This window comes from Vigna umbellata, chromosome 7 (assembly GCF_029865625.1).
Source record: "Vigna umbellata cultivar VRB3 chromosome 7, Vumbellata_1.0, whole genome shotgun sequence".
Taxonomy (NCBI): domain Eukaryota; kingdom Viridiplantae; phylum Streptophyta; class Magnoliopsida; order Fabales; family Fabaceae; genus Vigna; species Vigna umbellata.
The window spans coordinates 40,594,306-40,666,394 of NC_142171.1; the positions used below are offsets into that span (position 1 = coordinate 40,594,306).

At 37.1% G+C, this 72,089-nt stretch overlaps 3 protein-coding genes across 3 annotated transcripts; all 3 read left to right on the forward strand.

Moving 5' to 3' along the window:
* The first annotated feature begins 1,836 nt into the window (after positions 1-1,836).
* On the forward strand, positions 1,837-6,360 carry LOC148196001 (uncharacterized). Its single transcript, XM_088095352.1, has 8 exons — positions 1,837-2,995; positions 3,335-3,736; positions 3,848-4,209; positions 4,315-4,595; positions 4,914-5,032; positions 5,213-5,447; positions 5,889-5,988; positions 6,121-6,360. Exons 1-8 carry the CDS (start codon positions 1,837-1,839, stop codon positions 6,358-6,360), a joined length of 2,898 nt encoding a protein of 965 aa, XP_087951478.1.
* Positions 6,361-10,227: 3,867 nt separating this feature from the next.
* LOC124845869 (protein EPIDERMAL PATTERNING FACTOR 2-like) lies at positions 10,228-11,525 on the forward strand. Its single transcript, XM_088093836.1, has 3 exons — positions 10,228-10,409; positions 10,729-10,772; positions 11,072-11,525. The coding sequence occupies exons 1-3, from the start codon at positions 10,310-10,312 to the stop codon at positions 11,267-11,269; spliced, it is 342 nt and encodes a 113-aa protein (XP_087949962.1). The 5' UTR covers positions 10,228-10,309; the 3' UTR covers positions 11,270-11,525.
* A 17,905-nt stretch (positions 11,526-29,430) lies between these two features.
* Positions 29,431-53,367, forward strand: LOC148196002 (uncharacterized). The gene is made up of 10 exons (XM_088095353.1): positions 29,431-29,492; positions 31,666-32,360; positions 33,567-34,090; positions 34,181-34,601; positions 34,842-34,865; positions 35,454-35,825; positions 51,739-51,929; positions 52,298-52,450; positions 52,653-52,840; positions 53,295-53,367. The coding sequence occupies exons 1-10, from the start codon at positions 29,431-29,433 to the stop codon at positions 53,365-53,367; spliced, it is 2,703 nt and encodes a 900-aa protein (XP_087951479.1).
* The last annotated feature ends 18,722 nt before the right edge of the window (positions 53,368-72,089 follow it).

Here is a 72,089-nt window from a genome sequence, read left to right on the forward strand (position 1 = left end):
TTTGGTTAGCATGACTTAGATTGGAATTCATTCATTTGGAATGAATTCTGCTCAAGAACGAGCGTCCCCCAATTGAGTGAATGAGCTTTCGTTCTGCTCAGTACAGCTAAGTATTTAAAACTTTATAAAGAAGTGACGTTCGGCCTTAAGTCGAGCGTCCGTCCTTATTGACGTTCGTCCTCATGATTGAGCGTTCGTTCTTATTGTTGTTCGACCTTATGTCGAACGTGCATTCTAAGAGAGCGTTCGTCCTTATATTGAACGTTCGTCCAAGTTGACGTTCGGTCTTATATCGAAACGTTCGTCCTAGATAACGCTTGGGTTTTACCAGCGTTCGTTCTGATTGTGCTCGGTCATTTACCTGGCGTTCGTTCAAAGCAGGGTTCGGTTTTATAATTGAACGCTCGTCCTTACCATTGAACTCTGAGCGAACGTAACTGGCGTTCGTCCAAATTGCTAATTAACGTTCGTTTTTCTGGCAGTGCTGTTTTCTGAAATCAAATTATATTGACTGTTTATCTAAACAATGTCTTACTGGTGTTATCCTTTGGATTCTACCTGAACTTGTTACATTCAAAATCTTTCTAAGTATCATTCATGTCTTTTAAAGATCAGTATTTTCAAATTATAAATTTTAAAGAGTATTAGGTGAGTTCCTTGGTTCTTTTCTCTTGTTCAGAAACAAGGATGCAGAGTACTGTAACATGTAAATTTCTATTTATTAAATGATGAACTTTCGTGAAATTAAGAGAGTGGAATACAGAATGGAAATATGGATTCAGTGAACTGTTTAATATGGTGAATTATATGTGGAATGAATTATTGGAAATGAATTATGATGAGCGTTCCAAGGAGGAACGTCTCTAATATGATTGATTGTTGATTTTTGTAAAGTATGACTGTGGGCATGCTAAGCTGGCTTGGTCCATCCTGATATTCCGTGATACTCATCTTCACGTAGAAGGGAGTAGTCATGTGTGGGAATGGCAGGAGGCTCTATTCCTTAGGGGTACTTTGGATAGAGTTAACCTCGAGTGGCAGCTGTCGAGTTTAATACAGTTACCACACCACTCGGGTGCAAGGACGCCTGTAGCTACACGGTTCATACAGTCCGGACGGTCTGTCGTTTATACGTATCTATATGATTGTTAATTGATGAGCTTGCATGATGTATGTGTGGATTTAAATATAAATGTATGTGTTGATTGTATAAATTAAATATTATAAGCTTACCCTTGCATTTTCCATTGTGTTGTCTACTGTCCATGTATAATCCGTCTTGTCGAAATGCAATGATCATCCGTTGTGGATGTGAGCAGATGGTGGTGCATCCCTTGAGCAAGTACTGGAAGAAGAAAATGTGGAGGATGCTAACCTTGTGGAGGTTGAAGTAAAATCGGAGCAGTAGGATTAGATTAGTAGTAGAGGTTATGTTTTCTGTACTGAGTTCTGGAAGTTCTGTATATAATTCTGCAGAATTTTGTATGCAGATCTGTTTTATGTATTTTGGTGGATTTCTGAACACTGTAAACTCTGCTGTAAATCATTGTACAGTAATGTTTATATATGTTCGTGCTGTATTCTTTTGGAGCAGCGGTTATTTGTGTAAAGACTGTTTACTGTTGCTGTTAATTGTGATTAATTCTGAATTATAGTGATTACTGTATTTTGGGATGTTACATTAGTGGTATCAGAGCAGTTTTGTTCTTTTAAGGACAAGTAGGGTTATGAGTGCACTATGTTTTCGTTGTGTGCTTGTTATATGTTTAATGAGTTATTGAAGTATTTAACTCTTGAACAATTCTAACGTTCGTTTTCTGATGGACCAGAGAACGAATGGCTCCTAGACTTCCTCCCCCACCTCAGCCTAACGAGCCTGACGCCCCCAACAATACTAGGATGTTGGAGGCAGTCATTGAGAGACTGCAACGGCAGAACACCACCTTAATGGAGCAGAACGCAGCTGCTTTGCAAAGCTTAGAAGCCGCACGCGTAAATTCTGAGGCCACACAACGCCAATTAATGGAGATTATTGCAGCTACAAGAGGCACACCAGGAGCCTCTTCTTCTAACGCTGCCCCGCCTACTGCAGAATGGAGCTTGGAGAGCTTTCTTCAACATCATCCCTCCAAATTTAATGGAAAATGCCTTCCTGATGAGGCAGATCATTGGCTGCGGGACATTGAGAAGATTTATAATGCAAAGAGGTGCCCTGACGACAACAGATTGGCGTTCACTGAGTACTTGTTGACTGGTGAGGCCAGCCACTGGTGGACGAGTGTGAGGGCTATCCTGGCCGACACTCATGCTCCTATCACCTGGGAGGTTTTTAGAAACAAATTTTATGAAGAGTATTTCCCAGACAGCGTCCGCTATGCTAAGGAAGTAGAGTTTCTTCAGTTGGTGCAAGGGGGAAAATCTGTATCCGAGTACACAAATTCTTTCAAACAGTTGTTGAGGTTTAATACGATGGCCACTAGTGAAGAGTGGCAGTGTAGGAAATTTGAGAATGGATTAAGAAGCGACCTGAAGGTGTTGATATCAAGTTTATGCATTCGGTCATTTCCTGCAATGGTGGAAAGAGCCAAAGTATTGGAGAAGAATATGGCAGAAGTGGAACGACAAAAGAAGCAGACACAGGTGACTAGAGGGTCGATTGTATCCAGGGGTACTGCCAACACGAGAAGTACTCCTTACGCTCGCCCAGGTCAGTCAAATGCAAGTGGATCACGAGCATTAATCACTGCCGGACAACCAGGAAACGTCACTTGTTTCCAGTGTGGAGGGCCACACTATCGTTCATCTTGCCCTCAACTCACGGGAGGAAAATTCTGCACGAAATGTAGAAGAAGTGGGCACTTGGAGAATGAGTGCAACATGGGTGGACGAGCTGTGTTGAGGCCACCGAATGCTGGCAGAAATCAGGCTAGAGGAGGACGAGCCCAAGCAGCTGGACGTGTTTATGCAATCACTGGTGCAGAAGCAGCGAGCTCAGGTACGCTCGTTACTGGCACATGCTTGCTGTATGGAATAAATTGTTGTGTGTTGTTTGACTCGGGGGCGACACACTCCTTCATATCGAAGGCGTGTGTTGATAAGTTGGGAATAGCTGTGAGTGAGATGAATTTTGATTTGGTGGTGTCAACACCAGCTGCGGGTGAAGTTAGGACATCTACCATGTGTGTTAGATGCCCTATTGAGGTAGAAGGACGTAGGTACAAGGTGAGTCTTATCTGTTTGCCACTCAAAGATTTAGAAATAATTTTGGGAATGGATTGGCTCAATACCAATCGCATTCTCATAGACTGTGGCAAGAAGGAGTTGATTTTTCCAGAAGAAGAAGAGGAATGCCTTGGTGTGACTCTCGGTCAGTTAAAGGAAGATATTATGGAGGGCGCGGCTTGTTTTCTCATCATGACACATGAGGACCAAGAGTTGGGAGGTTTGAAGCAGGAACGAACGTCTGTTGTGGAGGAGTTTCTGGATATTTTTCCAGATGAAATACCAGGGTTGCCTCCTGTTAGAGAAGTCGAATTCACCATAGACTTGGTGACCACGGCAGCCCCTATATCAGTCCAACCATACCGTATGGCGCCTGCAGAATTGGTTGAACTTAAGAAACAGATTGAAGAACTCATGGAGAAACAATTTATCAGACCAAGTGTGTCACCTTGGGGAGCACCTGTACTGTTAGTGAAGAAAAAGGATGGCAGCTCTCGGTTATGCATTGACTATCGTCAGTTAAACAAGCTGACCATCAAGAACAAATACCCGTTGCCTAGGATTGATGACTTGTTGGATCAACTGCATGGGGCAACGGTATTTTCTAAGATTGATCTGCGTTCAGGATATCACCAAATCAGGGTGAAGGAGGATGACATCCAGAAAACAGCCTTCAGGTCTCGTTATGGACACTACGAGTATGTAGTGATGCCATTTGGGGTAACAAACGCTCCTGCTGTGTTCATGGATTATATGAACCGTATATTCAGACCTTACTTGGACAAGTTTGTGGTTGTCTTCATAGATGACATCCTCATCTACTCTAAGGCACAAGCCGAGCATGAAGAACACTTGAGGGCAGTGCTGAGTGTGTTGAGGGAGAAGGAGTTGTATGCCAAACTGTCCAAGTGTGAATTCTGGATGAAGGAGGTGCAGTTTTTGGGACATGTGGTCTCGGCTGGAGGTATTTCAGTGGATCCAGCTAAGGTGCGTGCAGTGTTGGAATGGAAAAGTCCTCGTTCAATCACGGAAGTGAGGAGTTTTGTTGGTCTTGCGGGCTACTATAGGCGTTTCATTGAAGGGTTTTCCAAGATAGTAGCACCGTTGACGCAGCTTACAAGGAAAGATCACCCTTTTGCTTGGACGGATTTGTGTGAAGAACGCTTCCAAGAGCTGAAGAATAAGTTGACAAGCGCTCCAGTTTTAGTGATTCCGGACACTGCCAAACCGTTTGAAGTTTACTGTGATGCATCTCACCAAGGTTTGGGGTGCGTTCTCATGCAAGAGAAGAAGGCAGTGGCGTATGCTTCTCGGCAATTGAAGATACATGAGAAGAATTATCCAACGCATGATTTGGAGCTGGCAGCAGTTGTGTTTGCATTGAAGATTTGGAGGCATTATCTATACGGATCCACTTTCCAAGTCTTCAGTGATCACAAGAGCCTCAAATATTTATTTGACCAGAAGGAGTTGAACATGAGGCAGAGGCGTTGGCTGGAATTCCTAAAAGATTATGATTTTGAGTTGCTTTATCATCCTGGTAAAGCAAACGTAGTGGCAGACGCATTAAGCAGGAAGGCAGTGCATGTCTCGTTAATGATGGTGAAGGAGCTGCACTTAGTGGAGAGTTTCAGAGATCTAAGGTTGCAGTATGAGTTAGAACCGAACAGCATCAAGTGCTGCAACCTTAGGATATCAAGCAATGTGTTTGATCGTATATGGACGAAGCAACGTGAAGATGAAGACTTGGTGAAAATCTTTGATGCACTTGGTACAGACAAGGCTAAAGAATTTAATGCTGGAACGGATGGTATGTTACGTTACCTTGGTAGAACGTGCATTCCCAATGATGGAGAGCTGAAGCGGATTATACTGGAGGAAGCACATCATAGCCGTCTTAGCATACATCCCGGTATGACTAAGATGTACCAAGATCTTAGGCGTTCGTTCTGGTGGCCTGGAATGAAGAGTGATGTTGCACGATTTGTAGCATCTTGCTTGACTTGCCAACGTGCCAAGGCTGAACACCAACGTCCAGGAGGTCTGCTTCAACCACTGGAAATTCCTGAATGGAAGTGGGACAGCATTTCCATGGATTTTGTGACCCATCTACCACGGACAGTTAGGAACCATGACTCAATTTGGGTGATTGTGGATAGGTTGACAAAGAGCGCACACTTCTTGGCAGTGAATCTGAAGATGTCCATGACCAATTTGGCCAAGTTGTATATTAATGAGATTGTTCGTCTACATGGAGTGCCTTCAAGCATAGTTTCTGACCGAGACACGAGATTCACATCTCGTTTTTGGCAATCATTACAAGCCGAGTTGGGGAGCAAGCTGCAGATGAGTTCAGCATATCATCCTCAAACGGATGGCCAATCTGAACGTACAATCCAGACGCTAGAAGACCTACTGAGGACGTGCGTCCTAGATCACTTAGGCGCATGGGATGAGGTGCTGCCTCTTGTGGAATTCACATATAACAACAGCTTTCAAGCTAGCATTGGGATGGCGCCGTTTGAAGCTCTCTATGGGAGGAAGTGCAGAACGCCACTTTGCTGGTTTCAAGAGGGAGAGAACGTGCTAACTGGACCTGAGCTCATCCAGCAAACAACAGAGAAAGTCAAATTGATCCAAGACAGATTGAAAACGTCTTTGAGCAGGCAGAAATCCTATGCTGATAGGAGGAGAAGACCACTGGAGTTCGCTGCAGGTGATCATGTGTTTTTGAGACTGAATCCAATCACTGGAGTGGGAAGAGTAGTACGTCCAAAGAAGTTGTCTCCCAAGTTCATAGGGCCGTATCAAATATTGAAGAAGATTGGACCAGTAGCCTATGAACTTGCGTTGCCTCCTCAACTATCAAATCTGCATCCAGTCTTCCATGTGTCTCAGCTTAGGAGGTATATAGCTAATCCTTCCCATGTCTTGGAACTGGAAAACATTCAACTGCATCCAGACCGAACGTTGGAGCTACAACCAATCCGCATTGAAGATGAACGCACCAAGCTGCATAAAGGAAAGGATATTCGTTTGGTGAAGGTAGTGTGGGATGCTAACACTGGAGATTCAACGTGGGAAGTGGAGAGTGCAATGAAGGATTTATATCCGCACTTATTTGCTTATAATTTCTGAATTTTCGAGGACGAAAATTTTTGTAGTTAGGGAGAATGTAAGACCCTATAAAATTAGCAATGATAATTCTTTGTTAAACCAGATTTATGAAGTATAATCAAATGCTTATCCTATTAAATCCCATTTCAAATCTGCTGAAATATATACTGTTATGGTGTGCACTAATACAGTGCCACATCGCGCTCTGAAACACGCACCACTGCACACATTCAGTGCATTAAAAACGCACCAATCTGTGCATGCACACACGCCAAGTGTCACGGGAGAGAATTCCAAATCAGAGTTTGATGTGCAGGTGGCAGACTGGGAGACGCTCTCCTGTTTGACGTGGAATCCACCCAAAATTCTGAGTTTTGAGAAAATCTCTCACTCATACGCACACTTCGTCTTCCTCAGAAAACCACACCTTTCATCTTCTCCAAACTTCTCTCTACGAACCTTCATCTTCCTTCTACCATTACTCACTTCATTCAACTCCAATCAGTTTTCTGAAACCATAGAAACGTTCACGGGGCAGTAAGCTTCGAATTGATCCGAACCTCTTTAGATCCTGTAACTGGTAAGTTCCAAACCATAATCTAATTCTAGAAGTTCTAGGAACACTGTTTCAGTTGCATGCAAAGAATAAAATCTGAGTTTCTGAGTCTCTTTGGTTAAATCTAGTTGAGGAGCGTAAGAAAGAGCTGATTGGGTAGAAATTCATAGTTGGACAGAATCAAGTTACCCTGTTAAAAGTTCACTGCTAGACCAGGTAAGGGAAGCTTATAATTTTAATTTATACTGTATGTGTTATGATCTGATGTGCATGTATTAAAAGTATGATGTTCGAGCTGTGTAAATGACCACAGTTATGAAATCTGGTTTTCTGATAATGTGATTGATCTGCATGTTGGTTTGGAATGTATGAAAATTATGAGGTTGAGCTGTTAAGAATGGTTTATGATATCTGATATGAATTCTAGTTTGGATGGATCTGTCATGAACTGATACGGCTTGGATGAATGATATTTGATGTTGGATTTGATTTAATTACATGTTGAATTGATGATGCATGAACTGAGTATGGTTATTGGATACTTGGAATGAATTAGATGTTGAAAACTGTATGATAACATGTTGGAAGTGAATTAAATCTGAAATGAAAGTATAAAGTTAGAAAAATTGAAATCTGGGAAAAATTCTACTAAGTGTGAAAAATCTGAATTTCTGATCATTCTCTGTTGCTAAAAGGACGTTCGTCACTGGACGGTCTTAGACCGTTCGGTGTTTGGTTAGCATGACTTAGATTGGAATTCATTCATTTGGAATGAATTCTGCTCAAGAACGAGCGTCCCCCAATTGAGTGAATGAGCTTTCGTTCTGCTCAGTACAGCTAAGTATTTAAAACTTTATAAAGAAGTGACGTTCGGCCTTAAGTCGAGCGTCCGTCCTTATTGACGTTCGTCCTCATGATTGAGCGTTCGTTCTTATTGTTGTTCGACCTTATGTCGAACGTGCATTCTAAGAGAGCGTTCGTCCTTATATTGAACGTTCGTCCAAGTTGACGTTCGGTCTTATATCGAAACGTTCGTCCTAGATAACGCTTGGGTTTTACCAGCGTTCGTTCTGATTGTGCTCGGTCATTTACCTGGCGTTCGTTCAAAGCAGGGTTCGGTTTTATAATTGAACGCTCGTCCTTACCATTGAACTCTGAGCGAACGTAACTGGCGTTCGTCCAAATTGCTAATTAACGTTCGTTTTTCTGGCAGTGCTGTTTTCTGAAATCAAATTATATTGACTGTTTATCTAAACAATGTCTTACTGGTGTTATCCTTTGGATTCTACCTGAACTTGTTACATTCAAAATCTTTCTAAGTATCATTCATGTCTTTTAAAGATCAGTATTTTCAAATTATAAATTTTAAAGAGTATTAGGTGAGTTCCTTGGTTCTTTTCTCTTGTTCAGAAACAAGGATGCAGAGTACTGTAACATGTAAATTTCTATTTATTAAATGATGAACTTTCGTGAAATTAAGAGAGTGGAATACAGAATGGAAATATGGATTCAGTGAACTGTTTAATATGGTGAATTATATGTGGAATGAATTATTGGAAATGAATTATGATGAGCGTTCCAAGGAGGAACGTCTCTAATATGATTGATTGTTGATTTTTGTAAAGTATGACTGTGGGCATGCTAAGCTGGCTTGGTCCATCCTGATATTCCGTGATACTCATCTTCACGTAGAAGGGAGTAGTCATGTGTGGGAATGGCAGGAGGCTCTATTCCTTAGGGGTACTTTGGATAGAGTTAACCTCGAGTGGCAGCTGTCGAGTTTAATACAGTTACCACACCACTCGGGTGCAAGGACGCCTGTAGCTACACGGTTCATACAGTCCGGACGGTCTGTCGTTTATACGTATCTATATGATTGTTAATTGATGAGCTTGCATGATGTATGTGTGGATTTAAATATAAATGTATGTGTTGATTGTATAAATTAAATATTATAAGCTTACCCTTGCATTTTCCATTGTGTTGTCTACTGTCCATGTATAATCCGTCTTGTCGAAATGCAATGATCATCCGTTGTGGATGTGAGCAGATGGTGGTGCATCCCTTGAGCAAGTACTGGAAGAAGAAAATGTGGAGGATGCTAACCTTGTGGAGGTTGAAGTAAAATCGGAGCAGTAGGATTAGATTAGTAGTAGAGGTTATGTTTTCTGTACTGAGTTCTGGAAGTTCTGTATATAATTCTGCAGAATTTTGTATGCAGATCTGTTTTATGTATTTTGGTGGATTTCTGAACACTGTAAACTCTGCTGTAAATCATTGTACAGTAATGTTTATATATGTTCGTGCTGTATTCTTTTGGAGCAGCGGTTATTTGTGTAAAGACTGTTTACTGTTGCTGTTAATTGTGATTAATTCTGAATTATAGTGATTACTGTATTTTGGGATGTTACACTTAACCTGACACTATAGTAATTAAGATGACATACAAAATTAAATTATCAATGTCACTTAAATTAAATTACGTGATCAATGCAAATAAATACAATTTTTTTTTATCAATTTATATTTATAAGACAGCAAGTATATTATAAAAAAAATGGTACAAGAAACTCTGTCACTAACTATGGGCCCATTTCATGCTCAAGAACCTTCCTATTGTATAATTGTGTATCTTTTTATGGCAACATCTCAAGCTAATTCATAAATATGAAATGTCTACATCAAAATAATATAATTTTTTTCATGCATATGTATTTAATTTTTATATAATAACAAAAACTAATAAATTTTTTATTATAATAATTATTAAATTAGAAAAATTTTCATAAAAAAAATTTATAATTTGATTATAGATAACTTTTATTTATTATAAATAATTTTTTTAATTATGTATAGTTATTTTTTGCTTAAAAGAAAAATTATTTAAATGGTAAAATAATAAAAAATCTCATTTATTAATGTTATAAATGATATATATACATATAAGATTAGTTATGAGTCTAGATATAAACATTTTGTATGTTATTTTTTACACTGTTGCAAGCATTCAGACCTCTCAACAGTGCATCACATAACAAAACACCCATTACTTTTATTTAATTACCACTATCACTTTTTTTTTATTTACTTATTAAAATCTTTCACTAGTCGTTAATAATAACAGTGAACATAATAATAATAATACTAATAATAATAATAATAATAATAATAATAATGATAATGTTTTTATTTTAGAATAGTAAGCAACCTTGTGAAAGCTTCAGAAGAGAGGCGTGGATCATGTGAAATGCAGCAGGTGTACCTCATTGTACATTTAAAAGGACTTTTGCATCTTCATGTATATAATTCTACATTCACATCAACAATTTTCTCCCTAACTTTCATCTCCATCTTCTTCACTTTCATCAACAATTCATTCTACTGATCAAAATAGTCTTCTTAGTTTCACAGAATATGACCATTTTCTCAATTCAGGCCTTCAAGTTTTTCTTTCTACTTTCCTTCTTCATTTCACTTTCTAATGGCTTCAGCCTTGGGATCATCCCTAATCATGGTAAGTAAAAATCTCTACTTTACTTAATGTTGCAGTAAAAATCACTTTCCTTCTTCATGCACACATGCTCCAATCAAATGTATCAGTAAAACCTTAAAGACAGTACAATGTTTTGAATTTGTTGTGTAATTAACATGCAGCTAACACTTCTCAGTGAACTCTGCATCAAGTATGAAATTGAAATTTTCTAGAATAAGTGTATTATATTATTTTAGTAACAAAGTGTCTCTTTATATTTGCTCATTATTATGACTATGTTGCCGTTTAAATGACCATTTACTGCAGAACATTCATGTGTGTTTTGTTTATTTTTCTTCAGCTAAGTCTATCAATTTGAAGCAGAAAGCAGCAGCAACTGAAGAGGTTTGTTTCCAATAATTTAATTTCACTGTTCATAGAATCCAACCATATCTACTTATGTTTGAATAAACTTATCCATGGACACTTGTAAAATAAAGATACTTTTTCTCTTTTGAAAATTATTACGAAAAACAGATTATTTTTTGCTGAAAAAAGGTTAGAATTCAAAACTTACTCATTGGAATGATTAATGGTTGTTCAGCTACTTGTAATTTGTTAAACAACAATGATAAAATTATTATTGAAAGTATATATTGATGTTAACATACATTTTTTTCATCCATAATAATTTTTGTTTGTAGAATGGAGCAAAGAAAGACATGAGAATGGAACTGTACCCAACAGGGTCTGCTTTGCCAGATTGTTCTCATGCATGTGGTTCTTGTTTTCCTTGCAAGAGGGTGATAGTGAGCTACAAGTGCATGGTTGCAGAGTCTTGCCCTGTAGTTTATAGGTGCATGTGTAAAGGGAAATATTACCATGTACCATCCAATGGTTGAGACCATATGTTTATGTTTGAGAGTGGTTGATCATAGTTAAAATTCTGAAAAAGATCTGTGACAGAAAATTTGACAATTTAGTTTAGTGTAGTGTAGTGTAGGTTGGTTAGACTCTACTTTTGCCTTTATTAAAGACATGACAACTTTGTCAGCAAAGTAATGAATGTTCCAAAAATGAAACATGATCCATGCTATAAGGAAATGTTTGTTTACTTCTGAGTACTGCAGTTTTTTCTGCTATATATGGAAGTACAAAGTTGTGGTAACAGAACCAATTTTAATTTTCCTATCAATATATTTTACATCCTATTTACTTGAAAGATAAATATTTTAATTTATGTACGAATTTTTCTATCCATACTAGAAATCTCTAATTTGAATGGATCAAAGTATAATAATTAATAAAATAACAGTAAAATTCAATACAATAATTTATTTCACAGTGAAAGATTTTTATATTTATTCTGGAAAGGAGTCAGTTTTCAGAATGAACAAATAAAAGTTCCACCTTTTTAATGATTTTTATTGAATTTAAATGTTAATTAAACTGATTAGTTGTACAAACTGAATCTTTTAATCTAAATATTTGTACATATTTATGCAAATAATATGATCAATTGAGTATGTAATGTTCAAATTTGAATAAAAAGTTGAAGTATAAATAAAAATAATATGGGATTTTAACATTGAATGTAAAGTAAACAACAATAAGAATGTGAATAATTTAATGAACAAGTGGAAAATAAATATAAGATAAATTCCAAAGAAAACTTACATATTAATACATTTTATGTACTCTGTTATCAAACATTCACTTGTTTTTTCTTTTAAGGCATAAACACCTAAAAGTGTTCATTTTTAAAGCAGGAACTTGATATTGGCAGTTGAAGAAAGAAAATGGAATTTTAAAGTGGGTATGGTCAATCTCTCTGGAAATTAGTGTAGAATAGCATTAGTTTTTGTATTCTGTTAGTAAAGTGAAAATTTATATTGTGCATGGTCAATCTCATGAATAAATAGTTGATTGGACCTATTAAGTTACATGTCTGTTCTTTGTGCAAGTGACAGGCTAGCTATTTACCATCAACACTGAGTTCACTTCTCTAAATAGGTGAAAGTGAAACACCAAAATTTAATGAACAAGTAAAATAGTACTCTTTGGAATTTTTCACCCAACTAACAACTCAACCTCTCAAATTAAACCAAACCAAAGTATGTGAGTACAAAGTGATGAAATATGGCAATCTCTGCAATTGATTGCAGAGTAACTTACAGCTTTTAAACATCAAGTTCGGACAACAAATTCATTCAATGAGCCAAAATCAACAAGTATAAAAATGTATAAAAGGGGAATATAAATATGTCTCCACAACTTTTAAGACAAGTCCATCACTCGTTTAGTGACGTGTTACAATTGAAATCATTATTATTTTTATTTATCGACAAATATTAGTTATTAATTTTGTTATTAAAGAAAATTGAATCTATAATTTCTTTCTTTTCTTTTTAAATTCTTTAAACCAAATTTATCTCTTCTAAATGTTAATAAAGAAAGTAAACTCATAATCTTTCACACCTTCTTTTTCAACTTTTATCATTAATTCTAAAATGTATAACGAAATGAAGCCTTTTCTTGCCTGGTTTAATCAAAATGTCATTGAAATAGAGAACAGTTTGGGGAAGTTTGTTGGGGAAGTTTGTTAGGAACAAAAGTTAGTTGTTAGTAAAGAGAGGGTATAAATAATAATAGAATAGGTGGAGAGAGGATTATCATATATTTTCCTTGTGGGTATAGACTGGACATTTTCTAGTGAAGGAAGAGAGGCTTTCTTGAGACGTATAATTGTATTTCTCTTTATATATATATATATATATATATATATATATATATATTACAGATTCAATAATATATATACAAATACTTTCATCTTCTTTTGTTGTTAAGAGTTATTGTGAGAAGAGAGTGTTCTGTTTGGTTTCCTAAACAAAGGAACCTAACAAGTTGGTCTGACCTGCCGAATCGGTATTGGAGGAGCAATCAAAGCACGTGAAGAAGAAGAATGGAGGCGAAACTAAACGCACTAGAAGGAAGAATAGAGGGACAGATGGTCACAATTGAATCGACAATAGAAGAATTGAAAGCGGAGATGAGAGCGGTAACTCGCAAATTCCAAGCATTTGGCCGCGCTCAAGAACGACGAATCCGGAACCAGCATTGGAGCTCCGAAGGAAGTCGTGATTCTGACACTATTGGACGCAAACGACGACCGCCAGAAAACTCGAAGGAGGAATCGAAAGAAGACAGAGGAGAAGTTTGACGCAGTTGGAGGAAGCACGTTGAACTACCTACTTTTGAAGGTACGGATCCCATGAGGTGGATCGCAAAGGCGGAGAAAATCTTTGACCTCTAGAGCGTGAAGGAGAAAGAGAAGATGAAGTTTGTCTATATATGCATGGAGGGAGGTGATGACAAATTTATGAACACCGAAAAACGGCGCCAAAAACTTGTTTAACAATCGGCAAGTGTGACCGAATCGTATCAAGTAATAAAACTAGGTAAGACCAAGTATCCTTTTCCCAAAGGACTCATGGCCTAGTTAGCTATATGATTTGTTGATTATTTAAGACTTGTTAACAATTGATTGTAGGGTTTAAATGCAAAAGACAATAATTAAACATGTATGCATGAATTTGATCAATGGAAAAGATGAATACAAACATTAATGAATTAGATAGATGAGTATGTTGTTGGGGTTATCAATTTCATCTTATCCACTCTCATATACTTTAGGAATTCATCATTCTTTTCATCAATTGCTAATGCCACTCTCTAAATCACCTTGCAAGAAGGCCTATCCTTAATTACGTGTTCATACAATTCCTAGCATTCCTAATAATTAATTCTGAAGTGCAGAAGCTTAACGGCAACCAACCCTCATATTCCTATGTCTAGGTAATATGCTATTGGGAGAATTTCTCCGGATCTAGATTTTCCCGTACGTTCCCATATTGACAAAATCAATAATCATGGCATTGAATGAGTTAAACAAAGCAAGCTTTAAGCAAAGAGGAAAAACCCTAACTAATGATGAAAGAAAGCATATATCTTAAAATAAGATGTTAAAACACAAATTCCATATATGAGAGTTTCACAAGACTACATTGATTCCCCAACAACAATACAAGGTTTAGTTCACCATATTCATGGTGAAACTAGATGAACAATAATGAATGAAAGAAAGATAGAACCCTAGAAAGATGAGGAGGTAGCCTGAGCATCCAAGATCTTCCTTCAAGGGGTGGAAAACTGAGTGTTTGCTTCGTCTCAACAGAAGATACAAACCCTAGGAACACCTAAAGCTTATATAATATTCGTAATATTACAAAAAATTAGGCCCAAGCCCAAAATAGTGCCGCTCAGCGGTAAATTGCCGCTGAGCGGTAACTGCGACTTCTCCTTTTGCACTTTTTTATGTCTTTTCTGATTCCCTCTCTATCCTTCTTCACTTCTTTCACCAAATTCACCTTAAATCCTGCATAAAACACTGAAATCAAGCATAAACCTGTCCAGCTCTCTTATTTCACAAAACATGAACAAAAGTATGATTCCAAGCTAGTTTCTAAGTGTTAAAGGTTGCTTTTAGTATCATTTTTAAGCATGAAAATAACAGTTTTTCAACTGTTATCACAACCCCAAACTTAGAACTTTGCTTGTCCTCAAGCAAACAAGATGTAACTCAATCTTCTACCAATCAATACAATGGTTTACTCATTCAAAAATCGTCTTTTCAAGATAAGTAAAAACTTCAATTAAGCTCATGACAAAGACTTCAATCAAGACATACACATGCTTTAGTGTTCACAAAGTAACTTAATATCCAACAAATGCTATTTTTCATGAATGATCAATCAACTAAGCATGGATGTTCATGTGCTCATGGAATATTTCCTCACTAAGTAAAGTATTTCACTCACACACACGTGTATAAGAGGTAATCACTCATTCGCTCTACTATCACAATGTCACATGAATTGACTTTGCCTTTCATTTAACCATAATCAAATAACACTTACAAGCAAACATCATCACAAGGACTTTTCTATGGCTTATAATGTGGCTGGGCTAACAAGAAAATTGTTTTTTCTAGATCACAAAACCCTTGAGTTAAGAGAATCATATAAACACAACCATTCTTACTTATTCCCAACTTTCCTTTGCATTGAGCTTTTGCTTTTTCTTTTCTTTTCTTTCTTTTTCTTTCTCTTTTCACATACTTAATTCTTAGCTCTTAGCTCAATGCTTTCAATTTCCCTTTCTATTTTCCAACAACCCCAAACTTGAACATTTGTCAATACCACAAAATATTTTCTACTTAACTCAAGGTAAAGCTTTCAACAAGGGTTTTCAAATCATGTTCAAGGCTAGGGGTTCAAAGGATAGAACACAAAGTGTTCTCTTTTAGTGGCTAATTTCATGAAATTGGCTAATACAAGGGTTACCAACAAATGGCCATGATCATATGATGCAAACAAGCAAGTAATTCAATCATAGAAAACCTAGGCAAAGTCATTCATATTTTCAAAGTAATAACATTCAATCACAAAAACTCTGGAGCTCAAAACCTCACATATAAGCTCATTCACATTTGACATACACATCCTACTTAATATCACAACCACAATCACAACATCATTCATTTGTTCTCAACTTGTGAATCACCTGTATAAGCATCTAATGTGCACATCTCTATCATCAATCAATATCAAAGCATCATCAGACATTACTTATCAAACAACAATCATCAGCATAAGCAAACCATCATAACAGACAAAGTTTTCAATTGAGTACATCAAACCCTATTCTAAAAACACAAATAAATAAGTTCATAACAAAAAACCAAACAAAAACATAAATCCTGCTCTAGTTATGATAGCATTCATCAGTCAATGTTATCTCAGCTCCTCATCAATCTGAGCTGTCATCTGTATCCTCCTCTTCTTCCTCATCTTCGGCATCCTCAAATGCATCATCGTCATCATCATCAGCATCATCTTTATCCATCTCCATAGCTGAAGTTTTAACTGCTCCAGCTGTGCCTCCTTGTACCTGCTCTTCTGGCCAAGCTACCACATTATGAAAGTCCTCCATAGTCCACCTGTGTGCTGGAGGTGTATCATACATTCCAACAATCATTTCAGTAGTAGCCACCTGCCCTCTATGGATAGACTATAATTGTGCACCTATAAGAGACATATACATGTCCCTCATTTGAAAAGGTTCTGCTTCATGTGTCTCAGCAGATGCCTGACTCTGTGCTTGCCCTCTTTTTCTACGAGTACGGCGTGGTGGAACTGGCTGAGCTGCCTCCTCACCTCCATAGTATTGTCTGTAATAGGTCTCATCAATTGCTTTCCTTGGCCTTTCAAATGGTGGAGCAGAAGTATCCATCCCAGCTATCTTGCAAAGGTGTGTAATTAAAGAAGGATGTCCTAAGGGTGCTTTGCTGTTTGTTGTGTTAGCACACATCCTTATCTCATCAGCTATTACCTGTCCAATATTGACATTCAAGTTCCTGATTGCACAGTAAAGGAGGAGTGCCCTTCTGAGAGTGATGTCTGACAAAGCACAGCTTAGGGTATAAAAATACCCTAATGGGCTCGGGTTCCGCTAAGGGGAAACCTAAGCCCAGTTTGCGATACTACTGCTCAGCGACACTTTCGGAAAGTGCTCTTCTTCTCTCTAACTTAACCTAAGTGCCTTCTAAACACAACCTCACTTGCTCCCTGCAATGAAATTCTCAAATTACTCATGCAAAACCCTATTATGCAACTAGAACAAAAGTATAATGAATTGATAACAGTTGAAAAACTGTTATTTTCATGCTTAAAATTGACACAAAAAGCAACCTTTACACTTAGAAACTAGCTTGAAATCATGCTTTTATCCATATTTTCAGAAATAAGAGAGCTGGACAGGTTTATGCTTGATTTCAGTGTTTTTGTGCAGGTTTTAAGGTGAATTTAGTGAAAGAAGTGAAGAAGGAGAGAGATGGAATCAGAAAAGTCAACCAGAAACTAGAAAAGTCAACCAGTCAACCAAAAAAGTCAACCAGTCAACCAAAAAGTCAACCAGTCAACCAGAATACGAAAAAAGTCAACCAGACGAGTTTTTGGGCCAGTTTTATGCGATTTTATGATTTGTTTGGGCCTAGACCCGTTTTCTATTATTTTTATGTCCTATTTAAAGATCTAGATGTCTTAGGGTTGGTATCTTTGGCAGAAACAAAGCAAACACTCTCTCTTCCACCCCTTTGAAGGAGGATCTTGGATGCTTAGGCTACCTCTTCACCTTTCTAGGGTTTTATCTTTCATTCTTTCATTATTGTTCATCTAGGTTCACCATGAATATGGTGAACTAAACCTTGTATGTTTGTTGGGGAATCAATGTAATCTTTTGAAGCTCTCATATATGGAATTTGTGCTTGCATCTTAATCTAAGATTTATGCTTTCTTTCATCATTAGTTAGGGTTTTTACTCTTTGCTTAATACTTGCTTTGTTTAACTCATTCAATGCATGATTATTGATTTTGTCGATACGGGAACGTACGGGGAAGTCTAGATCCGGGGAATCTCTCCCAATATTATATTGGTTGTCGTTAAGCTCCTGCACTTGATGAACTAATTATTAGGAATGCTAGGAATTGTATGAACTCGTAATTAGGGAGAAGCCTTCTTGAAAGGTACTTTAGAGAGTGGCATTAACAATGATGACTTGAATGCTGAATTCCTAAAATATATGAGAGTGGATAAGATGAAATTGACCCCCAACAACATATTCCACAAACGGCCTTGATCATACGATGCAAAACAAGCAATTGATTCAATCATAGAAAACCTGGGCAAAGTCATTCATGCTTTCAAAGTAATAGCATTTAACAATAACAACTCTGGAGCTCAAAACCTCACATATAAGCTCATCCACATTTGACATACACATCCTGCTTAATCTCACAATCACAATCATAATATCATGCATTTGTTCACAAAGCTTGTGAATCACCTGTATAAGCATTTTAATGTGCACATCATCTCAACATCAATCAATCAATAAGCATCATCAAACATTACTTATCAAACAATCATAGTTATTAGCAAACCATCATAACAAACCAGGTGTTCAATAGAGTACATCAAACCCTAATCTAAAAACAAAAACAAATAAGTTCAGAAAACTTAAACCAACAAAAGCATAAGCATATGATAGCATTCATCAGTAAATGCTATCTCAACTCCTCATCAATCTGAGCTGTCCTCTGTATCTTCCTCTTCCTCCTCATCTCCATCCTCTTCAAAGGCATCATCATCATCAGCGTCATCTTCTTCCATCTCTCTAACTGAAGCTTCAGCTGCTTCAGCTCGTCCTCCATGCATTGGCTCCTCTAGCCAAGCTACCACATTATGGAATTCATCCATAGTCCACCTGTGGGCTGGAGGTGTATCATACATTCCTACAATCATCTCAGCAGTAGCCACCTGTCCTCTGTGAATGGACTGCAACTGAGCACCTATAAGAGACATATACATGTCCCTCATCTGGAATGGATCTGCTTCATGTGTCTCAACCGATGTCTGGCTCTGTGCTGGCCTTCTCTCTCTACGAGCACGACGTTGTGGAACTGGCTGAGCTGCCTCCTCACCTCCACAGTACTGTCTGTAATAGGCCTCATGAATAGCTTTTCTTGGCTTCTCAAATGGTGGAGCAGAAGTGTCCACCCCAGCTATCTTGCAAAGGTGAGTAATCAAGGAGGGATGTTCTAGTGGTGCTTTGTTGTTTGAGGTATTGGCGCACACACTAATCTCATCAGCTATCACCTGCCCAATATTAACACTTAGATTTCTGATAGCACAGTAAATGAATAGTGCCTTGCTGAGAGTAATATCTGACACATGTGAACATGGCTGAATGTTGGCATGAGAAAATGCCATCCAATACTTTGCAAGAGGAGTCAAATCCGTCCTCCTAATGTTAACCACTGAGCCAGATCGATTCCTTTGGAAGTGTCCTCCAGGTATGCATAGTACTCTCTCCACATCCTCATAATCAACACCATCCTCCACGCAAAGAGCAAACTGGCACTGCTCACCAGCCCACACAGTGTCCAGGAAGTTATTGATAGAATCAGGATCATACCTGATAACATGGCCTCTGACATAACCCAAATAATTTTCAACTGGATAATCACCAATCTTCTTTGCATTGGTGTAGAATTCCTTTACCGCAGCTATGTTGGCAGGTGCAGGATAGGTGGCTAGCTTTCCCCAGTCATTCCCTAACACTTGCTCTCCAAATTGAGGAGCAAAGTTAGGTATCATTCCAACTTTTCTTTCCATCAGAAGTCTCCTGTCCTGAACCACCCTAAAGTGCTTCTCATGTTTCCTAGAGAGGAACCTGCTAGAGTGGGGTTGCTCTGGTTCCTTTTCCTTTCTCTTAGTTGCCATGGTTTTCAATCTTTTTCCTGAAGATGATGTCATTCCTACATTCAAACACAAATACAAAACCACAGAACATGATGTTAATCATTAGTAAAACATAGAACACAACTCCTTGAGAAGCTAAACCACCGCTGAGGGCCAGAATTTCCCCTCAGCGCCACCAGTGCCATAATCCAATACGCAAAAATTCAAGAAAACCAAGTCTGGCAGAGTGTCGCTCAGCGGCAGTTTACCCCTGAGCGGTAACTCTGCAGAATTTTGAAATACCCCTTTCAAGTTGTCGTATCTCCACCCAAATGCAATTTTCAGTTTTCCAGTTCATAATCATGCAGTTTAATCGGTTCAAATATCAAATATATCATCAAATCATGCATAGAAACCAAAACCCCTAAATATGCATGCTTTGACAATCACATTCAAATCAAGAACCCCAAAATGCTTTTTACTTACTTGGGTGGAGATTGATAACAGTTGAAAAACTGTTATTTTCATGCTTAAAAGTGATACTAAAAGCAACCTTTAGACTTAGAAACTAGCTTGAAATCATGCATTTTGTTTATATTTTTAGAAATAAGAGAGCTGGACAGGTTTATGCTTGATTTGAGTGTTTTTGTGCAGGTTTTGAGGGGAATTTGGTGAAAGAAGTGAAGAATGAGAGAGAGGACATTAGAAAAGACAAGAAAGAGTGCAAAAAGAGAAGTCGAAGGCACCGCTCAGCGGCAAACTACCGCTGAGCGGCACTCAAGAGGTGGCGTTGGAACCGCTGAGGGGCAAATGGCCGCTGAGGGGAAGAAAGAAGACGCGTAACCACCGCTGAGCGGTAAATGGCGCTGAGCGGCACTTTTTGGGCTTGGGCTTTTGTAATCTTTTGTAACTCTAGATTAGTATATAAGGGCTTGCACGTCCTTTAGTTAGGCATCTTTGGCAGAAACGAGGCAAACACTCTCTCTTTCACCCCTTTGAAGGAGGATCTTGGATGCTCAGGCTACCTCTTCACCTTTATTGGGTTTATTCTTTCATACTTTCATTGTAATTCATCTAGGTTCACCATGAATATGGTGAACTAAACCTTGTATGTTTGTTGGGGAATCAATGTAATCTCTTGAAGCTCTCATATATGGAATCTGTTGAGTACATCTTTGAATTAAGACATATGCTTTCTTTCATCATTAGTTAGGGTTTTTCCTCTTTGCTCAATGCTTGCATTGTTTAACTCATTCTAATGCATGATTATTGGTTTTGTCGATACGGACACGTACGGGGAAGTCTAGATCCGGGGAATTTCTCCCAATATTATACTGACAATATTCTATTGGTTGCCTTTAAGCTCCTGCACTCATGAACTAATCATTAGGAATGCTAGGAATTGTATGAACTATTTGATTAGGGAGAAGCCATCTAGAATGGTACATTAGAGAGTGGCATTAACAATGATGATTTGAATGTTGAATTCCTAAAATATATGAGAGTGGATGAGATGAAATTGACCCCCAACAACATATTCATTCATATATTCCATTGAAAGTGTTTATCTTTTGTCTTTGCCATTGATCAATTCATGCATACATGTTTACTTTTCGTCTTGCATATTAAAATCTAAATATTTCGTTTGTAAGTCCTAGCTAATCAACAAATCACACAACTAAACTAGGCCGTGAGTCCTTTGGGAGAACGATACTTGGTCTTACCAAGTTTATTACTTGAAACGATTCGGTCATACTTGCCGATTGTGAAACAAGTTTGTGACATCATATTTTGGTGCTTACAAATTTGTCCATCAAGTTTTTGGCGCCGTTGCCGGGGATTCATGGTTTAACTGGTTAATTTGTGTGATTATTGATTATCTTTGACTTATTTTTTTTATTTTATTTTAAATTTCGAATTTTTATTTTATTTTATTTTATTTTTCTGTTTATATTTTTCAGTTTGTATTTTATTTGATTTTATTTTATTTTTTTCTGTTTTCTGTTTTTCTGTTTTCTGTTTTTATTTTTTTATTTTAGATTTGATTTTTATCTTTTAGGTTAGATTTTATTTTTTTCTTTTTAGATTAGATTTTATTTTAATTTCGAATTTTTATTTTATTTTTCTGTTTTCTGTTTTTTATTTTTCGGTTTTTTTTTATTTGATTTTATTTTATCTTTTTAGATTAGATTTTATTTTATTTTTATTAGATTTTATTTTTTTATCTTTTTAGGTTAGATTTTATTTTATTCTTATTCTATCTTTTAGGTTAGGTTAGATTTTATTTTATTTTATCTTTTAGATTAGATTTTATTTTTTAGATTAGGTTTTATTCTATTTTATTTGATTCTATCTTCTAAATCTTTTATCTTCTTATATCTTTTCAATCTTTATTTTCTTCTATATCTTTTTGTGCTAACAAATCTTTTCTAGGGTTTTGTTTTCTTGTGCATGCAGGAGGCAATTCGAACTAGAAGTAAGAAAACAACAGAACCACTACTTGAAGGGCTAGACGAGAGTAGAAGGAGGAGAAGAATCAGAACGTCCAGAGAACTTTTCCCTTCTCCTGAAACTCTCCTACAATCAACACCACAAGGTTCTGTTCATAGCACAGGGAGTATGGAGAACAATAATAATGCTAGAAGAACTCTTGCAGATTACACTAATCTTGCTGGACCTCAGCACTTCAATAGCATAGCTCGGCCTAGAGTCAATGCAGCCAACATGGAGGTTAAACCAGCATTAATTCAACTGGTAAAGAGTAATCAATTTAATGGGTTATCACATGAAAGCCCATATGAGCACCTTACAACATTTAATGAGATCTGCAACACGGTCAAGATCAATGGGGTGCCAGACGAAGCTATCAAACTTAGCTTGTTTCCTTTCTCATTGGGGGGCAATGCTAAGCTTTGGTTGAACTCTTTTCCAGAAGAAAGTTTCACGGAGTGGGAAGCAGTGGTTACAAAGTTTCTAAGCAAATACTTCCCACAATCTAAAGTGACTAAAGGAAAGCAAGAGATATCTTCATTCAAGCAGGGCATGGAAGAATCACTTGGACATGCATGGGATAGGTATAAAAGCTTGTTACGTAAAACCCCCACGCATGGCTTTGAAGATCAAGAAGTAGTCCTAACTTTCCTTGGAGGGCTTGGTTCACAAACCAAGATGATGCTAGATGCCTCAGCTGGAGGCAATATCAAATGGAAGACTCCAGAGGAAGCAACTGAAATTATTGAAAATATGGCTACAAGTGATAATGAGCTTCACAATGAAAGAGGCGCCCCTATGCAACAGAAAGGGGTTCTTCAATTACAAACCCATGATGCTCTGCTAGCACAGAATAAGATTCTAACTCAACAGCTGGAAACTCTGACCAAAACTCTTGCTTCACTACCTAAAGAGTTAAAATCTGCTGCACAGGTACAAACCCAGTTGTGCGAACTATGTGGAGGTGATCACATAAATGGCCAGTGTGCTTTTCCAGTGGAGGCCTTGGAGGATGTTAATTTCATGGCTAATCAGTTTCCATACCGTCAAGGGAATTATAATCAGGGTTGGAAACCACATCCAAGCATTGGCCAAGGACAAGCTGGGCAGGCTAATCAGTTTAATAAGCAGCAGCAGCAACCAACCTTGTGGCAACAATTATCTATGCTTAATGACAGATCAACAAAGTTGGAAGAAACTCTTCAGCAATTCATCCAGAAAACTGAATCTTCTCAAAAGAGCACTGAAGCTGCTATAAAGAATCTGGAGATTCAGATGGGTCAGATCACCAAGCAATTGGAAGAAAGACCCAACAGAAACTTTGGGGCTAATACTGAGGTTAACCCCAGAGAAGAGTGCAAAGTGGTCAAGAGTGTAAATGAAGAGATCATTGAGTTGGAAGAAGATGAAACAGAAGAGAGAAGAGAAGAAGAAAGAAAGGACACTTTTCCTTTTCTAACAAATCAGGAGAAACCAATGAATTTCACAGATTTATTCAAAATGGTTGATAATGAAGCTCCTTGGGAACAAATTCTACAGAAAATAGCAGTTTACACCAAATCAGATGAAGGAACCTCTACAAAAAGAAGACGTAGAGAGGATGAGGAAGAAAAGTGTATAACTGTTAAGAAAGAATCATTCCCACCAAAAGCAGCAGATCCAGGCAGTTTTTCTATTCCTTGCATTATAGGGAAGAAAAAGGTAAAGAAAGCTCTCCTTGATTTAGGCTCAAGTGTTAACTTGATGCCTTATTCTCTATTGGAGCAAATTGGCCATGTTGAAATAAAACCTGTAAAGGTTAATCTTGTAATGGCTGATGGATCTTCAAAGGAGCCATGTGGGATTGCAGAAGACATTGTAGTTTGTGTTGGCAAACTTCAGTTCTTGGCAGACTTTGTGGTGATGAAGATGGAGACCGAGAAGATACCTATCATACTTGGAAGACCGTTTATGAAAACGGCCAGGGCTATCATTGATGTGAATGAAGGTATAGTGGTTCTCCAAGACAGAGAGGAGAGAGTGGTGGTGGATGTGTTCAAAGATGAGATACAAGCAAAGGAGGAAGAAGCCAGTTATAAAGCTGCATTTCGAGATGCACCCATAACTAGAGGTAAAAATAAAATTCTTAAGGTTTCTAATAACCATTGTTTGTATTTTCAGGCACCCAAGGTAGAAGAGATTGGAAAAGGAGAAGAAGTTCTTAAAGACTGGAAAAAATTAAGACTCCAACTTGGCACACCTGTAAGACTCAAGAACAAGTTGTGGGTTATTAAAGGCTTTAAAGAGAAGGAGATGATAGAGATAGAGTCTCCATATTCTAGAGAGTCCAAAACAGTCCAAAGGAAGCAGTTGAAAGGTTGGTGGAAGGACTACATCAATCATAAAGAAGATGGAATGTGAGCTTTAACAGGGTCAAGCTAGTGACGTTAAAGAAGCGCTTGCTGGGAGGCAACCCAGTGGATTTACAAACTTTTGATTTGGTTTTGTAATTTATAATTTGTGAACATTATTCTGGACATTATTTTGTTGGATCTAGCATCTACTGAAGGATGCTAGGTGATTAAGTATCTACTGAAGGATACTAAGTTTGTAACACCTACTGATGGGTGTTGGTGAGAAGATTTTGCACCTACTGATGGGTGCTGGTAAGTTTGAAACACCTACTGATGGGTGTTGGTGGATTTTGGGTCAGGCTCGTGACGTTAAACAAGCGCTACCTGGGAGGCAACCCAGTTGATTGATTGTTTTCTGTTTATTTATTTTTAGGGTTTGCATAAGCATTTTTAACATTGAATTGCAGGGAACCTATGAGGGGTATGCTAGGGAGGCACGTAGGTCAAGAAAAGAAGGAGAAGAGCACATCACGCAAGTGCCGCTGAGCGGTATTTTACCGCTGAGCGGTACTCTCGCAAGATGGGCTTTAGTTCCCCTTAGCGGGACCCGAGCCCATTAGGGTATTTTTATACCCTAAGCTGCGCATAAGCTTCTATTTTCAGGCTCTTCTCTGCACACACACTCTCACATACCTTTTCCAAAGTTCTCCACATCTTTTCCCTATTCCCTCTTAAGAAAATCTCCCTTTCACTCACTTTCTCACTAGTTTTCCATCTAAGTTTGGGGTTGGGAGAGAGCATCATTGAAGGGGATGATTTCTTCATTGTGGTTTACTAATGCTTAACAATGTATTTGTTGGTTTTGTGAATTATGTTTGATGCAGGGATGGCCTCCTCATCGGGCAAAAAGAATCAAGACTATAAGATTCAAGAAGAAGGAAGATACAGAGAGCTCGGACTGATGAGGAGCTGAGATAGCATTTACTGATGAATGCTATCATATGATTATGCTTTTGTGGTTTAAGTTTTCTGAACTTATTTGTTTTTGTTTTTAGATTAGGGTTTGATGTACTCTATTGAACACCTGGTTCCTTATGATGGTTTGCTATTAACTGTGATTGTGTGATAAGTAATGCTTGATGATGCTTATTGATTGATTGATGTTGAGATGATGTGCACATTAAAATGCTTATACAGGTGATTCACAAGCTTTGTGAACAAATGCATAATATCATGATTGTGATTGTGAAATTAAGCAGGATGTGCATGTCAAATGTGAATGAGCTTATATGTGAGGTTTTGAGCTCCAGAGTTATTATTGTTGAATGCTATTACTTTGAAAGCATGAATGACTTTGCCCAGGTTTTCTATGATTGAATCAATTGCTTGTTTTGCATCATATGATCAAAGGCCGTGTTGTTGAAACCCTTTTTATTGGCCAAATTCATAAAGTTAGCCTTCTAAAAGAGAACACGTTGTGTTCTATCCTTTGAACCCTTAGCCTTAAATATACACTGAACACCCTTGATTGAAAATCTTTACCTTGAGTTAAGTAGAAGATCTTGTGTGGTATTGTTAAATGTTCAAGTTTGGGGTTATTGGGGAAACATGAAAAAGGAAAAAGCATTGAGCTAAGAGCTAAAAAGTAAGAATATGCAAAGAAAAGAAAAGAAAAAGAAGCAAAGCTCAATGCAAATGCAAAAGCAAAGGCAAAAGAAAGTTGGGAATGAATAAGAAGATTGTGTTGTTATGACTCTCTTAACTCAAGGATTTTGTGATCCAGAAAAACCAATTTTCTTGTTAGCCCAGCCACATTATAAGCCATTGAAAAGTCCTTGTGATGATGCATGCTTGTGAATGTATTTGATTGTGGTTAAATGAAAGGCAAAGTTGATTCATGTGACATTGTGATAGTGGAGTGAATGAGTGAAACACTTTACCTCTTATACACTTGTGTGTTGAGTGAAACACTTTACCTAGTGAGGAAAGATTCCATAAGCACATGAACATCCATGCTTAATTGATTGATCATTCATGAAAAATAGCATTTGTTGGAACTTAAATGACTTTGTGAACACTAAAGCATGTGCACATCTTGAATTAACTCTCGGTCATAAGTTTGAGTGAAGTTTTTACTTATCTTGAAAATAGGATTTTGAATGAGTGAACCATCATATGAATTGGTTGGAGATGGAGTTACATTTTGTTTGCTTGAGGACAAGCAAAGTTCTAAGTTTGGGGTTGTGATAACAGTTGAAAAACTGTTATTTTCATGCTTAAAAGTGATACTAAAAGCAACCTTTAGACTTAAAAACTAGCTTGAAATCATGCATTTTGTTTATATTTTCAGAAATAAGAGAGCTGGACAGGTTTATGCTTGATTTGAGTGTTTTTGTGCAGGTTTTGAGGGGAATTTGGTGAAAGAAGTGAAGAATGAGAGAGAGGACATTAGAAAAGACAAGAAAGAGTGCAAAAAGAGAAGTCGAAGGCACCGCTCAGCGGCAAACTACCGCTGAGCGGCACTCAAGAGGTGGCGTTGGAACCGCTGAGGGGCAAATGGCCGCTGAGGGGAAGAAAGAAGACGCGTAACCACCGCTGAGCGGTAAATGGCGCTGAGCGGCACTTTTTGGGCTTGGGCTTTTGTAATCTTTTGTAACTCTAGATTAGTATATAAGGGCTTGCACGTCCTTTAGTTAGGCATCTTTGGCAGAAACGAGGCAAACACTCTCTCTTTCACCCCTTTGAAGGAGGATCTTGGATGCTCAGGCTACCTCTTCACCTTTATTGGGTTTATTCTTTCATACTTTCATTGTAATTCATCTAGGTTCACCATGAATATGGTGAACTAAACCTTGTATGTTTGTTGGGGAATCAATGTAATCTCTTGAAGCTCTCATATATGGAATCTGTTGAGTACATCTTTGAATTAAGACATATGCTTTCTTTCATCATTAGTTAGGGTTTTTCCTCTTTGCTCAATGCTTGCATTGTTTAACTCATTCTAATGCATGATTATTGGTTTTGTCGATACGGACACGTACGGGGAAGTCTAGATCCGGGGAATTTCTCCCAATATTATACTGACAATATTCTATTGGTTGCCTTTAAGCTCCTGCACTCATGAACTAATCATTAGGAATGCTAGGAATTGTATGAACTATTTGATTAGGGAGAAGCCATCTAGAATGGTACATTAGAGAGTGGCATTAACAATGATGATTTGAATGTTGAATTCCTAAAATATATGAGAGTGGATGAGATGAAATTGACCCCCAACAACATATTCATTCATATATTCCATTGAAAGTGTTTATCTTTTGTCTTTGCCATTGATCAATTCATGCATACATGTTTACTTTTCGTCTTGCATATTAAAATCTAAATATTTCGTTTGTAAGTCCTAGCTAATCAACAAATCACATAACTAAACTAGGCCGTGAGTCCTTTGGGAGAACGATACTTGGTCTTACCAAGTTTATTACTTGAAACGATTCGGTCATACTTGCCGATTGTGAAACAAGTTTGTGACATCATATTTTGGTGCTTACAAATTTGTCCATCAGAGATACTAGATGCAATAAGAATGCTTCCAATCTAAGATACTCTCTTCCAACTCCAAACTTTGATGGCACACTAGTGAAAAAGTGAGTGGAAGAGAAATTTTCTTAAGAGGGAAAAGTGAAAAGATGTGGAAAACCTTGGAGAAGGTATGTGGGAGTGTTTGTGCAGAGAAGATGATGGAAGACCATCTAAGATGCACATTGGACCTCTTACTAGAGCAATGGCAAAGAGGATTCAAGAGGAAGAAGGACCACATACTATTTTGCTTCTATGGAAGGTGACTTATAAAAATCCTTCTTCTCTTAACTAAAGCACTTATACTTTGTTTTGTAGGAATTAATAAATCTTGGAGACTATGATTGAGCCATCCAAGAAGATTAATCAATAGAATCAAGCAAGGAGCCAAAAAGGAGGTGCTTACGGCATGCACCAACATTTTCCACGTGAAGTGCCTGATGTGGAAGGAAGCACACACCTTGCTGGATGAGCTGGACAGAGGCATGGACTTTGCTTGATCAAAATAAATCTGAATAATTTGAATTTAGGAGGGAATTAGAATTAGAAATTAGGCTCCTCTTAACCTATAAATAAGAGGGCCTTTTCCTTGTATTGATTCACTTTTGAGCTTAATGATATGCTGCAGAAATTGTTTTCCAGCTTTTGTGCTCTTAAGTCACCTTTGAATTGCTACTTCTTCTCCTTTCCTCAAGCTTCCTTCCTCTGTAGGATAGCCCTCTGAGCTGTGAGGCTTCACCCATACACCTTTCCTCCATTAAAACACCTCAAACACTGCATCAATTCATCCATCCGCTGCACCATTATTCATTACTGGTTTCCTCTGGTCTGGAACCTCTTCCTACACGTTTCCAGCTGGGAATTGGATTCCATCAAGTTGTATCAGAGCTTAGGTCATCCACGCACCAGGAGCTAAGCTATTCCTCCATCTTTGCACTCCATTTCTATATTCTGTTGTGATCTCTGTTTGAGTTTTCCAGTTCTGTTTTGAGTAATTTTGTTTCTGTTTTGTGCTTTTCCAGTTATTAATTTTGTGTTTCCTGTTGCATTCTTTGTGTTTCCAGTATTCATACATGTTTTTACTCATTTTAAACGGTGAATCATTCTTGTTTATATCTCTTCCATCTTTAATTTTCAATTCCAGTTATGTTTTAGTCTTGTGTAGTCCATATTTGCAGTTTTAAATCTGTTTCACTTTGGTTTTCTGTTCTGCTGGGTTTCATTTTGGTTTATTTGAGTTTAGAGTGCTGGAAAAGTTTTAAATCAACCAAATAAGGCAATGAGAACATGTTCTAGCCTTGGTGATGGAAGCAAAAGCACTAGAAACTAATTCTGGTTTCAAATCTGCTCAAGAAATTCAAATCTGGTTTTAAAATTTGAAATCTGTTTCAGCTGATTTTATTTGATTCTGCTGCTTGGTAAAAATTTGTTTGCTGTTATTGGAAGTGGCTAAAGGTGTGGCAGACCATTAAAAGCAAGGAAATGCATCTAGCATAGCTTGGTTGCCTTAAAAACCAGTAGCCTTTGCTGTCCAGTTTGTTTTTTTTTCTGTTCTAGCTTTTCACCGTGCTACCATTCTTTGCTTAGTCCAGTCTGAGTTTATTCATACTAAGCACTTTAATCCTAGCTTAGTTCAGTATAATAACATTCTCTAGAGTCATTGTGTGTGCTGTCCAACCTTATATCCACAAGGTTCTTAAATCTGGTGCTGTTTTGGTGGGAATTTGCTGCATAAATAGGCTATAGCAAGGGTGAATTGTTGAGTCTTGCTATTTCTGTGCATTTACAACATTTGAGCAAGTTTAAATTGTCATTCCAAAGTTGTTTGCACTGTTCATTTGGTCATTTTCTAGCCTATATGCAGATTTGTTTTTTTAAACCTTAAAATTGCCTTTTAAATGGAAGTGCACCAGTGAATTCACATTGCAATCTGTTTTCTAGCTGTTTCAATGTTTAAACATCTTTAAAATGATGATACAAAGTTGTTTGATGCATCAATTGAACTGCTGAATCACTTCCAATCAATTTTGGGTTTAAAACCACCATTTCAATCCACTTTTTCTGGTGCAGAAATCATTTTCCAGCAACTGTTTTGGTCATTCTTGTTCAAATTCATTTCTGGATTGTAGTAAGAGCTAGTTCATTACTTTAAATTGAAAATAAATGATCAAAATAAGTCAGAGCAAGTGTTAAAAAGCCTATTGAATCGTGCAATCCAGTTTTTGGCAGTTAAAAACCCCAAAACACCAAATCTGGTTTTCATTGGGGCATTTTAACAAACACTTTGGTAAAATATCAAACAGTTTGGTCTGGATGAGTTTGTGATCTGTTATTTCTGTTTTTGTTGCTTTCTTAATCTGTTCTAGTACCATTATTAGGTTCCTTTTGAGTGCTTTCTGTTATTCCATCCCTGTCCCCATTTGATTTCCCATTCTTGGCTTCCAAATTGTCAAACATTCAAAAAAAAAAAAATCTGGTTTGAAATTCTGGTGCAGTTTGCTAATTCTGTTTGGTGTGTTTGACTGGAATCTTGAGGTGCTGTGGTAACTATTGTGAGGCATCCAGAAGCAGAAACTTTTCCCTACTGAGGCACCATATTAGGAAGTGAAAAGGGGGCTGAAGTGGGAACAAAAAGGGAGCTTTTGAGCAGCTGCAACTCTGCTGTTCCAGCAGCTAAAAAATACACCAGAAAAGCTTGAAGTGCAACCTGTTTTGGAGTAGCAATCTGCAGCAGCAAGAGAGTGAAGCTTACATTAGTTTTAGGCCTTCTTTTAAGTTTGTTTACACCACATATCACGGAACCTTTGTTGTTTAAAGTTGATTTTCATTTCTTGGTTAAGTGACTTGGGAAAATGCTCTTGAAGCAATTCCAAGTTCACAATTGAACATTGTAATAGTCCAATTTCGTTTTCTTTAGTGTGGAAGTGTGTCAAGGGGCTCCAAGTGTCACTTGCACTTTCACTTAGGGCCGTCTAGCATTTACATTCTTGCATCTTTATTGCTTTCCTTAAATGTCTTGAGTAATCCTTTTGTTTTTAGGTCTCCGTGGTATTTAGGATAGCATAGCATATAGTAAACCTTTCTTTGGTTTGTAGGTTCATAAGATTTAAAAAGAATTTGAAGAATTTCTACTTAGAAACTAAAGTAAAAGAACATTCTAAGGAAACTCTGGCTAAGGAAGAACTTGGTTTCTAAGCTTGTCCATTTGTGACTCACCTCTTCTTCCTGGGAGCTACTTAGAAACATCTTTTACTTCTAGAATCTCTTAGAAATTTTTCACCAAAAACAAAGAAAGCTTGTGAAAATCTTTTCACTCATTACTTGTCAAATATTTTGAAAACTTTGTGAAAACCTTTTCCTTTGACAAGAATGAGTCAATCAAGTGTGCAAGGAAGTTTGAAACCCAATAGTGAAATGTCTTTAAGGGAAGAATTTGAGCAAAGATTTGAACAAAGGGATAAAGAGATTAGTGAGCTCAAAGATATGATTAGTCAACTTTTGATTAATCAAGATAAAAAGAAAGAGAGGTCTTCCCATAGGAGAAGAGAAGAATCATCATCTTCTCCAAGTGAAATTGAGCAAAATAGTAGTCATCACAATAATGACCACTACCAAATGCCTCCTAGAAGACAACATAGAGTTAGAAAGCATTACCCAAGAGAGCCTAAGATTGATCTTCCTTCCTTCCATGGAAAGGATGATGTAGAAGAATACCTAGAGTGGGAAATGAAAGTTGAGCAATTGTTTGAGTGCCACCAAATAGATGATGAAAGGAGAGTCACCATGGCTTCTCTAAGCTTTCAAGGTTATGCCTTAATTTGGTGGACAGCCTTAGTCAAGGACCATAGGCTAAGACACTTACCTTCCATTAGGTATTGGAATGAAATGAGAGCTGCCTTGAGGAGGAGGCATGTACCAGCCTACTATGATAGGGAGATAATGGATAAACTCCATAAACTCCAACAAAGGAACATGAGTGTTGAGGAATATAGACAAAAAATGGAGTTACTCATGTTGAGAGCTAGGATAAGAGAAGAACCTAGGATAACAATAGCTAGGTTTCAAAGTGGACTTAACTATGACATAAGAGATAGGGTTGAACTTATACCCTACAATGATCTCAATGAATTAGTCCAACTTTGTGTGAGGGTTGAGCAACAACTAAAGAGGAAAAGCTCCACCAAGAAAGATTACCCTCATAGTTCTTACCATAAGAAAGAGTATAAGAGGGAGGGTAGTCAAACCAAGCCAAGATATGAAGACAGAGAGAGAGAGAGAGGAAAAGAAAAAGTCAAAGAACCTTCAAGAGATCATAAGAGTAAGGAGACTAAGTGCTTTAGATGTGGGGAAAAAGGGCACTATGCATCTGAGTGCCGCAATAGAAAGTCAACTTACATCCTTGAGCATGAGAGTGAAAGTGAGGGTTCTTCATATAGTGAGTCTGAGACATCCACTTCTGACGAAGAAGAAGCTTTACCTTGTGATGGTGACTTACTTATGGTAAGGAGACTCCTGGAAAGTAAACATGTAGAATTAGAACAGTCACAAAGAGAGAACCTATTCCACACAAGATACAAAGTTTTAGAAAAGACATGTTCAATGATAGTGGATAGTGGCTCTTGTTGCAACTGTTGTAGTTCTAGAATGGTAGAGAAGCTTGGCTTAACAACTACTCCTCATCCTAAACCTTACAAACTTCAATGGATCAAAGAGGATGATGGAATAGTAGTTAAAGAACAAGTAAGTGTACCTATTTCCATTGGCAAATATGAAGATCAAATTGTTTGTGATATAGTACCAATGGAAGCTGGGCACATATTACTTGGAAGACCTTGGCAATATGATAAACAAGCTTTACATGATGGAGTCACCAACAAAATCACCATTCAACACAAGGGAAAGAAAATTATTTTGTGTCCTCTTACACCTTTACAAGTAAGAGAGGACCAAATAATTCTTAAGAAGAAGTTGGATGGAGAAAAGAAAAAAGAAAATAAGAAAGAAAGAAAGAATTTGGTAACCCATGCCTCAGTCCATGAAGTTGTCCAACCTCAAACCTTGAATATTTCCAAAAATCTTTTTCTTGGACAACCTCATTTCCTTCTTTATTGCAAAGAGGCATTTGTTTCAATCATTCATGAACTTGGTTCTCTACCAAAGGGGTTGCAAAAACTTTTAAAGGAATTTGATGATATATTTCCCAAAGAGGTACCAAGTGGATTACCACCTTTGAGGGGAATAGAACATCAAATAGATTTGGTGCCTGGGGCAAGTCTACCCAATAGGCCAGCCTATAGAACCAACCCTATGGAAACAAAAGAAATAGAGAAACAAGTTAATGATTTGTTGAACAAAGGGTGGATCCAAAAGAGTTTAAGTCCCTGTGCTGTGCCTGTGTTGTTGGTCCCTAAAAAGGATGGGTCTTGGAGAATGTGTACAGATTGTAGGGCCATCAACAACATAACTGTCAAGTATAGGCATCCCATTCCTAGGCTAGATGACATGTTGGATGAATTACATGGAGCAAATCTCTTCACCAAAATTGATCTTAAAAGTGGATACCATCAGATAAGAATTCATGAAGGAGATGAATGGAAAACTGCTTTCAAGACCAAGTTTGGTTTGTATGAATGGTTAGTCATGCCCTTTGGCTTGACCAATGCTCCAAGTACATTCATGAGATTAATGAATCATGTGCTTAGGGAATGCATAGGCAGATTTGTAGTGGTCTACTTTGATGATATCTTAATCTATAGTCAAGGCCTTCAAGAACATCTTAACCATGTCAGAAAAGTCTTGCTTCTTCTTAGAGAACATCATCTCTTTGTCAACTTTGACAAATGTACTTTTTGTCAAGAAAGTGTGATTTTCCTTGGATTCAAAGTGGGAAAAGAAGGTGTACATGTTGATCCAGAGAAGATCAAGGCTATACAAGAATGGCCAACCCCTAGAAATGTAGGAGAGGTGAGAAGTTTTCATGGGTTAGCAAGTTTTTACAGGAGATTTGTGAAAGATTTCTCCACCATAGCTGCTCCTTTAAATGAGCTAGTCAAGAAAGATATGCCTTTTATTTGGGGTGATAAGCAAGAGTTGTCTTTTGAGACTTTGAAACACAAGTTAACACATGCACCTATTCTAGTTTTGCCTGATTTTTCCAAAGCCTTTGAACTAGAATGTGATGCATCTGGGGTAGGAATAGGAGCTGTTTTAATACAAGGAGGACATCCCGTAGCTTACTTTAGTGAAAAACTTAGGGGGCCTACCTTAAACTATCCTACCTATGACAAAGAGTTGTATGCCCTCATTAGAGCTTTAAAAACTTGGGAGCATTACTTGGTAACTAGAGAATTCATCATACACACTGACCATGAATCTCTCAAGTACATTAAAGGGCAAGCAAAGCTAAACAAAAGACATGCAAAGTGGGTGGAATATCTTGAGCAATTTCCCTATGTCATCAAACACAAAAAGGGGAGTACTAATGTTGTTGCGGATGCTTTATCTAGAAGACATGCATTATTAGTAACCCTAGGATCTCAAATATTAGGATTTGATGACATAAAAGAGTTATATGAAAATGATGAAACATTTGCATCCACTTATTCATCATGTCTTAAGAAGCCTTTTGATGGATTCTATCTTTCTGAGGGGTATCTTTTTAATAAAGGAAAACTTTGTATACCCCAAGGATCCATTAGAAAACTTCTTATCAAAGAGAGTCATGGAGGAGGACTCATGGGCCATCATGGAGTTGATAAAACTCTAAACATTTTGGAAAGTAAATTTTATTGGCCACACATGAGAATAGATGTTCAAAGGCATTGTTCTAAATGTATAGCTTGTTTACAAGCTAAGTCCAAAATTATGCCTCATGGACTCTATACACCTCTTCCTATAGCTAATACCCCTTGGGAGGACATAAGCATGGACTTTGTCTTAGGATTGCCAAGAACTCAAAGGGGGTATGATTCTATATTTGTGGTAGTAGATCGTTTTAGTAAAATGGCTCATTTTATACCCTGCCACAAAGTAGATGATGCTAGCTATATCTCTAGACTCTTCTTTAAAGAAATAATGAGATTGCATGGCTTACCCAAAACTATAGTGTCTGATAGAGATGTGAAGTTTCTAAGCCATTTTTGGAAAACTTTATGGGAAAAGCTTGGAACTAAACTTCTATTTTCTACTACATGTCACCCACAAACTGATGGGCAAACTGAAGTAGTAAATAGATCTTTATCTACATTATTAAGGGTAATATTAAGAGGAAATAACAAATCTTGGGATGAACATCTACCTCATATTGAATTTGCTTATAATAGAGTAGTCCACAAGACTACTAATCTTTCTCCTTTTGAGGTTGTTTATGGTTTTAACCCTATCACACCTCTTGATTTACTACCTCTTCCAGAATCATCTTCTTTTCTTCATAAAGAAGGTGCTTCTAAAGCGGAGTTTATCAAGAAGTTACATGAGAAAGTTAAAATCCAAATTGAAAAACAAACTCAAAAATATGCAGAATACAACAACAAAGGGAGAAAGAAAATAGTTTTTGAAAAAGGAGACCTAGTTTGGCTTCATTTGAGAAAGGAAAGATTTCCCTCTCAAAGGAAATCCAAACTTAGTCCAAGAGGAGATGGTCCATTCAAGGTGGTCAAAAGGATAAATGATAATGCATACATATTAGACCTTCCTGAAAGTTATGGTGTCAGTCCTACTTTTAACATCTGCGATTTAATTCCTTTCACAGGAGATCATCAACAGGATGAAGCAGATCTGAGGACAGATCTTTTTCAAGAGGGAGGGTCTGATGGAAGACCATCTAAGATGCACATTGGACCTCTTACTAGAGCAATGGCAAAGAGGATTCAAGAGGAAGAAGGACCACATACTATTTTGCTTCTATGGAAGGTGACTTATAAAAATCCTTCTTCTCTTAACTAAAGCACTTATACTTTGTTTTGTAGGAATTAATAAATCTTGGAGACTATGATTGAGCCATCCAAGAAGATTAATCAATAGAATCAAGCAAGGAGCCAAAAAGGAGGTGCTTACGGCATGCACCAACATTTTCCACGTGAAGTGGCTGATGTGGAAGGAAGCACACACCTTGCTGGATGAGCTGGACAGAGGCATGGACTTTGCTTGATCAAAATAAATCTGAATAATTTGAATTTATGAGGGAATTAGAATTAGAAATTAGGCTCCTCTTCACCTATAAATAAGAGGGCCTTTTCCTTGTATTGATTCACTTTTGAGCTTAATGATATGCTGCAGAAATTGTTTTCCAGCTTTTGTGCTCTTAAGTCACCTTTGAATTGCTACTTCTTCTCCTTTCCTCAAGCTTCCTTCCTCTGTAGGAAGGCCCTCTGAGCTGTGAGGCTTCACCCATACACCTTTCCTCCATTAAAACACCTCAAACACTGCATCAATTCATCCATCCGCTGCACCATTATTCATTACTGGTTTCCTCTGGTCTGGAACCTCTTCCTACACATTTCCAGCTGGGAATTGGATTCCATCAGAAGAGCCTGAAAAGAAAACCTAAAACGCAGCTTGGGGTATAAAAATACCCTAATGGGATCGGGTTCCGCTGAGGGGAACTAAAGCCCATTCTGCGAGAGTACCGCTCAGCGGTAAGTTGCCGCTCAGCGGCACTTTCGTGAAGTGCTCTTCTCCTTTTTTTTCTTAACCTACGTGCCTCCTAGACATACCCCTCACTGGTTCCCTGCAATTCAATGTTCAAAATACTTATGCAAACCCTATTATGCAACTAAAATGAAACAAATAAAAACAATCAATCAATTGGGTTGCCTCCCAGGTAGCGCTTGTTTAACGTCACGAGCCTGACCCAAAATCCACCAACACCCATCAATAGGTGTTACAAACTTAGCATCCTTCAGTAGATGCTATATCCAACTAGCATCCTTCAATAGATGCTATGTCCAGCAAAATATTTACACAATAATGTTCAACAAATTTAAAAATTACAAACCAAAATAAAATTTAAAAGTTCTAAATTCAACTGGGTTGCCTCCCAGCAAGCGCTCTTTTAACGTCATTAGCTTGACCCAGTAAAGCTCAAGTTCCTTCTTTATAGTTGATGTTGTCATCCCACCAACTCCTCAGCTGTTTCCTGTGAACTCTTTTGATTCTTCTAAGACGTGGAGATTCTATCTCTATCATCTCCTTCTCTTTAAAGCCCTTCACAACCCACAACTTGTTCTTGATTCTTACAGGTGCCCCAAGTTGGGGTCTTCTTTTCTCCCAGTCACCAGGAATTTCTCCTCCTCTTCCAATCTTTTCTTCCTTGTGTACCTGAAACAACAAACAATGGTTACCTGCAACCTTGAGATTTTCATCTTTACGGCTAGTCATGGGTGCATCTTGAAATGCAGCTTTATAACTAGCTTCTTCCTCCTGTGTTTGCGTCTCATCTTGAAAGACGTCTACAACCACTCTCTCCTCCCTGTCCTAGAGCACCACTATACCTTCATTTACATCAATGATAGCTCTGGCCGTTTTCATAAACGGTCTTCCAAGTATGATAGGTATCTTCTCTGTCTCCATCTTCATCACCACAAAGTCTGCCAAGAACTGAAGTTTGCCAACACAAACTATAATGTCCTCTGCAATCCCACATGGCTCCTTTGAAGATCCATCGGCCATTACTAGATTAACCTTTACAGGTTTCACATTAACATTGCCAATTTGCTCCAGTAAAGAGTAAGGTATCAAGTTAACACTTGAACCTAAATCAAGAAGAGCTTTCTTAACCCTTTTCTTCCCTATGGTACAAGGGATAGAAAAACTGCTTGGGTCTATTGCTTTAGGAGGGAATGACTCTTTTTCAACACTTATACACTCCTTTGCTTCATCCTCTCTACGTCTTTTCTTTGTAGAGATGTTTTCATCAGATTTCGTGTAAACTGTGATTTGTTGTAGAATGTGCTCCCAAAGTGCATCCAGTTGTTTCCCTTGATGGATTGGAAAAGGAAAAGTACTTTTGCTCTCTATTTCTCTTCTCTCTTCTATATCTAACTCAACTATCTCATCATCAACACTCTCTACCACTTTGCACTCTTCTCTGGGGTTAACCTTAGTATTAGCCCCAAAATTTCTATTTGGCCTTTCTTCCACCTGTTTGGTGATCTGCCCCATCTGAGTCTCCAAATTTTTAATAGCAGCTTCAGTGCTCTTCTGTGTAGACTCAGTCTTCTGTATGAAATTGTTGAGAGTTTCCTCCATCCTCATGGACCTTTCATTAAGCATAGATAAATGTTGCCATAAGGTGGGTTGCTGCTGCTGCTTATTATATTGACCAGCTTGCCCAGTTTGCCGTTGACCAATGCTTGGGTGTGGTTTCCACCCTTGATTGTAGTTCCCTTGACGGTATGGAAATTGATTGGCCATGAAATTAACATCCTCTAAAGCTTCCACTGGAAAGGCGCATTGACCATTTATATGGTCACCACCACATAATTCACACATCTGTGGTTGAACCTGTGCAACAGTCTTTAACTCTTTGGGTAATTGTGCAAGAGTTTTAGTAAGAGTCTCCAGCTGTTGAGTTAGAATTTTGTTTTGAGCTAGCAGGGCATAATGTGTCTGTAATTGGAGAACTCCTTTTTGCATAGGAGCTCCTCTCTCACTATGCAGCTCATTATCACTAGTAGCCATGTTTTCTATAATCTCTGTTGCTTCCTCTGGAGTTTTCCATTTAATATTGCCTCTTGCTGAGGCATCCAGCATCATCTTGGTTTGTGAACCAAGCCCTCCAAGGAAAGTTAAGACTACTTCCTGTTCTTCAAAGCCTTGCGTGGGTGTTTTTCTTAGCAAGCTTTTGTATCTATCCCATGCATGCCCCAGTGATTCTTCCATGCCCTACTTAAATGAAGATATCTCTTGCTTGCCTTTTGTCACCTTAGATTGTGGGAAGTACTTGTTCAAGAACCTTGTGACCACTGCTTCCCACTCTGTGAAACTTCCTTCTGGGAACGAATTCAACCAAAGTTTAGCATTGCCTCCCAATGAGAAAGGAAACAAACTAAGTTTGATCGCTTCATCTGGCACCCCATTAATCTTGACTGTGTTGCAAATCTCATTGAAGGTAGTGAGGTGCTCATATGGGCTTTCATGAGATAACCCATTAAATTGGTTGCTTTTCACCAGTTGAATCAGTGTTGGTTTGACCTCCATATTAGCTGCATTGACTCTAGGTCTAGCTATACTGCTAAAGTGCTGAGGTCCAGCTATATTGGTGTAATCAGCAAGAGTTCTTCTGACATTGTTGTTCTCCATATTTTTTGTGCTATGAACAGAACCTTGTGGTGATGATTGTAGCAGAGTTTCCGAAGGAGGGAAAAGTTCTCTAGATGTTCGGATTCTTCTCCTCCGTCTACTCTCGTCTAGACCTTCAAGAAGAGGTTCTGTTATTTTCTTGCTCCTAGTTCGAATTGCCTCCTGCATACACAAGAACACAAAACCCTAGAATATTTGGTTAGCACAAAAAGATATAGGAGAAGATATAAAATTTGAGATGAGAAGATAAAAACATAAAACAGAAAAATAAAAATAAAAACAGAAAAAATAAAAAAAGAAATTCAAAATTAAAGTCAAAGATAATCAATAATCACACAAATTAACCAGTTAAACCACGAGTCCCCGGCAACGGCGCCAAAAACTTGATGGACAATTTTATGATCACCAAAATATGATGTCACAAACTTCTTTAACAATCGACAAGTATGACCGAATCGTTTCAAGTAATAAACTCAGTAAGACCAAGTATCGTTCTCCCAAAGGACTCACGGCCTAGTTTAGTTATGTGATTCGTTGATTAGCTAAGACTTAAGAACGAAATAATTGGATTTTAATATGCAACAGACGAAAATAAACATGTATGCATGAGGTTGATCAATGGCTAAAACAAAAGACAAGCACTTTCAATGAAATATATTGATGAGTATGTTGTTGGGGGTCAATTTCATCTTATCCACTCATATATTTTAGGAATTCAACATTCAAGTCATCATTGTTAATGCCACTCTCTAAATTACCTTTCAAGAAGGCTTCTCCCTAATTACGAGTTCATACGATTCCTAGCATTCCTAATAATTAGTTTATTTAGCGCAGGAGCTTAAGGCAACCAATATACTATTGGGAGAAATTCCCCGGATCTAGACTTCCCCGTACGTTCCCGTATCGACAAAACCAGTAATCATGCATTGAATGAGTTAAACAAAGCAAACATTGAGCAAAGAGGAAAAACCCTAACTAATGATGAAAGAAAGCATAAGTCTTAGATTAAGATGCAAGCACAAATTCCATATATGAGAGCTTCAAAAGATTACATTGATTCCCCAACAAACATACAAGGTTTAGTTCACCATATTCATGGTGAACCTAGATGAACAATAATGAAAGAATGAAAGATAAAACCCTAGAAAGGTGAAGAGGTAGCCTGAGCATCCAAGATCCTCCTTCAAAGGGGTGGAAGAGAGAGTGTTTGCTTCGTTTCTGCCAAAGATACAAACCCTAGGACGTCCTAAAGCTTATATACTATTCTAAAATTACAAAAAATCTAGGTCCAAGACCATAAGTGTGCCGCTCAGCGGTAAATTGCCGCTCAGCGGTAAATTGCCGCTCAGCGGTAAGTGCGTGAGTCGTTTCTTCCCCTCAGCGGCCATTTTGCCCCTCAGCGGTTCCAACGTGAACTCCTGAGTGCCGCTCAGCGGTAAACTGCCGCTGAGCGGCAGTTGCGTCTGCTCCTTTTGCACTTTTTGATGTCTTTTCTGATTTCATCTCTCTCCTTCTTCACTTCTTTCACCAAATTCAGCTTAAAACCTGCACAAAAACACTGAAATCAAGCATAAACCTGTCCAGCTCTCTTATTTCTGAAAATATGAATAAAAACATGATTTCAAGCTAGTTTCTAAGTGTTAAAGGTTGCTTTTAGTATCAATTTAAGCATGAAAATAACAGTTTTTCAACTGTTATCAACGAGCCTGACCCAAAATCCACCAACACCCATTAGTAGGTGCAAAACTTTCTTACCAACACCCATTAGTAGGTGTAACAACCTAGTATCCTTTAGTAGATACTCTTCCACCTAGCATCCTTCAGTAGATGCTATACCCAAAAATTTACAAAAATAATGTCCAACTGATTAAAAATTACAAAACAAAAATAAAATCAAAAGAAAAAGTGTCCTCAAATCACTGGAATGCCTTCCAGCAAGCGCTCTTTTAACGTCATTAGCTTGACCCAATAAAGTTCAAGTTCCTTCTTCATGGTTGATGTTCATATCCCACCAACTCTTCAACTGCTTCCGGTACACTTTTTCGACTCTTCTAGAATGTGGAGACTCTATCTCTATCATCTCATTTTCTTTGTAGCCTTTTACAATCCACAACTTGTTTTTGAATCTCACAGGTGTACCAAGTTGGAGTCGTTCTTTCATCCAGTCATCATGAACTTTTCTTCCTCTTCCAATCTTTTCTTCTTCATATACCTGAAACAACAAACAATGTTTACCTTTAACCTTGGGCTTTTCATCTTTAAGGCTAGTCATGAGTACATCTTGAAATGCAGCTTTATGACTAGCTTCTTCCTCCTGCATCTGCCTCTCTTCTTTGAAGACATCTACAACAACTCTTTCTTCTCGGTCTTGCAGCACCACTATACCTTCGTTCACATCAATGATGCCTTTGGCCGTTTTCATAAACGGTCTTCCAAGAATAATGGGTATCTTTTCAGTTTCCATCTCCATCACCAAAGTCTGCCAAGAACTGTAGTTTGCCTACACAAACTATAATATCCTCTACTACTCCATAGGGTTCCTTTGAGGATCCATCTGCCATTACTAAATTAACCTTTATAGGCCTCACATCAACATCACCAATCTGCTCAAGTAAAGAATAAGGTATCAAGTTAACACTTGATCATAAATCAAGTAAAGCCTTCTTTATCCTTTTCTTCCCTATTGTGCATGGAATGGAAAAGCCTCCTGGATCTTTTTCTTTTGGAGGGAATGGCTCCTTCTTAACAACTTTATACTTCTTTGTATCATCATCTCTACGTCTTTTCTTTGTAGAGACTTCTTCCTCAGGTTCAGTATAAACTGCAATTTGCTGTAATATCTCCTTCCAAGGTACATCATTGTCCACCATCTTGAATAATTCTGTAAAATCAAATTGTTCCTCTTGATTTATTGGAAAAGGAAAAATATCTTTACTTTTTATCTCTCTTCTCTCTCCTTTCTCTTTTCTCTCTTCTTTCTCTTTTCTCTCTTCTCTTTCTTTTTCTTTCTTTTTCTTTCTTTTCTCTCTCTTCTTTTTCTTTCTCTCTGTCTAACTCAACTGTTTCAACATTTGCACTCTCCAACACTTTACATTCCTCCCTAGGGTTAACCTCAGTATTAGCCCCAAAATTTTTGTCAGGCCTTTCTTCCAACTGCTTGGTAATCTGACCCATTTGAATCTCCAAATTTTTAATAACAGCTTCAGTGCTCTTTTGAGAAGATTCAGTTTTCTGTATGAACTGATGAAGAGTTTCTTCCATCTTTATTGATCTTTCATTAAGTATAGAAATTTATTGCCATAAGGTTGGTTGTTGCTGGTTCTTGTTAAATTGCCCAGTCTGTCCAGCTAGCCCACTTTGTCCTTGACCAATGCTTGGGTGTGGTTTCCACCCTTGATTGAAATTCCCCTGACGGTATGGATATTGATTGGCCATGATTGGCCTTGAATGAGCTTATACAGGTGGTTCACAAGTAAATATGACTGCATGTATCGATCAATTGGATCAAAAGAAGCAAAACGTCATTGAAATATATGGAATGATGATGTTGTTGGGGGTTTTCAATTCATCCTATCCACTCTCATACTGTCTTGGTGAAGAAAGCCTACTCCTAATCACTAGTTTACAATGTCTTGTCTCCCTAGAAATTATTCATGTATTACATTCGCACAGAAGCTTCAAGGCAACCAATCCTCCTACCCCTATGTCTTGGCAATATTACTATTGGGAGAATTTCTTCATGTCTACATTTATCTATATGTGTCCATACAAATAAAATCAATGATCATGCAATTGAATGAGTTAAACAAAGCATGCACATAGTATAGAAGAAAAACGCTAACCATTAATGAAAGAAAGCATATGAAGTAGAGAACCAATTCAATACATGAGAGTTTTAAAGGATTACATTGATTCCCCAAAAACAATGAAGGTTTAGTTCACCATAATCATGTTGAAACTAGATGAAAAACAATGAAAGAATGAAAGATAGAACCCTAGAATTTGAAGAGTGGAGCTTTAGCATCCAAAACCCTCATCCAAGGGGTGAAGAAAGTGTGATTTTGCTTCATTCTGCCAAAAGATACTAACCATAGGTCGACTAAAACCTTATATAGACTCCTAAAGATTACAGAAAAATGGCCCAAGGCCCATTAAAATGGCGCTCAGCGGTAATTACCACTCAACGGTAAATGTGGTTCTTCTATTTCACGCTCAGCTGTAGTTTTGCCCCTCAATGGTGATTGTGGGACTTCAGAGTGCTGCTCAACGATAATTTCCGCTAAGAGGTACTTGCGGCTCTTCTTTTATGCACTTTTTCTTCCTTTTTTGACTCCAACTTATGGCTACTTCACTTCTTCCATTCAATTCATCTTAAAACCTGCAAAAATAAGGGAAACCAAGCATAAAACCCATCCAACTCTCTTATTTCCAAAACATATGCAAAAGCATGATTAGAAGCTAGTTTCTAAGTCATAAAGGTTGTCTTTAAGGTCAAAATTAAGTCCAAAAATAACAAATTTTCAACTATTATCAACCGCCTCAAAAGATTATTGTTAACCCTTGGCAAGTGTAACCGAATCGTATCAAGTAATAATAAATGATAAGACCAAGTATCGTTACCCAAAGGACTCATGGCCTAAAAAGTTGTATGATTTCTTGATTAAATAAGACTTGTAAAACAAATTCTTGTAGGTTTAAATGCAAATACCGAAAAGTAAATATGAATGCATGTATCGATCAATTGGATCAAAAGAAGAAAAACGTATTTGAAATATATGGAATGATGATGTTGTTGGGGGTTTTCAATTCATCCTATCCACTCTCATGTATTCAAGAATTCATCTTCTTCATTAATGTTAATGTCACTTTCTAATTTACCTTAAACCCAATGTCTTGGTGAAGAAAGCCTACTCTTAATCACTAGTTTATAATGTCTTGTCTCCCTAGCAATTATTCATGCATTACATTCGCACAAAAACTTAAAGGCAACCAATCCTTCTATCCCTATGTCTAGGCAATATTACTATTGGGAGAATTTCTTCATGTCTAGATTTATCTATATATGTCCATACAAATAAAATCAATGATCATGCAATTGAATGAGTTAAACAAAGCATGCACATAGTATAGAAGAAAAATGCTAACCATTAATGAAAGAAAGCATATGAATTAAAGAACCAATTCAATACATGAGAGTTTTAAAGGATTACATTGATTCCCCAAAAACAATGAAGATTTAGTTCACCATAATCATGGTGAAACTAGATGAAAAATAATGAAAGAATGAAGGATAGAACCCTAGAATTTGAAGAGTGGAGCTTGAGCATCCAAAATCCTCCCCCAAGGGGTGAAGAAAGTGTGATTGTGCTTTGTTCTGCCAAAAGATACTAACCCTAGGTCGACTAAAACCTTATATAGACTCCTAAAGATTACAGAAAAATGGCCCAAGGACCATGAAAATGGCGCTCAGCGGTAAGTGCGATTCTTTTATTTGACGCTCAGCTGCAGTTTTGCCCCTTAGCTGTGACTACGGCACTTCAAAGTGTCACTCAGCGGTAATTTCCGCTGACTGATAATTGTTGAAAAACTATTTTTTTATAGTTAAAATTGATCTTAAAGATAACCTTTATGACTTAGAAACTAGCTTGGACTCATGCTTTTGTTTATGCTTTTGGTTTTCCTTATTTTTGTAGGTTTTATGATGAATTGGATGAAAGAAGTGAAGTAGGAAGAAGTTGGAATCAGAAAAGGAAGTGAAAAGTGCACAAAAAGAGAAGAAACGCGTATCGCTTAGCAGAAATTACTGCTCAGCGGTGTTCTTAAGGTCCCGTAGTCACCGCTGAGGGACGGAAATGCAGTTGACCGTCAAATAGAAGAACGTGTACTTACCGTTGAGCGCCATTTTTATGGGGCTTGGGCAACTTTTCTGTAATTTTTAGAATACTATATAAGGTTTTAGTCGACCTAGGTCAGTCATCTTTGGCTGGAACGAAGCAGAATACACTTTCTTCACCCCTCGGAGGAGAATTTTGGATGCTCAAGCTCCACTCTTCAAATTCTAGGGTTCTATCTTTCATTCTTGCATTGCTTTTCGTCTAGTTTCACCATGATTATGGAGAACTAAACCTTCATTGCTGTTGGCGAACCATTGTAATCCTTTGAAGCTCTCATGTTTTGAATTGATTCTTTATAATATATGCTTTTTTTCATTAATTGTTAGGGTTTTTCTTCTATACTCTAGGCATGCTTTGTTTAACGCATTCAATTGCATGATCATCGATTTTGTCGATATGGACACATACGGGACTTGAAGAAAATCTCCCAATTGTAGTATAAACCTAGACATAGGAAAATGATGGTTGGTTGCCTTTAAGCTTATGTGCGAATAATGCATGAATAATTGCTAGGGAGACAAGACATTGTAAACTAGTGATTAGGAGTAGGCTTTCTTCACCAAGACATTGGGTTTAAGGTAATTTAGAAAGTGGCATTAACATTAATGAAGAAAGATGAATTCTAGAATACATGAGAGTGGATAGGATGAATTGGTAAACCCCAACAACATAATCATTCATATTATCCATCAAGATTTTTTGCATTGTTCAAGTCCATTGATCAAAACCTTGCATTCATGTTTATTTTTCATAGTTCAACAACAATATTTTCGGTTATAAGTCTAAGATAATCAACAAATCACATAACTATTTAGGCCGTGAGTCCTTTGGGAAATGATACTTGGTCTTACCATTTTTTATTACTTGATACGATTCAGTTACACTTGTCGAGGGTTAACACTGAGCGGTACTTGGATCTCTTCTTTTATGCACTTTTTCTTCCTTTTCTGACTCGAACTTATGGCTACTTCACTTCTTCCATTCAATTCATCTTAAACCCTGCAAAAACAAGAGAAACCAAGCATAAAACCCATCCAACTCTCTTATTTCCAAAACATAAGCAAAAGCATGATTACAAGCTAGTTTCTAAGTCATAAAGGTTGTCATAAAGCTAGTTTCAACTGTTATCGCAACCCCAAACTTAGAACTTTGCTTGTCCTCAAGCAAACAAAATGTAACTCAATCTTCCATCAATCCATACAACGGTTCACCACATTCAAAACTCCTTCTTCCAAGATAAGTAATTACTCAAATCAACTCAACACAAAGAATTTAGTCAAGATGCACACATGCTTTAATGTTCACATAATCAAATAATTTTCAACAAATGTTATTCTCACGAATGATCAATCAACTAAGCATAGATGTAAACATGTGCTCATGGAATCTTTCCTCACTAGATAAAGTGTTTCACTCAAACACACAAGTGTATAAGAGGTCACTCCTTCACTCTACTATCACAATGTCACATGAATTAACTTTGACTTTCATTTAACCACAATCAAACACATTCAATAGCAAGTATCATCACTGATAACAGTTGAAAAATTGTTATTTTCATGCTTAAAATTGACACAAAAAGCAACCTTTACACTTAGAAACTAGCTTGAAATCATGCTTTTATCCATATTTTCAGAAATAAGAGAGCTGGACAGGTTTATGCTTGATTTTAGTGTTTTTGTGCAGGTTTTAAGGTGAATTTAGTGAAAGAAGTGAAGAAGGAGAGAGATGGAATCAGAAAAATCAACCAGAAACCAGAAAAGTCAACCAGTTAACCAGAAAAGTCAACCAGTCAACCAAAAAGTCAACCAGTCAACCAGAATACGGAAAAAGTCAACCATACGAGTTTTAGGCCAGTTTTCTACGATTTTATGATCTGTTTGGGCTTGGACCCGTTTTCTATTATTTTTATGTCCTATTTAAAGACCTAGATGTCTTAGGGTTTGGTATCTTTGGCAGAAACGAAGCAAACACTCTCTCTTCCACCCCTTGGGGTAGATTGGGAGATGGTGACGGCTCTCCTCTTCTCTTTCTCGGGTTTTTCTATCTCTTTCATTCTTTCATTATTGTTCATCTAGGTTCACCATGAATATGGTGAACTAAACCTTGTATGTTTGTTGGGGAATAAATGTAATCTTTTGAAGCTCTCATATATGGAATTTGTGCTTGCATCTTAATCTAAGACTTATGCTTTCTTTCATCATTAGTTAGGGTTTTTCCTCTTTGCTTAATGCTTGCTTTGTTTAACTCATTCAATGCATGATTATTGATTTTGTCGATACGGGAACGTACGGGGAAGTCTATATCCGGGGAATCTCTCCCAATATTATATTTGTTGTCGTTAAGCTCCTGCACTTGATGAACTAATTATTAGGAATGCTAGGAATTGTATGAACTCGTAATTAGGGAGAAGCCTTCTTGAAAGGTACTTTAGAGAGTGGCATTAACAATGATGATTTGAATGTTGAATTCCTAAAATATATGAGAGTGGATAAGATGAAATTGACCCCCAACAACATATTCATATATATATTTCATTGAAAGTGCTTGTCTTTTGCTTTTGCCATTGATCAAAACCTCATGCATACATGTTTATTTTCTGTTTTGCATATTAAACTTCAATTATTTCGTTCTTAAGTCTTAGCTAATCAACAAACCACATAACTAAACTAGGCCGTGAGTCCTTTGTGAGAATGATACTTGGTCTTACCAAGTTTATTACTTGAACGATTCGGTCATACTTGCCGATTGTAAAACAAGTTTGTGACATCATATTTTGGTGATCATAAATTTGTCCATCAATCACAAGGACTTTTCTATGGCTTATAATGTGGTTGGGGTAACAAGAAAATGGGTTTTTCTAGATAAAAAAATCCTTGAGTTAAGTGAATCATCTAAACACAACCATTCATCCTTCTTCCAACTTTCTTTTGCATTGAGCCTTTCTTTTTCTTTCTTTTCTTTTCCTTTTTCTTTTACTTTTCCTTGAGTTAAGTGAATCATCTAAACACAACCATTCATCCTTCTTCCCAACTTTCTTTTGCATTGAGCCTTTCTTTTTCTTTCTTTTCTTTTCCTTTTTCGTTTACTTTTCACATGCTTAGCTCAATGCTTTTCATATTCCCTTTTTTAAACCACCCAACAACCTCAAACTTGAACATTTATCAATACCACAAGATATCTTCAACTCAACTCAAGGTAAAGCTTTTCAAAATGGGTTTTCTATCATGTTCAAAGCTAAGGGTTCAAAGGATAGAAGACATTGTGCTCTCTTTTATTGGGCTAAAATCATGCATTTGGCTAATAAAGGGTAACAACAGATGGCCTTGATCATATGATACATACAAGCAAGTGATTCAGTCATAGAAACCTGAGCAAAGTCATTCATGCTTTCAATGTAATAACATTCAATCACAAAAACTCTGGAGTTCAAAACCTCACACATAGGCTCATTCAACATTTCACATACACATCCTGCTTAGTATCATAATCACAATTACAACATCATGCATTTGTTCACATAGCTCGTGAACAACCACCTATATATCAGCATATAATGTGCACAATCTCAACATCAATCCATATCCAAGCATCATCAAGCATACTCATCATGCATAAGTCACAAACAAACCATCATAGCAGATAAAGTTTCAAATTGAGTACATTACAACCCTATTCTAAAAACAGAAGCAAATAAGTTCAACAAAACAACAGATAAAAATCCCGTTCTAGAGGTGATAACATCCATCAGTAGATGCTATCGCAACTCCTCATCATCCAATGTTGTTCTAAAAATTCTTTCACCACTACTATGTTAGCTGGTGCAGGGTAAGTGGCTAGTCTCCCCCAGTTCCTATTCTCCAATTGCTCCCCAAATTGTGGAGCAAAGTCAGGTATCAATCCAGCCTTCCTTTCCATTAAATGCCTCCTATCTTGGACAACTTTGAAGTGGCGCTCATGCTTGCGGGAAAGGAACTTGTTGGCTGATGGACAAATTTGTAAGCACCAAAATATGATGTCACAAACTTGTTTCACAATCGGCAAGTATGACCGAATCGTTTCAAGTAATAAACTTGGTAAGACCAAGTATCGTTCTCCCAAAGGACTCACGGCCTAGTTTAGTTATGTGATTTGTTGATTAGCTAAGACTTAAGAACACAATAATTGAAGTTTAATATGCAAAGACGAAAATTAAATATGTATGCATGAATTGATCAATGACAAAGACAAAAGATAAACACTTTCAAGGAAATATATGAATGAATATGTTGTTGGGGGTCAATTTCATCTCATCCACTCTCATATATTTTAGGAATTCAACATTCAAATCATCATTGTTAATGCCACTCTCTAATGTACCATTCTAGATGGCTTCTCCCTAATCAAATAGTTCATACAATTCCTAGCATTCCTAATGATTAGTTCATGAGTGCAGGAGCTTAAAGGCAAGCAATATAATATTGTCAGTATAATATTGGGAGAAATTCCCCGGATCTAGATTTCCCCGTACGTGTCCGTATCAACAAAACCAATAATCATGCATTAGAATGAGTTAAACAATGCAAGCATTGAGCAAAGAGGAAAAACCCTAACTAATGATGAAAGAAAGCATATGTCTTAATTCAAAGATGTACTCAACAAATCCATATATGAGAGCTTCAAGAGATTACTTTGATTCCCCAACAAACATACAAGGTTTAGTTCACCATATTCATGGTGAACCTAGATGAATTACAATGAAAGAATGAAAGAATAAACCCTAAACAGGTGAAGAGGTAGCCTGAGCATCCAAGATCCTCCTTCAAAGGGGTGGAAGAGAGAGTGTTTGCCTCGTTTCTGCCAAAGATACCTAACTATAGGACGTGCAAGCCCTTATATACTAATCTAGAGTTACAAAAGATTACAAAAGTCCAAGCCCAAAAAGTGCCGCTCAGCGGTATTTACCGCTCAGCGGTGATTGCGCGTCTTCTTTCTTCCCCTCAGCGGCCATTTTGCCCCTCAGCGGTTCCAACGTCACCTCTTGAGTGCCGCTCAGCGGTAGTTTGCCGCTGAGCGGTGCCTTCGACTTCTCCTTTTTGCACTCTTTCTTGTCTTTTCTAATGTCCTCTCTCTTATTCTTCACTTCTTTCACCAAATTCACCTCAAAACCTGCACAAAAACACTTAAATCAAGCATAAACCTGTCCAACTCTCTTATTTCTGAAAATATAAACAAAAGCATTGATTTCAAGCTAGTTTCTAAGTCTAAAGGTTGCTTTTAGTATCAACTTTAAGCATGAAAATAACAGTTTTTCAACTGTTATCATTGGCATAGGAGCGTTCTGTTTCCTTATCCTTCCTCTTGGATCCTACAGTCTTGATCCTTTTGCCCGATGAGGAGGCCATCCCTACATCAAACACCATTCACAAAACCACAAGAAACCTTATTAAGCATTAGTAAACCACAAACAATAACCTAACACCATTCCTAATCACCACTGAGGGCAATCAAAACCCATGAGTGCAACCTATGCATTCACCAGCAAGCCAAGAAATCACAAAAAATCAACCTGTCAAAATCACGATTAGGGACTCTACAGATTTTGCAAAATTGCTGTTAAAACATCCTAATCTCCACCCACTTGTAATCACTAGTGGAAAAATGACATTTTATAACAGACCTATTATAACAGATAAAAATTATCCATCATAATAGGTTGATCGGTGGCAGAATAGTAATAAAAATAAGACATATTATAACGTAGTTTTGTAAATCAGTTATAATATAAAACGCGGTGGCAAACTTGTAAATAATTTTAAGACATATTATAACGTAGTTTTGTATATCAGTTATAATATAAAATGCGGTGGCAAACTTGTAAATAATTTTAAGACATATTATAACGTAGTTTTGTATATCAATTATAATATGAAATCCGGTGACAAGTTAGAATTTTCTTGATTTATTATAACGGAGTTCTAAAAATCAGTTATAATATCATTCTCGTTCATCTCTTCTTCTTTAAATCGCGCACTCCTCACTCTTCGAAGAACACTCCTCCCTCACCATCACCGAACCACATCTCGCTTCTTGTTGTGTGATTTGTATACAAAATGAAACATCTTCTCCAAACCTTCCACTCTCTTTCTATCTGAAACTCCCGCGATTCGGCGAATAGGTTTTCATTTCCTTCTATCACTCTTTCCTCTCTCTATCACAGGAAAACCAGATACCATCGAAGCAAGCAAATCCTAGGGTTTCTCACTTCAAATTTGTCAACTATAGCGCTTTCTTTACTTTGATTTTGAATGTAATTCAGATTCATCTCACTTCGCACCTCTTCACTCAACTTTAGGGCTTTTCATCGCTCTCTTCCCCAAAACCCTCTTCCAAAATGATTTGCAATTCGATTACTCGATCTCGACATCGAATCCCGAGATTCACCGTCGTCGTCCTCGTCGTCCACCACCAACCGCGATGCCTCCTCCGGCACCGAGATTGAGGACGGCGTTTTCACCATCGCCGTGGCACTCGCCAAAGATGTCGCGTTGCATTTTCAGTCTGGCAAGTTCGCCGAGTGCGTCGAGGTCTTGAACCAGCTCCTGCAGAAGAAGCAAGACAATCCCAAGGTACTTGAATTCTCTTTACCATTTTCCCTCGATACTGATCTAACCGGCATCGTTTCATTTCTTTATCTGTTGGTCTGTGCTCGTTGTTCTTGATTGACGCTCCTTCTTTCATGTTTTTATTTTCTTGCTTCTTTGCTTGGTGTTAGTGTTTACTTTATACTAATTAATATGCGTCAGGTGATTGATCTGTTTGTTCAGTTCTTTATTGATTTGCATTAATATTACCTTTTCTAAACATTTTTGGCATTTCCTTCTCTATTCACCATAACCAGATTTCAATGTTTTTTAATTTATACTTTTTTATGTGTCTGATGTGAATGTTGGTCCCTCACTTTCGAACTGATTAGTGTTTTTAATGCATATGACAGAAAGTATCAGATGTCATCAATCATTCAGCTCAATTTTTGCTAAGACGAACATCAACTGATGCAGAGAGAGCACTAGAACATATTGATGAGGTGCTAATGATAAGTTCATACTCTGAAAAATTGCTCGAAATGAAAGCGGAGGTGTTGCTAATGGTTAGTGACTCTTTCTTATAATAAGATGGAATTTCACTAAGCTTAGGTTATGATTTTATGACTCTCAAAATTTGTCTTGAATCTATTTGTGCTACAATTTGTACCAGTTATGTCTGTGTTGGATAAATTTTTCCACACGTACCAGCTTTGTAGATATGACGAGGTGATTCAGCTATGTGACAAGACCCTTGATTCTGCATAGAAGAATGCTTGTCCATCGGATGTTGGTTGTGAAGTCACAGATCTGGATAATTCACAACTCTCAAAAGGTTTCTACTTCAGAATTTGGCGCTGTTCAATGATGCTTAAAGCCTACTTTCACTTACGAAAATTTGAAGAGGGTCTTTCTTTGCTAGAGCAACAACAGGAAAAGATGTATGCCGTAAACAAGTATGTATTACTAACCCCTGACTCATTCACCCTTCTCTGCCTTTCCTCAAATGTAAACTGAAAAGAAAAGGGGAAAATAAAAATGTGAATATTTGATAGCTATGGTCCTTTATTTCATCACCTTAAATCCTCTCCCTACAGGAGTGGAAGCAAGGTTTTGGATTCACTCTTACCACTAGCTACTCTCATACGTGATGCCTTGCATCATAAGGTTAGCTCATGTGTTTCATTATATCTTTATGATGATTTTTTATACTCCTCATTGTCTGTTAAATATCTCGATTCCTAACAAATCAACTGTTTGAAACTATACTTTTCTATTTTTATCTTGTGAGCTAATTGTTATTTTGGCTATTTACTTGAGTATATTATTTTATTCTAGTATGTCTTTATATTGAGTTCAAACTAGGTGACTGGCATTCTGCTCAAGCTCTTTTTTTGTGTGTATTTTTAGGTTTGCTTTAGGCATCAAACATATTGAGTTCATACTTTACTTGGTGAAGATTGTGAAATTAGTAGTTCCCTGATTCTTGTGAAGAAAAAGGGGTTCATCATCACCCGTCAGTGGATCAGGTGCTGCAAATTGGTTTGTTGCCTCCCCACCATTGGATCAAAGATATATAGAGCCACTAGAGCAAGTCTAGCAACAGTTCGTTTAGATGAAAATGATGCGAAAGAACCGGAAATGTTACTAGAGGTTAATGAACTGGAAATTATTAGACATTTTAATGTATGAAATGAATTTCATTTTGTTTATTTATTATAAATTGATTATAATACATGTTATATTGATTATATATTGATTACATAAAAAGATAATACCAGGAAATTTGATTGGATGTCAAAATGTAAGCATAATTTTTTTTAAAAAAAAAATACCTTTTATAACGTACATGATAACATATGTTATAATATGTTAATTCTGATATTATGATAGGTAAAAAGAACTACATTATAATATGCTAAATCTATTATAACGTACTTTATTTGTTACGTTATAATAGGTTGAATTTATTATAACGTAATTTTTTGCTATGTTATAAAATGTGCAGACCTACTATAACGCCCAGAACTATGTCCCCGGTTTGTACGTTATAATAGGTCATTTTTGTACGTTATAAAATGTGATTTTTGCACTAGTGAATCTTCCTAGTGCCAAACCCAAATCAAGCATTTTAATCGGTTCAAACAACAATTAATTCATCTAATCATGCATAGAAATCAAAATCCCTAAAGAATCATGCTTAAACAACCATGTTCATATCAATTCATGCTTTTAAGAACCCTAGAATGAAAATGCTTGAACTTACTTGAGTGGAGATGCTAGATGAGTGAAAAATACTCTAGGAATGTGAACAAATCAGCCCCCAATAGCAATGCTCTCACCAAACCCCAAACTTGGATGGAAACTTAGTGGAAGAGTGGTTTTGTGAAGGGAGAAGAAGGGAAAAAGTGAGGAGAACTCTTTGGAGAGTGCTTGAGAGTGTGTGGGAAGAGGGAGATATGAAAATAGAAGCAAAGTCGTGCCTTAGGGTATAAAAATACCCAAAAGGGCTTAATCCCGCTGAGCCCAAATGAGCCAAACCAGTCCACCCTACTCTGCAGTGTTGGCGCTCAGCGGAAATTTCCGCTGAGCGGCATTTGTGACACCTCTTCTCCTTCTTCCTAGCTTGCCCTAAGTGTCTTATAATCATGCCTCTCACTCACCTTATGCATTTATGTTCTCACATCACTCATACATTCCATCCCTATCATGCATCTAAATCAGAATCAAAACAAAGAAAACAGAAATAAAGTAAATCAATTGGGTTGCCTCCCAGGTAGCGCTTGTTTAATGTCACGAGCCTGACCCAAAATCCTCCAACACCCTTCAGTAGGTGAAAATCTTTCTTACCAACACCCATCATTAGGTGTAACTAAACCTAGTATCCTTCGGTAGATACTCAACCACCTAGTATCCATTAGTAGATGTTGTACCATAAAATCTCAAACAACATAAATCAATGTCCACCTTTTAAAAAAAATTACATAACCAAAATAAAAAATCAATGTTCTGAAATCACTGGGGTGCCTCCCAGTAAGCGCTTTTTTAACGTCACTAGCTTGACCCAATAAAGTTCAAGTTCCATCTTCAATGTTGGTGTTCCTTTTTCTTTCATCATACCAACTCATCAGTTGTTTTCGGTCCAGCTTTTTGACTCTCCTTGAATATGGAGCTTCAATCTCTATCACTCCATCCTCTTTATAGTCTTTCGTAACCGACAACTTGTTCTTGAATCTTACTAGTGTATCAAGTTTGAGTTGTTCCTCCATCAAGTCATTATGAACCTTCCTTCCTTTGCCATCTTTTTCTTCTTCCCTAACCTGTGACAAAAACAATTTTTACCTTGAAGCTCGGCTTTGGAGCTTTTGAACTAGTCAAGGGTGTATCTTTACATGCAGCTTTATGATTAGCCTCCTTCTCTTGAATATACTGCTCCCCTTTAAAGACATTAAATGTCACCTTCTCTCCTCGGTCTTGAAGCGCTATCATCCCTTCATCCACATTGATGACTACCTTTGTCGTTTTCATAAACGGTCTTCCAAGAATGATTGGGACCTTCTCATCCTCCTTCATCTCCATCACCACAAAGTCCACCAGGAATTTTAATGTGTCAATGCACACCACAACATCTTCCACCACACCATAGGGCTTCTTTAAAGATCCATCTGCCATTAGCAAGGTTACCTTTGTTGGCTTGACTTCAAGATCACCAATTCTTTCAAGCACAGATAAAGGCATCAAATTAATGTTTGACCGTAAATCAATTAGAGCTTTCCTTATTTTCTCCTTCCCTGTGACGCAAGGAATAGTAAAACTTCCTGGATCTTTTACTTTTGGAGGAAGTGACTTCTTTTTCATAACACTGCAATCTCCCTTTTCATCTAGATATTTCTTCTTTGTGGAGACTTGCTTTATGTGCTTTGCATAAGCTGGAATTTGTTGCAATGCTTCATTCACAGGTATTAAAATCTCCAATTGCCTGAAGATATCTTTAAAGCGCCCATATTGTCTTTCTTTTTCAATCTTTTCATTCCCCTTAGGGTAAGGAAGAATTTTATCACTTTTCTCTATCTTTTTCTCTCCCCTCTTCTTGTCTTTCTCTTTTCTCTCATCCTTACCTATTATTTGTTCTTTTCTCTCAACTCTCTCTTTTCTCTCTTCTTTTTCTTCTTTTATTACTAACTCAACTCTTTTTTTTTCGTCATCCACCCTCCCATCAACTGCACTTACAATAACTTTGCACTCTTCCTTAGGGCTAACCTTAGTATTATCCCTGTTTAAAATATTTTTGAACCCCGGCAACAGAAATATTTTTATCCCTGACAACGGCCCCAAAAACTTGTTTACCTCGTAGAAAGTAATAATCCTGGTAAGACCAAGTATCGTTTCCCAAGAGACTCAAGGCCTAGACACTTATGTGATTAATTAATTAATTAAGACTTGAGAACAAAGTGTTATAAGTTTTAAATGCAAAAGATTGAAAAGTAAATATGTATGCATATGATGATCAATGGCAACAAGAAACAAAAATGTGAATTGAATTATATGGTTGAATATGTTGTTGGGGTTTATCAAGTTCATATTTTCCACTCTCTTGTATTTAGGAATTCATCATTCTTTTCATTAATGTTAATGCCACTTTCTAAATTACTTTAAACCCGATCTCTCGGCGAAGAAAGCCTAATCATAACCACTAGTTTACAATCTCTTGTCTCCCTAGCAATTAATCATGCATTATAGTGAACATAAGCTTAAAGGCAACCAACTATCATACTCCTATCTCTAGGTTGGTAATATATTGTTGGGAGAGATTCCCCAGATTTAGACTTCCCCGTACGTCTCCGTATCGACAAAACCATTAATCATGACATCGAATGAGTTAAACTATGCATGCTTTGAGCAAAGAGGAAAAACCCTAACTATTAATGAAAGAAAGCATGTATCATATAAATGATCTTGAAGAACAAATTCCAAACAAGAGAGTTTCTAAGGATTTACATTGATTCTCCAACAACAAATTAAGTTTAGTTCTCCATCGTCATGGAAGAACTAGATGAACAATGGAATGAAAGAATGGAAGAGATAGAAAAACCCGAGAAAGAGAAGTGGAGAGTCGTCACCATCTCTAATTCTACCCCCAAGGGGTGAGAAATGTGTTTCTGCTTCGTTCCCAGCCAAAGATACCAACCCTAGAACGCCCTAAAGTTTATATACTATTCTAAAATTTACAGAAAAGTAGGCCCAAGCCCAAAATAATGCCGCTCAGCGGTACTAGCGCGTAGTCAATTCTTGCCCTCAGCTGCATTGTTACCCCTTAGCGGTGCCAACGGGTGTTCATAAGTGCCGCTCAACGGTAAAATGACACTGAGCGGTACTTGCAGTTTCACTTATTTTGCGCTGTTTGTGTCCTTTTCTGATTCCATCTCTATCCCTTTTCACTTCTTTCATTAATTTCATCTAAAAACCTGCAAAAACAAGAGAATCAAGCATAAAACCTGTCCAACTCTATTATTTCCAATAATTCAACAAAATCAAGAGTTCAAGCTAATTTTTAAGTCATAAAGGTAGTAATTGAAGTCATTTTTAAGTATAAAAGTAACAGTTTTTCAACTGTTATCAAGCCCCAAAATTCTTCTCAGGATTTTCCTTTAAATCCTTAGCCATTTGGCCAATCTGGATCTTCATATTTCTAATTGCAGCTTCAGTATTGTTATGGTTGGAGATGGTCACCTGAAAAAATTGTTGAAGAGTTTCTTCAAGATTTGTTGATTTCTCATTTAATACAGATATTTGTTTCAAATTGATGGTTGCTGATGTGGTCTATATAATTGTCTTGCTTGTCCAGCTTGTACATTCTGACCTTGACCCATGCTTGGGTGTGATTTCCACCCTTGGTTGTAATTCCCTTGACGGTATGGAAATTGATTAGCCATGAAATTGACATCTTCTAAAGCCTCCACTGGAAAAGCGCATTGACCATTGATATGGTCACCACCACACAATTCACAAAGTTGTTGAACCTGTGCAACACTCTTTAGCTCCTTTGGCAACTGAGCAAGTGTCTTTGTCAAATTCTCCAACTGTTGAGTTATGCTTTTGTTCTGTTCAAGCAAGGCATCATTTTATTGCAATTGTAGAACTCTCTTCTGTTGAATTGGAGCTCCTCTCTCATTATGCATCTCCTTATCATTTGTAGCCATGTTGTCAATTAATTCAGTGGCTTCCTCTGGGGTTTTGCATTTGATATTGCCTCCAGCTGAGGCATCTAGGATCAACTTGGTTTGTGAACCAAGACCTCCAAGGAAAAGAATGACTACAGTTGCTTCGTCAAAGCCATGAGTGGTCGTCTTTCTCAACAAGCTCTTGTATCTATCCTATGCTTGACCTAGCGTCTCCTCCATGCCTTGTATAAAAGAAGAAATCTCTTGCTTCCCTTTGTTGATTTTTGATTGTGGGAAGTACTTGTTTAAGAACTTTGAAACCACAGCTTCCCATTTAGTAAAGCTTTCCTTTGGAAAAGAATTGAACCATAACTTAGCATGCATAAAGTATAGAAGAAAAACCCTAACAATTAATGAAAGAAAGCATATGAATTAAAGAACCAATTCAATAATGAGATTTTCAAAGGATTATATTGATTCCCCAACAACAGTGAAGGTTTAGTTCACTGATAACAGTTGAAAAACTGTTATTTTTACACTTAATACAGTATAAACTAGGAAGTGACTCCTAGGTCGTCTCTCAAGGACCAAATGTGGGTTCAGTCTCAGATCAAACATGAAGGGGGGGGGGTTGATGAAGAGTTTGTGAATGCGAATGAACTTAAATAAGACATGCATCCAGACAGAAATGTAAAAATGGTTTCAATTACAGAATTAAAGCGGTTGGTCACTTAAGCTAACATCACAACTAAATTAACACAGCTGAACATAATAGACAACATTAAAGTGGAAAGTGTTCGAACCCATTTAAAATGCAACATTGAGCTAAACAATTAAATTCACACCGAGAATGAAGACACCAATTTAAAAAAAATTGAATGCACCGCTCCAAATTAAATCACCTTATACCCTCTTCTGTAAGAAAACATTCAACTTCCCTTTGTGAAAATAAATACCCACATATCTCTCCAAGCCGAAATGAACAAGTGCATTTCTAAAAGCAAAAACGAATTCTTCTCCTTTGGTGGACGTGACAGCTGCGTGCACTTCTTCTTCATGTGGCAGCCGTGTGCATCACTTTAATTGAATCACCGCTTCTGCTAAAACAGTCACCGCTTCTGCCTCTATTCTTTCCTCTTCCATGAATCAGCGTGCCTTTCTCCATGCCTCCAGCGCACGGTGTGCTCTCCACAAAGAAGGAAAAGAGTAAATCATCGAGTGCTGCTCCTGGACGTGGCAGTGATGACCGAGACCTCCTCAAGCTTCATCAACCAAACATGAAATTAAATGCCCAACGTAATCAGCCCCCCTTTCCGTGTGCTTCCTTCTTTTTCATTTAATAAAATTGCTCAAAGAAAAACCAAAGTCACGACTCTCTCCCAACGCTGCTTCTCTTCTAGCAATCCGTGTAGCACTCAATGCTGGACGTGAGTTTTGTGATGTGCTGCTGCTGTGCTTCCAATAAATCAACGTGTTCTTGCTTTTCTTAATGAGAAATTTAAATGCTTTGCTCCAAATTGAAAACGTAACAGCGAAAAACATTGTTCCATCATAAGAGTAGAAGATCTCAAAATAACATTCCAAGCAAAGCCAAAAAATTCGAGAGTGGCGACTCTTCCTGATTCAAAGCAAAAGTATAAAATTCCTACATCCTCCAGTACTGTAACCTTGTGTGCATTTCTCTTAATTTACAAGTGATAAAAAAAATATCCCATGGGTGGCGGCTGTGGACGTAATCGTGCTTCCCATTCCAGCCCCCCTCTTCCACGTGTTACTGCCCTAATGAATGAAGAAGTGAATCCCCTCTTCTGCTGTTGGGCCATGGAGGCTGCTGGAAGCGTGAAGTCCTCGCTGCTATGCTGGACCAGGTCCAATTGAAAATTCAACAGCTGCTGGCTTCTTTCACCGTGCACCCCCAAAAAAAATAATCCACACCTCCTCTCTCATCTTTATTTAAAGTATATTTGATGTGGTATTTTCTTTTGACCTTCAAAATGTCCCAAATATTATCCAACAATTTTCCTACAATTAATAATGAAAATAATTAGCTCAAATAATTCAAATTAATTAAAATAAGAATTTTTGGTCAAATTAAGCACAATTAGCAAAAACAGAAAAATACCGGACATTTAAGCACAATTCCCTGATTAAATCTGGTACAATAAACTAAGTGAAGTGAATAAAATATTGACTCATCAAAATAGACCACACTTAGTCTTTTGCACTCTTGGGCAAAATCAAGACGCAAATCAAGGAATAGTTCAAAGGACATCAGGGAAGTGACACAATCTCAGCACATAGAAAACAGAGACTCATAAGGAAACAAACAGAATTACACAGTTCTCAAGAAATCTGGACAGAGAAAAGAAGTAGACAATTCCAACACAGAATGAATCAGAGAAAGAAGATACTCATGAAATCATCCAAGCAATTCAAGACATGGCAAAATGATTAATCAGCTCAAGAGGTGAATCAAAAGTAACAAAACCTCACAGATGTACTATTAGTGTTTCTCTCAAGTGTCTAAGGTAAGAAATGTCGACTCAATGCACTCAAGAAAGCAAACTCAAACAGTCTTGGAATTAATCAATTTTGCCCAGGAGTGCAAAAGGATAAGTGTGGGGGTGTGATGAGTGCATATTTATGCCCACATTTATGTTTGAAAATTAAAATTTTGATGGGATAATTATGTTTAAATGGTTTATTTTAAGTGAATTTGTGATGATTGAAATTATTGGGTTTGGGAAATAAAGAGAGGTAAAAAGTAAGTTTTAGCGCATAAATTATTCTTGGATGTTCTAATGTTTATTTGTGCAGCTGAGAATATAAGTTTTATTGGTCCAAATGGCAATTCAAGGCCCAAAATCAGGTTTTATTTGGAAAATAATGTACAGATGGGCCAAACAGGCAGACTTTACCCTTGCACCCCCTAAAATCCCTACATACACTCATATTTCTAAAACAGGCCAACAACCAAGCCCAAACACTAAGCCATTTCTACTACACCTCCCTAAGTTTCCTATACACATCCCTCCTAAGCTAGACTCCACCAGATCATGGCACGTGTCTAAATCCTTGATAACAGTTGAAAAACTGTTATTTTCATGCTTAAATTGATACTAAAAGCAACCTTTAACACTTAGAAACTAGCTTGAAATCATGTTTTTATTCATATTTTCATAAATAAGAGAGATGGACAGGTTTATGCTTGATTTCAGTGTTTCTGTGCAGGTTTTAAGGTGAATTTGGTGAAAGAAGTGAAGAAGGAGAGAGATGAAATCAGAAAAGACATCAAAAAGTGCAAAAGGAGCAGACGCAACTGCCGCTCAGCGGCAGTTTACCGCTGAGCGACACTCAGGAGTTCACGTTGGAACCGCTGAGGGGAAAAATGGCCGTTGAGGGGAAGAAACTACTCACGCACTTACCGCTGAGCGGCAATTTACCGCTGAGCGGCACACTTATGGGCTTGGACCTAGATTTTTTGTAATTTTAGAATAGTATATAAGCTTTAGGACGTCCTAGGGTTTGTATCTTTGGCAGAAACGAAGCAAACACTCTCTCTTCCACCCCTTTGAAGGAGGATCTTGGATGCTCAGGCTACCTCTTCACCTTTCTAGGGTTTTATCTTTCATTCTTTCATTATTGTTCATCTAGGTTCACCATGAATATGGTGAACTAAACATTTTATGTTTGTTGGGGAATCAATGTAATCTTTTGAAGCTATCATATATGAAATTTGTGCTTGCATCTTAATCTAAGACTTATGCTTTCTTTCATCATTAGTTAGGGTTTTTCCTCTTTGCTCAAGGCTTGCTTTGTTTAACTCATTCAATGCATGATTATTGATTTTGTCGATACGGGAACGTACGGGGAAGTCTAGATCCGGGGAATTTCTCCTAATAGTATATTGGTTGCCTTAAGCTCCTGCGCTAAATAAACTAATTATTAGGAATGCTAGGAATCGTATGAACTCGTAATTAGGGAGAAGCCTTCTTGAAAGGTAATTTAGAGAGTGGCATTAACAATGATGACTTGAATGTTGAATTCCTAAAATATATGAGAGTGGATAAGATGAAATTGACCCCCAACAACATACTCATCAATATATTTCATTGAAAGTGCTTGTCTTTTGTTTTAGCCATTGATCAACCTCATGCATACATGTTTATTTTCGTCTTTTGCATATTAAAATCCAATTATTTCGTTCTTAAGTCTTAGCTAATCAACAAACCACACAACTAAACTAGGCCGTGAGTCCTTTGGGAGAACGATACTTGGTCTTACCGAGTTTATTACTTGAAATGATTCGGTCATACTTGCCGATTGTTCAACAAGTTTGTGACATCATATTTTGGTGATCATAAATTTGTCCATCAAGTTTTTGGCGCCGTTGCCGGGGAGTCTGGTTTAACGGGTTAATTTATGTGATTATTGATTATCTTTGACTTTAATTTTGAATTTCTGTTTTTATTTTCTGTTTTTATTTTTTCGGTTTTTATTTGATTTGGTTTTATTTGATTTGATTTGATTTTATTTTATTTTATTTTATTTTATTTGATTTTGTTTTATTTGATTTTATCTTATTTGATTTTCTTTGATTTTATTTGATTTGATTTGATTAGCTTAGATTTTATTTGATTTGATTAGATTAGATTTTATTTTATTTGATTTGATTTGATTAGATTAGATTTTATTTTATTTTATTTTATTTTATTTTATTTTATTTTATATTATTTTATCTTATCCTCTGAATCTTTTATCTTCTGAATCTATATCTTCTCCTATATCTTTTTGTGCTAACAAATCTTTTCTAGGGTTTTGTTTTCTTGTGCATGCAGGAAGCCATTAGAACAAGGAGCAAGAAAACAACAGAACCTCTGCTTGAAGGTCTAGACGAGAGTAGACGGAGGAGAAGAATCCGAACATCTAGAGAACTTTTCCCTTCTCCAGAAACTCTCTTACAATCATCACCACAAGGTTCTGTTCATAGCACAGAAAATATGGAGAACAACAATGTTAGAAGAACTCTTGCTGACTACACCAATATAGCTGGACCTCAGCACTTTAACAGTATAGCTAGACCTAGAGTCAATGCAGCTAATATGGAGGTCAAACCAGCACTGATTCAATTGGTGAAAAGCAACCAATTTAATGGGTTATCTCATGAAAGCCCATATGAGCACCTCACTACCTTCAATGAGATTTGCAACACAGTCAAGATTAATGGGGTGCCAGACGAAGCTATCAAACTTAGCTTGTTTCCTTTCTCATTGGGAGGCAATGCTAAGCTTTGGTTGAATTCTTTCCCAGAAGAAAGTTTCACAGAGTGGGAAGCAGTGGTCACAAAATTTTTAAACAAGTACTTCCCACAATCTAAGGTGACAAAAGGAAAGCAAGAGATTTCTTCATTTAAGCAGGACATGGAAGAATCACTGGGGCATGCATGGGACAGATACAAAAGCTTGTTACGTAAAACTCCCACGCATGGTTTTGAAGATCAGGAAGTAGTCTTAACTTTCCTTGGAGGTCTTGGTTCACAAACCAAGATGATGCTAGACGCCTCAGTAGGAGGCAATATTAAATGGAAAACTCTAGAGGAAGCAACAGAGATTATAGAAAATATGGCTACTAGTGATAATGAGCTGCACAATGAGAGAGGAGCTCCTATGCAACAAAAAGGAGTTCTCCAATTACAGACACATGATGCCCTGCTAGCTCAAAACAAAATTCTAGCTCAACAGCTGGAGACTCTGACTAAAACTCTTGCACAATTACCCAAAGAGTTGAAAACTGCTGCACAGGTACAAACCCAATTGTGCGAATTGTGTGGAGGCGACCATATCAATGGTCAATGTTGTAAGACTCATGAAAAAAAAAATATTTATAATAGTAAATTTTAGCATTTTATTAGTAATAATAATTTTAATGGATAGAAAAATGTAAATTTTTGGATATAAAATTATAGTAATTCTAGAGGGAGAGCTTCAAATTTTTGATAACTTATTTAGGATTTTTTTTAAGAAAAGTGAATAGTGAATAGTAAATAGTAAATAGTAAATAGTGAATAGTGAATAGTGAATAGTTAAAAAAAAATATATATTAAAATAAATTGTGGAAGAGAATACTCCACGTAGAATTAATCATTCAGAGATAAGAATGGTGAATAAAAAAATAATTTTTGAATAGTAAAAATGAATAGTAAAAGTGAATAGTAAAAATGAATAGTAAAAATGAATAGTAAAATTTTTTGGCTATAAATAGCCAAGGGGGGGAGGCTGAAAATTTGCACCAAAATTCTAGAGAAATTGTGAGAGAAGAGAGTTGGAGGAAATTCTAATTGAAGAGGGGAAATTCTGGAAGTTTCCGGAGAACGGTTTGAGAAGAGGAAACTAAGTCTGGAATAGAGGTAAGGGGAGCTAACTTTGAGTATTTCCTTTTGTATTATCTTGAGTCTGGAATATGCTATATTCTGCTTTTGTCTGATCTTAAATCTTGAATATGGAGTATTTTGTTTCTGTATGATCTTGAAAATTAAATAAGAGTATGCTTCTGTGATGATATCCAAGTGTGATAGTTGTAAAATGTGATGTTGATTATGTTATGCCATTTGTATGTTATTAGTGGTTTATTTTTTTTGTATTTTGGAAGGATTAGAAATTGTCTAACCGGCTCTGCCAGATTCAATTTCTTGTTTCCCCAAACATTTTATTGCTTTTCTTGTTTATTTTTTTATTTTGGAAGGATTAGAAATTGTCTAACCGGCTCTGCCAGATTCAATTTCTTGTTTCCCCAAACATTTTATTGCTTTCCTTGTTTATTTTTATTGTATTTTGGAAGGATTAGAAATTGTCTAACCGGCTCTGCCAGATTCAATTTCTTGTTTCCCCAAACATTTTATTGCTTTCCTTATTTATTTTTATTGTATTTTGGAAGGATTAGAAGTTGTCTAACCGGCTCTGCCAGATTCAACTTCTTGTTTCCCCAGACATGTTATCGTTCTTGTTATTTAATTATATTGTATTTTTGGATGGATTAGAAGTTGTCTAACCGGTTCTGCCAAATTCAACTTCTTGTTTCCCCAGAAATTTTATTGTTTTATCTATTTTTTTGTTATTGCATCTTTCTGGAAGGATGAGAAGTTGTCTAACCGGCTCTGCCAGATTCAACTTCTTGATTCCCCTAAATTTTTATATTAATATTATTTTGATGGTAATGGGAGCTAATTATTTTTGTATGAATTTATTTTATAAAATATTTGCATATGAATGTTGAACTGGTGTGCTCTTGTGAAACTATTTTATGACTTTTATGATAACTGAAACTGTGAAATTGTACATGTTGTGATGTGATGAATTTAATCTGTTTTGAATGAGTTTGTTGGCTGAAATTGATCTTGTTGGAAGGTCTGAAGTAAGGGTTCTGAAATAGTTTATATATGGGTATTAAATAGATGTACAGATATTGTTTGAGGTTGCTATGAGAGGAAGTGAACACATTAAAATTTGGCATTTCAAAGTTAGAACATAAGAGAACATGGTAGATAAATTAAATAAATCAATTGTTAATTATTGAGGGCCTTTCTTTGTTGGTAGGATAGAGGAACCTTAAAAACCTGAGTTGGCACATCCCTGATCATAGAGCAGCCCTGGCCTGGTCCAGTCAGTTGTGACTAGTCATATGTGCTGGCGTCGAAGGTGAGTTTGATGCGTTCAGACATCTGGGTCCTCTCCGGTGACCAATTGGGGTAAAGAAAAATCTCTACTAGGATGAAAATAAAATAAAACAAGTTGATTGTAGATGCATAATATCATCATGGTAAAAATTTCATATATATTTTATTTATCATTACATTGAGCCCAGACTTTAATATGTAGTTCTTAAGATATGTTGATATATTTTGGTGGATCCATGATCTTTGTTTGGTGAAAATATGTTGAGTTATACTCGTCGTGGGCAAAATGAGTTTATAATATGAAGCATGATATCTGGCAATATGTTTAATTTATTGATACCAAAACGAGTTATTATGAATTCATGATTAAAGAATGAACATGATTGAGTTAGGTGGATAAGAGGGTATGAATTGTTGGTTTTATAAAATGTTGGAGTGGATATGAGAAATCATTACTTATGAAATGACGTTTACTACCGGGAGTAGTATGTTAGAGTTATACCATGAGAGTTTGGTATGAGCAAAGTAACACCTGAGGTTTATGAAAGCAGGCAGAAAGTGGTCTGACCATAAGGCTCTGACATAAACATATGATTCGTAAGTTTTATAGAAGCAGGCAGAGAGGGGTCTGACCATAAGGCTTCAGAAAGTAAGACATAGTATATAAGTGAGGCTTAAGGAAGCAGGCAGAGAGCGGTCTGACCATAAGGCTTCATGGGTAAGCATGGTACACTTGTAAGATTTATGGAAATGAGAAAGATGATTTTGATAATGATGAATTAAGGACATCGGAATAATGATATTTTATCAATTGCAGAAATACATGATTATAATATTTTATTACAAGTTTAATGATTTTATGATATGGTTGGCTTACCCTTATTTGTTTGTACTATGATCATATAACTCATGTTATATGTGATTAGATAATGTTGCAGATGCGGTTGAAAAAGCTTAGAGATGAGAGAGATGCGGGGAAAAACTTTCAGGGATTTTTGTAAAAAGAATAAATTTGTATTGGGAAGATTATGTGGTGTAAAACTTATAAGTTGAAATTTCAGTGGTGAAGACTATATTGTTTAAAGTTTGTAAGTTTGGTATTGTACTTTGGAGTAATTGAAATAAAGTTTGATTGTTTATATGAGATATCAAATTAATTTAGTCTCTACTATCAGTAATACCCTTTAAAATATTTGGGTGTTACAAATGTGCCTTTCCAGTTGAAGCCGTAGAGGATGTAAACTACATGACCAATCAGTATCGTCAAGGGAGCTACAATCAGGGGTGGGAACCACACCTAAGTATTGGTCAAGGGCAAACTGGGCAAGCTGGTCAATATAATAAGCAGCAGCAGCAACCCACCTTATGGCAACAGTTATCTATGCTTAATGAAAGGTCCATGAGGATGGAGGAAACTCTCAACAATTTCATACAGAAAACTGAGTCTACCCAAAAGAGCACTGAAGCTGCTATCAAAAATTTGGAGATTCAGATGGGGCAGATCACCAAACAGGTGGAAGAAAGGCCAAATAGAAATTTTGGGGCTAATATTGAGGTTAACCCCAGAGAAGAGTGCAAGGTGGTAGAGAGTGTTGATGATGAGAAAGTTGAGTTAGATACAGAAGATAGAAGAGAAATAGAGAGCAAAAGCACTTTTCCTTTTCCAATCCATCAAGGGAAACAACTAGACTTCACAGAATTATTCAAAATGGTGGATAATGATGCACCTTGGGAACAGATTCTACAACAGATTACGGTTTACACTAAATCTAATGAAGAAATCTCTACAAAGAAAAGACATAGAGATGATGAGGCAAAGGAGTGTATAACTGTTAAAAAAGAGTCATTCCCTCCTAAAGCAACAGATCCAGGCAGTTTTTCTATCCCTTGTACCATAGGGAAGAAAAAGGTGAAGAAAGCTCTTCTTGATTTAGGTTCAAGTGTTAACATGATACCTTACTCTTTACTAGAGAAAATCGGCAATGTTAATGTGAAACCTATAAAGGTTAATCTAGTAATGGCCGATGGATCTTCAAAGGAGCCATGTGGGATTGCAGAGGACATTATAGTTTGTGTTGGCAAGCTTCAGTTCTTGGCAGACTTTGTGGTGATGAAGATGGAGACAGAGAAGATACCTATCATACTTGGAAGACCGTTTATGAAAACGACCAGAGCTATCATTGATGTACATGAAGGTATAGTAGTGCTCCAGGATAGGGAGGAGAGAGTGGTTATAGACGTCTTTAAAGATGAGACGCAAACACAGGAGGAAAAAGCTAGTTATAAAGCTGCATTTCAAGATGCACCGATGACTAGCCGTAAAGATGAAAGCCTCAAGGTTGCAGGTAACCATTGTTTGTTGTTTCAGGTACACAAGGAAGAAAAGATTGGAAGAGGAGGAGAAATTCCGGGTGACTGGGAGAAAAGAAGACTCCAACTTGGCACACCTGTAAGAATCAAGAACAAGTTGTGGGTTGTGAAGGGCTTTAAAGAGAAGGAGATGATAGAGATAGAGTCTCCACATTCTAGAAGGACCAAAACAGTTCACAGGAAACAACTGAGGAGTTGGTGGAATGACAACATCAACTATAAAGAAGGAACTTGAGCTTTACTGGTTCAAGCTAATGACGTTAAAAGAACGCTTGCTGGGAGGCAACCCAGTGATTTTAGAACTTTTAAATTTTATTTTGGTTTGTAATTTTTAATCTGATGAACATGATTTTGTGAATATTTTGCTGAACATAGCATCTACTGAAGGATGTTAGTTGGATATAGCATCTACTGAAGGATGCTAAGTGTGTAACACCTACTGATGGGTGTTGGTGAGAAAATTTTGCACCTACTGATGGGTGTTGGTAAGTTTTAAACACCTACTGATGGGTGTTGGTGCACTTTGGGTCAGGCTCGTGACGTTAAACAAGCGTTACCTGGGAGGCAACCCAGTTGATTGATTGTTTTTGTTTGTTTCATTTTAGTTGCATAATAGGGTTTGCATAAGTATTCTAAACATTGAATTGCAGGGAACCAGTGAGGGGCATGTTTAGGAGGCACTTAGCTTAAGAAAAGAAGGAGAAGAGCACTTCACGAAAGTGCCGCTGAGCGGTAAAACAACCGCTGAGCGGTACTATCGCAGATTGGCTTTGGTTGCCCCTTAGCGGGACCCGAGCCCATTAGGGTATTTTTATACCCTAAGCTGCGTTTTGGTTTCTCTTTTCAGACTCTTCTCTGCACACATACTCCTACATACCTTTTCAATGGTTCTCTACAACTTTTCCCTCATCTCTTTTTAAAAAATCTCCCTTCCACTCACTTGCTCACTAGTTTTCCATCTAAGTTTGGGGTTGGGAGAAAGCATCATTGAAGGGGCTGATTTCTTCATTGTGAATGAGCTTATATGTGAGGTTTGGAGCTCCAGAGTTTTTGGTATGATTGAATGCTATTACTTTGAAAGCATGAATGACTTTGCCCAGGTTTTCTATGATTGAATCAATTGCTTGTTTTGCATTATGTGATCAAGGCCGTTTGTTGGAACCCTTTTTATTGGCCAAATTCATAAAGTTAGCCCACTAAAAGAGAACACTTTGTGTTCTATCCTTTGAACCTTTAGCCTTGAACATTCACTGAAACCCTTGATTGAAAATCTTTACCTTGAGTTAAGTAGAAGATCTTGTGTGGTATTGTTAAATGTTCAAGTTTGGGGTTGTTGGGAAAACATGAAAAAGGAAAAGCATTGAGCTAAGAGCTAAAAAGTAAGAATATGCAAAGAAAAAAAAAAGAAAAAGAAAAGAAAAGAAAAAGAAGCAAAGCTCAATGCAAATGCAAAGGCAAGTTGGGAAGAATAAGAAAAATTGTGTTGTTATGATTCTCTTAACTCAAGGATTTTGTGATCCAGAAAAACCAATTTTCTTGTTAGCCCAGCCACATTATAAGCCATTGAAAGTCCTTGTGATGATGCATGTTTGTGAATGTTTTTTATTGTGGTAAAATGAAAGGCAAAGTTGATTCATGTAACATTGTGATAGTGGAGTGAATGAGTGAAACACTTTACCTCTTATACACTTGTGTGTTGAGTGAAACACTTTACCTAGTGAGGAAATATTCCATAAGCACATGAACATCCATGCTTAATTGATTGATCATTCTTGAAAAATAGCATTTGTTGGAATTTAAATGACTTTGTGAACACTAAAGCATGTGCACATCTTGATTGAACTCTTGGTCATAAGTTTGAGTGAAGTTGTTACTTATCTTGAAAAAGAGGATTTTTGAATGAGTGAACCATCATATGAATTGGTTGAAGATTGAGTTACATCTTGTTTGCTTGAGGACAAGCAAAGTTCTAAGTTTGGGGTTGTGATAATAGTTGAAAAACTGTTATTTTCATGCTTAAAATTGACACAAAAAGCAACCTTTACACTTAGAAACTAGCTTGAAATCATGCTTTTATCCATATTTTCATAAATAAGAGAGCTGGACAGGTTTATGCTTGATTTCAGTGTTTTTGTGCAGGTTTTAAGGTGAATTTAGTGAAAGAAGTGAAGAAGGAGAGAGATGGAATCAGAAAAGTCAACCAGGAAACCAGAAAAGTCAACCAGAAACCAGAAAAGTCAACCAGAAACCAGAAAAGTCAACCAGTTAACCAGAAAAGTCAACCAGTCAACCAAAAAGTCAACCAGTCAACCAGAATACGAAAAAAAGTCAACCAGACGAGTTTTGGGCCAATTTTATGCGATTTTTTGATCTGTTTGGGCCTGGACCCGTTTTCTATTATTTTTATGTCCTATTTAAAGACCTAGATGTCTTAGGGTTGGTATCTTTGGCAAAGACGAAGCAAACACTCTCTTTTCACCCCTTGGGGGTAGATTGGGAGATCGTGACAGCTCTTCTCTTTCTCGGGTTTTTCTATCTCTTTCATTCTTTCATTATTGTTCATCTAGGTTCACCATGAATATGGTGAACTAAACCTTGTATGTTTGTTGGGGAATCAATGTAATCTTTTGAAGCTCTCATATATGGAATTTGTGCTTGCATCTTAATCTAAGATTTATGCTTTCTTTCATCATTAGTTAGGGTTTTTCCTCTTTGCTTAATGCTTGCTTTGTTTAACTCATTCAATGCATGATTATTGATTTTGTCGATACGGGAACGTACGGGGAAGTCTAGATCGCGGGAATTACTCCCAATATTATATTGGTTGTCGTTAAGCTCCTGTGCTAAGAAAACTAATTATTAGGAATGCTAGGAATCGTATGAACTCATAATTAGGGAGAAGCCTTCTTGAAAGGTAATTTAGAGAGTGGCATTAACAGTGATGACTTGAATGTTGAATTCCTAAAATATATGAGAGTGGATAAGATGAAATTGACCCCCAACAACATATTCATATATATATTTCATTGAAAGTGCTTGTCTTTTGCTTTTGCCATTGATCAAAACTCATGCATACATGTTTATTTTTTGTCTTGCATATTAAACTCCAAATATTTCGTTCTTAAGTCTTAGCTAATCAACAAACCACACAACTAAACTAGGTCGTGAGTCCTTTGGGAGAACGATACTTGGTCTTACCGAGTTTATTACTTGAAACGATTCGGTCATACTTGCCGATTGTTCAACAAGTTTGTGACATCATATTTTGGTGATCATGAATTTGTCCATCAGCTAATCAACAAATCACATAACTAAACTAGGCCGTGAGTCCTTTGGGAGAACGATACTTGGTCTTACCGAGTTTATTACTTGAAACGATTCGGTCATACTTGCCGATTGTTCAACAAGTTTGTGACATCATATTTTGGTGATCATAAATTTGTCCATCAGCTAATCAACGAATCACATAACTAAGCTAGGCCGAGAGTCCTTTGGGAGAACGATACTTGGTCTTACCGAGTTTATTACTTGAAACGATTCGGTCATACTTGCCGATTGTTAAACAAGTTTGTGACATCATATTTTGGTGATCATAAAATTGTCCATCATGTTTTTGGCGCCGTTGCCGGGGACTCTGGTTTAACTGGTTAATTTGTGTGATTATTGATTATCTTTGACTTTAATTTTGAATTTCTGTTTTTATTTTCTGTTTTTATTTTTTCGGTTTTTATTTGATTTGATTTGATTAGATTAGATTTTATTTGATTAGATTAGATTAGATTTTATTTTATTTGATTTGATTTGATTAGATTAGATTTTATTTTATTTTATTTTATTTTATATTATTTTATCTTATCCTCTGAATCTTTTATCTTCTGATCTATATCTTCTCCTATATCTTTTTGTGCTAACAAATCTTTTCTAGGGTTTTGTTTTCTTGTGCATGCAGGAAGCCATTAGAACAAGGAGCAAGAAAACAACAGAACCTCTGCTTGAAGGTCT

What these genes read in the sequence shown, in the direction of transcription:
- LOC148196001 (XM_088095352.1), top strand. Translation starts at nt 1,837, where the DNA reads ATGGCTCCTAGACTTCCTCCCCCACCTCAGCCTAACGAGCCTGACGCC. An exon ending in ATTTAATGCTGGAACGGATG is followed by an intron (nt 5,033 to 5,212) that starts GTATGTTACGTT and finishes CACGATTTGTAG; the next exon opens with CATCTTGCTTGACTTGCCAA. An exon ending in ATGACCAATTTGGCCAAGTT is followed by an intron (nt 5,448 to 5,888) that starts GTATATTAATGA and finishes GTCTTTGAGCAG; the next exon opens with GCAGAAATCCTATGCTGATA.
- LOC124845869 (XM_088093836.1), top strand. Translation starts at nt 10,310, where the DNA reads ATGACCATTTTCTCAATTCAGGCCTTCAAGTTTTTCTTTCTACTTTCC. An exon ending in TGGGATCATCCCTAATCATG is followed by an intron (nt 10,410 to 10,728) that starts GTAAGTAAAAAT and finishes ATTTTTCTTCAG; the next exon opens with CTAAGTCTATCAATTTGAAG. An exon ending in AAGCAGCAGCAACTGAAGAG is followed by an intron (nt 10,773 to 11,071) that starts GTTTGTTTCCAA and finishes TTTTGTTTGTAG; the next exon opens with AATGGAGCAAAGAAAGACAT.
- LOC148196002 (XM_088095353.1), top strand. Translation starts at nt 29,431, where the DNA reads ATGGAAGCAAAAGCACTAGAAACTAATTCTGGTTTCAAATCTGCTCAA. An exon ending in AAGCGGAGGTGTTGCTAATG is followed by an intron (nt 52,451 to 52,652) that starts GTTAGTGACTCT and finishes GATTCTGCATAG; the next exon opens with AAGAATGCTTGTCCATCGGA. An exon ending in AAGATGTATGCCGTAAACAA is followed by an intron (nt 52,841 to 53,294) that starts GTATGTATTACT and finishes GTGTATTTTTAG; the next exon opens with GTTTGCTTTAGGCATCAAAC.